The sequence below is a fragment of the Momordica charantia genome, assembly GCF_013281855.1.
Source record: "Momordica charantia cultivar OHB3-1 chromosome 5 unlocalized genomic scaffold, Mcharantia_2.0 BLBB01000005.1, whole genome shotgun sequence".
Lineage (NCBI taxonomy): Eukaryota > Viridiplantae > Streptophyta > Magnoliopsida > Cucurbitales > Cucurbitaceae > Momordica > Momordica charantia.
In genome coordinates this window covers 16,348,886-16,420,974 of record NW_028275163.1, presented here as the reverse complement: position 1 = coordinate 16,420,974, position 72,089 = coordinate 16,348,886, and the positions used below count along the sequence as shown (strand labels likewise).

Here is a 72,089-nt window from a genome sequence, read left to right as displayed (position 1 = left end):
AGAGAAAATTTTGGATAAGGTGAGAAATGATGTAGATTGATATTTGTCAGAATCTAATGAGGATCTTACTGATAATTTTGATATTTTGTATTGGTGGAAATTAAATGCTTCTAAATACAAAGTCTTATTAGAAGTTGCACGAGATACTTAGTCATTTCAGTGTCAACAGTTGCTTCTGAATCGACATTATATTTAGTACGGGAGGCAGGATACTTGACTCTTTTAGGAGTTCTTTAGACCCTAAGATGGTAGATGCTTTAATATGTACATAAAATTGGCTACGAGCAAAGCCAATCTTGTTAGATATTCCTCCACAATTTGATGAATTGGAAACTTTGTGATCAAATTTTATCAGGTAATGTCACTTCCTTATGTATTTATTTTATATTGTTTTTAAATTGTTGTAGTTTTGGATAATATCTTTTCATGATTTACTTTTTGAAATATCTTTTAGGATCTAAGGAGCAATGCAAGGTTGCAGACTTCACTTAAAGCAATTGAAGTGTTTTAAGATCATGAGCTACATTCAAACCTATTGAAATTTGTGGTAAGTAATTAATAATTAAATATTCCAAATATTTGATACTATCTCTAAATATTTTCATATCTACAATATAGGATCATATAAGGAGTATACAAGAAGATGTTGTTCATGTTAGCTTTATGAGCTTATTATTAGACTCGCGGCCTGTTGGTGACTATATGTTTTTTATTTTGAAGACTATATATATTTGTAATTTGGGAGATTAAGTTCTTGTTAGCTTTTGTTTATGTATTAGTGCTTCGATTTTGGAGATTATGTTCTTATCGAATTTTATTTGTGTATTAGTGTTTGGATTTTGGAGACTATGTTATTGTGAGATTTTGTTTACATTTTAGTATGCTTTTTGGAGACTATATTCTTGTGAGAACTTATTAAATAGGTGCTTATATGACTTAAAGTATGTATATATATATATTTTTTTTTCGCTTCATGGCAAGATAAAAAACCGATGGAACCGAACCAACCCAACACAATTATTTTGGGTTGGCTATGTTTGTTTAGGAGAGGGATCCGATTCAGATTACTTGTTTTTTTACCTGTTTACTACGATTTTTTTGTTTCTTGTTTGAACTTTTATGTGTTTCTGATTCTCTGAATCGAAATTGTGAATAGGGTAGGAATTTAATCGAAATTGTGATTAGGATAGAAATATGGATAGGGCATGCTTACTTTCTTCAAATTTTGGAGGATGTTCATGAAGATTAAGGTAGGAATACTATGTTTTTTGGTGCTGTGAAGAATGAATTCAACTACCTTATCTCTTATTCACTCTTATATATATAACAAATATATATAGTCACACATTAGTATTTTTTAAGGGTTTCAATATGTAGTTTGAAATTGTATTATGATTTTCGATTTTTGAACTTTGATTATTTTTTAATAATTTGAATTGAATTTTTTACCTTTTCAATTCTTTTTCATTTTTCTAAAAGTATATTAGATATTTTTAAGTGCGTTACTGTAATGGTAAGCAATCAGAGTTAGTTTTAGGTGTTAGTTTTTGGGCTAAGGATTAAAAGGTTTGGGCACAACTTTTATTTTCTTTCTCCACGATGCGCCAACATTTCCTTCGACTATTTTCTACCGCGTCGTGCCTGAATTTCCTTCATCTCTTTTCTATCAGGTCGCGCCCGCATTTCCATCACCATGTCGAAACAGATGGGGAAGCCAGTTGGCCCTATCGGCGATGTTGCGTGTGACTGGGTAGAGTTTGAGTCTGAGAAAATTCTAACGATGGTCACTGGAGAGGAGGCCGTATTAGGCATCTTGATTTTACTAAATTCATAAGCCAAAAGTACATGAGTTGTTGGGACTTTCTATACCTTTAAAAATATTAGAGACTCATGCCGATCACAAATAATACTTGGGAGTAATCTAAGGTCGAATCTTCAGGACTTGTTGCTTTCAAAACAATTTTTAAGAAGTGAATAGTTAAAATATGCAATTGTGGTTTATGGAGAAAATGGTGACAAAAGTTGTTGTTTGGGGTTTGAAATGTCAAGCAATGTTATAAAACTCAACCTATTTGCTTCCTACCTTGGTTTCGATGTAAAATATGGAAAATACAAACTGTTGGGAAAATGCACTAGGCGCAATTCTAGCTTTTCTTGGGAATTTGAGTTCTACTATTTCACTACCGCTTTTGGTTGCTGCAAAGGCTAGGTAACCTACAATCCTAGAGAATATTTATCAACTCATTTGCATTATGGGTCAGAGGGCCTATGTCTAGGACCATGTTTTATGCGCTTATGTCTAAGTCACATCCCATATTGGTGCCCTATTATTTTACCTGACTCACTCTTCTCAGAGTTGGGCTTTAGTGTATAAATCAAAATCCCACTGGCCAAATGGAAAAAAAAAAATATGTAAAGAGAAGTTTTTAGAAACCAACCCAAAAAAGTGTCAGCCACAATCTGGGCAAAATCTCGAGTTTGTTGGAAATCAAATCATTTTAACTAAGATATTCCACAAAGAGGTTGATAACTAATCTAGTGCATGATTAAAGGGAAGAAAATGCACAAAAACATAAAGGAAATAATTTTCATTGAGTTAAAACGAATAAATAAGCTGTGCAAGGAGTTCTAGCTGGACCCTCTTCTCTCTCGAGCGTGAAGGGAGTGTAAACTCGCTAAAGAAATTAATAAGAATAGAATAAATGAAGAACAAAAGGTAGAACTTGAATTAAAAGCAATATAGTACGCAAAAGTATGAAATACAAGGAAATAACAACTAAAACATAAATCTAAAGCATATGAACGAGTTCTACAACTGATAAGGAATGAAATGAAGCTGAAAACAAGCTTGGAAGGGATAATTTGAAGCTGAGGGAGAGGCTCCATTTTATAGGCCCTTGAGTTGATTGAACTCCCAATCTTTTTAGGTGGAAATGGATTGAGATTCACCTAACAATCCGTTTTTGACTTGGACTCACGGTTGTAGCTTGATTTGAACATGTTGGAAATATCCCCCTTGCCCTTCATTAATCAAAACGCACCTTTTGACAAAGTGGCAAAATTGTTCCCAAATTGCGTTAGGCACAATTTTCCTGCAAAATCCGGAAAACTGTGATTTTCTTTGAACTTTGACCATGTTTTTCTCATTTTTTTCCCTAAAGTATCATATATTGCAATTTATTTATAAATGTTCTATGCATGCTCTACTTTAAGAATATATAATTCTTTTTGGCAAATAATGATGGGAAATGATTCAAAATCATGGTCAAACAGGCCTACCGACATACATTTCTACAGTAAAAAGTCAACCCTAATACACCCCCAAACTTAGTCATTTGCTTGTCCTCAAGCAAAAACAACAACAACCAATCTATAACAATCAACATGATAGGAAGTTGAATGAGTAACAATCTCAAGATTCTAAGTAAATGAATCATATTCGTCTCAGGAAAGGCTTCATAAGCTAAACGTCCTAACTTTACTTTCAAGCCAATATATCATAAACCAATCTTGTTTGAAAATAAAAATGATTCTAAACTGCTTCTTTTCTAAAACACAACACTTTTTACAAAACCAAGGAATATGCACACTTCAATTTTGATTCAAAAAGTTTTTACATAAAAAAGACACGTGGACCGACTACTAGCCCCTGAGGTTTTCCACACACTAACATCAGTTTCGAATCACAGCCACTCATAGAAACTCATTAGGTAGCAACCTGACAAAAAATAATGTCGACAATGGTTTTCACGAAGTCACCTTAATATGTAGGCTACTACCCTCCAAGATGCTAACGCCACCCATTTAAAGATAAATGAATATCTATGGTGGGACTCACGAAAAAGTAGGTGCGCTTTCTTGCCGCTCATGTTTTTTACCACTCTTGTCTTTCTCTCACTTTTATTTTTCTTTTCTTTCCCCCACTCTTATTTTCTCTCAAGACTCTTTTTTTGACTTCTCTTTTCTTCTTTTGGACTTTTTTTTAATACAATTTTTTTGAAAAAAATTCTTGCATATGAATATTTTTGCATAAGACTATTTTTTATTGCCTGCATCTTCTTTCTGACTCTTTTTCAAAATGTAAAAAGCATTTTCTTTCTTAAAACAAAAAGATACGAACTGTCCCTCCCAAACTTAAGGGAAACAGTGTCCTCACTGGGGAAAGAAATTTTGAGAGATGCAAAATTTTGGCACATGTTTATAATCAAAACAAAAGGTGGAAAATGACTTATAACTTGATCATAAAACTAGGAAATCTAACATATTCATGCCCTTAAGTATCGTCATTGACATGATACAAAAACAAAGAACAAAAGAAAGATGTTCATTAAAAAGATGAGCATGCTCAGAGTTTCAAAAAAGATGCTATCGAAGATGCTAAGGACAAAGTTGTAGCTAGAACAAGGAAACATGCAAAGTTTGAACTTAAATCATATGCAGAAACACAACTCATATACCCATTCCTAACAGCACAACATCCCAACAACTAACCTAGGAACTAAAACTAAGCTAAACAACCTAACAAGCAAACTAAAAACACGAAAGCAACCTAATCAAACTAAAGTACAAGATCAATATCCAAAACATCTAATATTAAAGCAAAAAGAGAGAGATACTCCTCTAATCATCGTCATCCAAGCAATCATCATCGGTAGGTCGTGAAGAATAAGGCAAGTCAGCCATAAGCTCATTGGGGAAAGTAGGTGCTCGATCACCGTATAACGTCTTTAGAAACTCATATGTTGCATGTTGAGTAGCCAATAGAAGCTCGTACTTCTGCCTTAGCTCATCATATTGCTCCCTAGTCATTACTCCTCGGGTCTCGGGATTCGTAGTGATAATGGGAGAGTCTTCCTCTCGAACGATAGAATATCCCCGAACTCTCTTTATAGATGTGGTTGGCTTCTTGGGCGTTACTACATCCGCATCATCAGCCTCTACTCCTGCTTGCAAGCATAACTCAATTATTAATCCAGGAAAAGCAAGTGGACCTACCATTTTCTCTGAGCAACTCCGAATTTCGTTCCTTATGAGTTCTCTAAAATTGAACTCAATGCCCTTCGTCAGGATGTACACCATCATCACCCTATTGCGATTAATGCAGGAATCGTGAGAAGTGGGGATCAACTTATTCTTCACCACATACGTCCAAACCGTTACTTGTTCATTGATGTCAAGGGGCTTTAGGGAAAGCTTCCCTGTTGTTGAGACGGTCCATGTCTTGTGTGGTCTACAAATAAGTCGACGTGCCTCGTCCAATTGTTCGTCTGATGGATGGACCAAAAATGCATTACCTACGGCATTAAATACATCCAAAAAATCATAGTAAGTGTTAATAATGGGAGGCGAAAAGTTTACCACTTTACCCCCTTACTTTCACTACGTCTCTTCGGTTTGGATTGATGGAGCATTAAATTCTTTCACCAAAACCTCTGATACACGCGTAGGTGGGGCAAACAACGTCTCCCAACCATTCTCCACAAGCAATCTCTTGTATATTTTGGCACGGACTCTTGTACCTCATCAAAGCCCTTCTCAACTAAGATATCACATGTTGTGAAGTCAGACTTTTTCACTTCCAACCCTATCCTTTTTGCATTGGATGGTATTTGCTCAATAGAAGCGGGCTCCTCTTCGTTGGCCTCCTCAAGTGGCTCTTCTGCCTCTCTTAGCACCCTATCCCTCTTGGATTTTTTAGATGGACCAGCCTCGGCTTCTTTTTGGCAGCCTAACTTGCTACAACGGCTCGAGTGTGTGGCGTAGAAATTGCGCCAGGTACAATTTGGGCTGGAATTTTTTTCTTTCTTGTTTCTTCACCACTTTGGTCAAGCACACCTCTTCCTCTGAGGTCTCTGCAGTAGCAACAAAGTTCGGGTCATGGACATTCAAGCTCGATAAAGAATAAGTCTTACCTTTCGAGGAAGAAAAGGAAGATGATTCCTCCATAGCTTCATTTGGAACATCGTCAGGACTTGATGCTCTTTCATGCTTTTGTACAGGGGACTCCTCATCATCTTGTTGTGACTCATGCACCGGAGTACGTATTCGCACTTCATATTGGGAGATATTGTCGTTTTCTTCTTCTTTCTCACACTCATCTCCATGGACTTCTTTGGGCAAATCTCCATGATTCTCATTCTCTCCCTCAAAGTTCAGTCTTTCTTGAGCATCCCTACTGTTTCCATCATCCAACAATGGATCTTCTCCTGTTGCTTCATTCAGAGCCACCAAAATTTTGGCAACTTTTGCCCCAATCCAAGGAAGGGCTTTTGGTGAGGAGCACTGTTTTGAGGGAGGGAAAGCGTGGTTGACAAGCCACTTCGAGGAGGCAACTTTGACGTTGTCCTTTCCTGTTCTAAATCATAAAAAACTAAAGGATTTTAGTCAAAATAAGGTCTAGAAAAGTGGGAGACGAAATACTTTGTGGAGTATTCTCCAAAATTGCACCAGGCGCAATTTGGCAGTGTATTTTGACTGTGGTCGAATCTGAGTGCTCCAATGGCTCTGTGTCGTGTTCAGAATCTCCACTAACATGTTTTTGACCTTCAACATCTATAGCAACAGTAGCGGAAAGAGGGGGAGGGATATATAACTCTAACGATTAGGAAATGAGGTTATTTTGAGGGGAATTCAACCTATGGCATCATACTGTTTAATTCAAGTTGAATTTCTTCACTCATCCTCCTTGAGTTTTCCATAAATCTTTGCCATTTTTCATTTAACTCCGCTATATTGGCACTAATTACCTCATTTTCTTTATCTCTAATTTATTTTTTCTTAATCTCAATTTCAGCTCTCTCATCAAGCCTAGCAATTCTTTCATCTAAATCAACACCTTTATAACTCACGGATTGACTTTTCTAAGGTAGACCTTGCTAAATTCTCCTAATCTATTCTCACCATGGCCTCCTTCTTTAATTCTAGCAACATGAGGTTCTAAAATAATTTTTTCATAATTTGCATTACCTATGGATAGGTTCTTTCTAGGGTTCATTCTTGAAACTGCCTCTAATTTATTTCTTTCTTCCCTAGGATAAAAAATTAGCCCTTCATGAGAAATCTTAGGGGGTTCAAGAGGAATCATACCCGATGGAGTAGGTGGTGGAAGCATCACCTTCTTCTTCCCCTTCTCTTTATTGCATGGCTTGGAGGAGGATGATTCTTCCATGGTTCTTGATTCTTGCTTCACGATCAATATAAAAACTCCACCTTTTAACCCTAAATGTGCCCAAAAAGAGACGGATGTGAAAGATTTAGGGGTTCTTGAAGATTTGATGAAAGAAAATTTGAAAATCAAATGATAGGTTTTGGGGAGAAAATTGCAAATGCGGGTGTAGATAACTTATGGCTTTTGTTTTATGTTTTAAAACATATTAGGGTTTAGTAATGAGGCCTCTTAAGTTTTAAAATGGACCAAAGTCCATTCAAACGTAACCCAAATGAAGCCCACGAAAATATTAAGCCAATTTTGAAATTAGTTTTTTTTCCTTAAATTGCGTCTGGCGCAATTTTGAGGAGGGTTCAATCTTGATCCTGCAAAATTCAAATGCAAAAACAAAAATTAGATTTGAAATCTACGCAAAAAAGCCTTAAAGAAAATGTAAAAATTTCGCAAAAGGAAGACAATAAATATTTTACATAAAAATGTCCTCAACACCGATAGAGGGGCTGTTCTCACTGACTTTTCATGAATCTTTCAGTAGTAAAAAGGTTTTGCCTCTGTCAATATGCTCACCAAAGCATTTCTTTACTCGATGCCTATTTACCTTAAAAATATTATGTTTTGAATCCCTCAAATCCACAGCTCCATACGGATAAACACGTTCAACTAGAAATGGGCCTGACTATCTAGACTTAAGCTTACCTGGAAACAACCTTAATCTAGAATTGAACAACAAAACTAAGTCTCCAGGTTCCAAATTCTTATCTAGTATCTTCTTATCGTGCCATTTTTTGGTTTTTTCTTTATACATCTTAGCATTCTCATAAGAAAACTGACGAAACTCATCCAACTCGTGTAACTGTAGCAACCTTGCTTCACCTACAGCATAATAGTCAAAATTTAGTTTCCGCGTAGCCCAAAATGTTCTATGGTCTAATTCTACCGGAAGATGACATGCTTTACCAAAAACAATGCGACAAGGGGGCATTCCTAACGGAGTTTTATATGCAGTCCTATAGGCGCATAAAGCATCATCAAGTTTAATAGTCTAGTCCTTCCTATTAATATTCATAGACTTCTCTAGAATTGATTTTATTGTTCTATTTGATATCTCTGCTAATCCATTAGTTTGAGGGTGATTGGCAGTAACAATCTTATGATGGATGTTATACTTTTTTAACAAATTACTCACTACTCTATTTAAAAAGTGTGTGCCCTCATCACTAATCAAGCATCTAGGTGTACCATATCTAGTGAAAATAAACTTTTGCAAGAAGAGAGAAACTACCTTGGCATCATTAGTAGGGGTGGCCACAACCTCAACCAATTTCGAAACATAGTCAACAGCCAAGAGAATGTAATTCTTACCAAATGAAGGCGGGAACAGACCCATGAAGTCGATAACCCAAATATCGAAAAGTTCAACTTCCAATATTGGGTTTAAGGGCATCTCATGTTTCCCAGTTAAGTTACTTGATCTTTGACACCGCTCCCAACTTTGAGCGAATATATGAGCATCTCGAAATAGGGATGGCCAAAAGAAACCACTTTTGAGGATATTCGCCGCAGTTTTACATCCAGTAAAATGTCCACCATATGGTGATTTGTGGCATGCTTCCAGAATCTCTTTCTGTTCATGCTTAGCAACACACCTGCGAAGAATATTGTCAAGTCCCAATTTGAACAAAAAAGGTTCATCCCGTCTATAAAACGTAACATCATGAAAGAACTTTTTAATCTGGTGTTTACTTAAATCGTTGGGAATTATATTGCTAACTAGATGGTTCGCATAATCAGCATACCAAGGGAGTTTAGAAATGGCTAACAGATGCTCATCCACAAAATGTTATCTAATTTCCGAGTTGTCATGTTGCAAAGAAGACTCTAGCTTAGACAAATGATCTGCTACTTAGTTTTGTGTTCCTTTTCTATCTCTTATCTCTAAATCAAACTCTTATAGCAATAATATCCATCTAATTAACCTAGGCTTAGCTTTTTTTTTACCAAACAAGTATTTTAACGCAGAATGATCCGTAAAAACTATCACCTTAGTCCCAATCAAATATGAACGAAATTTGTCAAATGCGAAAACAACAGCTAAAAGCTCTTTCACAGTCATAGTGTAATTTAACTGGCTACTGTTCAAAGTCTTCCTCGCTTAATAAATAGGATGAAGAACTTTACCTTTTCGCTGCCCCAACACCACACCTACTACAAAATCACTTGCATCACACATTAGGTCAAATGGTAAGTTCCAATATGGTTCAATTATGATGGGTGCTGAACTAAGTGCACCTTTAGGTGTTTCAAAACCTTTCAAACAGTTTTCATCAAAATCAAAGGATCGATCTACTTCTAACAATTGACATAAAGGTTTAGAAATTTGTGCAGAGTCCTTTATAAAACGGCGGTAGAAACCTGCGTGTCCTAAGAAACTTCTAACACCTTTTACAACAGTAGGAGGGGATAATTTGGCAATCAAATCTATCTCAGTCCTATCGACCTCAATTTCTTTTCCTGAAATTTTGTGACCTAAGACTATACCTTCACGTACCATAAAATGACACTTCTCCCAATTAAGCACAAGGTTAGTCTCTTCACACCTTTTTAAAACATTCTCTAAATTTTCTAAACAAACTTCAAACGACTCACCAAACACAGAAAAATCATCCATAAATATTTCTATCGTGCTTTCTACCATGTAAGAAAAAAATAGCAGTCATGCATCTTTGGAAGGGGGCGAGAGCGTTACAAAGACCGAATGACATCCTCCAGAATGCAAATGTCCCATAGGGAAATGTGAAAGTGGTCTTTTCTTGGTCCTCCGAAGCTATTTCAGCTGGTTGTAACTAGAATACCCATCTAAAAGCAATAACACGCCTTCCCTATAAGACGATCAAGCATTTGGTTAATAAAGGGAAGTTGAAAATGGTCTTTTCTAGTTACCTTGTTTAGGCGGCGGTAGTACATGCACACTCTCCAACCAGTCACCATTCTCGTCGTGATCAACTTGTTGACATCGTTAGTTGTCACCGTCATACCACCCTTCTTGGGAATGCATTGAACCGGGCCAACCCAGCTGCCATCTGAAATGGGGTAGCACCCCAACGTCTAACCATTTTATTATTCCCTTTTTGACCACCTCTTTCATTTTGGGGTTGAGCCTCCTTTGGCTCTCGATAGAATTGGTGGCTCTTTCTTCCAAGATGATTTTGTGCATGCAAAAAGTTGGGCTAATTCCTCTTATGTTGTCTATGGTCCGTCTAATAGCCCTCGTATACTTATATAAAACATGGAAAAATAAAGATTCATCTTCGTTAGTCAAATAGATATGATAACCGGCAAAGTATCATTTGAACCTGAATATGCATATTTTAAATGAGAGGGTTGGGGTTTCTTCTCCAATTCTGAAGGTTCAATGATGGAAAACTGCAAGGCTTTCAAATCAGCTACTGTTGGCTGCAGAAACTCAAAATGCTCTAAATGTGTCAAAATTGCGCAGGTGCAATTTTCGCTTTTTCTTCTTTGACTTCCAAATCTACTTCTAAGTCTTCCACAATCATCTCCTGAAGTTCCTCCACGGTTGCCCTATTGTAGAGCACTCCTCGACTTCATCCGGGAGACGCATCGCATCAAGGACGTTGAAGGTGACTTCCTCATCATTGACCTTCATAGTGATTTCTCCTTCCCTAACGTTGAATACAGTGTCTCCCGTTGCTAAAAATGGCCTCCCAATAATGATCGGCACCTCAAGATCTGCTTCACAATCCAAAATTATGAAATCGGAAGGAAAAATAAATTTATCTACTTTAACAAGAACATCCTCTATTTTCCCTTCTGGTTTCTTTATGGACCTATCCGCTAGTTGCAGTAGTGGGACGAGCTTCTCCTATATTTAACTCTTTAAAGACTGAAAGAGGCATAGATTAATGCTTGCCCCTAAGTCATACAATGCTCTCCCTATATTCTTACTACCTATTAAGCAAGAGATAGTAAAACTATTTGGGTCCTTACACTTAACAGGTAATGGATTCTCTAGAGCATCACTACTACACTTTGTTAGGGCTACCGTCTCATGCTCACCTAGTTTTTTATGCCTAGAAATGATATCTTTCAAAAACTTGGTGTAATTAGGCATTTACTCTAAAGCATCTATGACAGGTATATTAATATGCAATTGTTTCACTATTTAAAAGAACATCTTAAAATTACTATCATGATTCTTCTTAACTAATCTTTGAGGGCAATGTGGAGGAATCTTAACATTACCTACTTGTGGAGTAGTGCAAGGCACTACTTGCTTACCTTTGTCGGCCTTTTTACCTTTCTCTTCTAAACTTACGGGTTTGCTTTCTCTTCTGGTTTTGGAGTAGAGACGGATGCGGGAACAGGTGTAGCCACATCATTTCCTCCATCTGGAAGTGAGAACCATCATAACTCAGTCCCCTTCTTGTGATGATTGCCTTACATTGCTCTTTCCCTTCACGATCTCGCTTCGAATTCTCTGTGTGTCCAGGCAATACCTTGTGTTCTAGATTTTAGGTCATTTGCTAACTGCCCCATTTGCATTTCCAGGTTCCTCATCTCAGCGTCATTCCTTGTAATGTATTCTTTCATCATTACCTCAAAACTTGCATTGTTACCACTTTGCTGAGTATTGTTTTGAGCTCTTTGTTAATTGTGCTGTTGCGACAGCAACATAGATTGAGTGGGAAAACCAGGAGGAATGTAGTTTTGTTTGTTGAGCAGGTTCTTGCGCACTGCTACTAGCTCCTCCTTGGTTACTCCAAGAGAAGTTTGGATGGTGCCTCCATCCAGGGTTGTAGGTGTTTAAATATGGATTGAAATTCCGCTGGACACCTTAACCTACATAGAAAACAGACGCTGGATTAGCTGGACAATTCTCATACAAGTGGTTATCACCACAATAAACATACGATATGTCAGAAATTTGTAAAACAGGAGATGGTTCAAGAATCGCTGCTGAAGTGGCGATTTTGGTTTCCTTCTCCATTGTTAGCTGTTTCAACATCTGGTTCATAGCCGCCATTTGGGCTTGCATTGAGGCTACTGTGTCTAACTTAAATATTCCAGCTGATGCTTGCTTCTTTGGCAATGACCTTCCTACTTTTCCTTGGTCATTAATGTCTGTCATCTTATTTAAAATATCAACGATCTCATTAACCGACTTTTCCAATAATGAGCCATTGGCTGCGGTGTTTAACATCATTCTCGATGAATAATCCAATCGTCGATAAAATTGCTCGATCTGCACACATGCGAGCAATCCGTGGCTCGGGCATCTTCTGAGTAGCTCTTTGAAACACTCCTAAGCTTCTTGAACTGTTTCATTCTCATTTTGTCGAAAAGACACAATGTCTTCTCGAAGGTATGCGTTCTTGGTCAAAGTGTGGTACTTTGCCAAGAACTTCTCCGTCAGTTCCGCCCACGTGGTGATAGAATTTGGTTCTAGCGCGTTTAGCCAAGTCATTGCACTGTCCTTGAGCGAAAAAGGAAACAGTTTTTGTAACACCCTCGAATTTCAACAACACTCTCGGGGTAACGTTAACAAACTCCCAGTTCAACCCCCTCCTAAAAGGAATGCATAAGACAATAGGTAAAAGATAAACCACAGGGAGACCCATACTTCAATTCAACCTTATACGTAAAAATTCTGCCCTCAGTGGGCTAATCAATTCAAAAAGATAAGAAACTTCAATTTGACCAACAAATCCAAGATCAACGGGAAATCCAAACAAGTGACGACATAGGTTCAACTGAAAAGGAAACAAAATTCTATAACGCGTCAAAACCCACAATAAAAAATCCACTACTAACAATAAGTCCCTACGCCCAGAACAATCAACCTACAAATCAACAATCCTAGGTAAGATTAATGCAGCCTAAATGGTCCTTCCTCGGTCAAGCCTTCTTCTCGTCATCACCATGGCCAAGGACTCGGTCTGCACCTGAAAACTATAATTGCAGAGGGGGCGTGAGTATATGAAATACTTCGTAAGTAGCCCTCACTAACTAAACACAGACAACATGCTCGACATCATAATAAACATCAGGATACTACAAATAGTAATCATCATCAATAAGTAAAAACGAAAGTCAATACACATACACTTATTTCAAGCATTAAATCTTACAGCACTTCGACCGCAAAGCCCATTGACCTCTAGCTTACCCAAGCTCATTCTAGCCCATCATGTTATGTTAGTCCTCCAAGTCTAACTCTTCGATTCGTATCGGCCCTTGACCTTTTGTACCCAAGACCCCGAAACTCCTCTACAAAAGCTTGGCGTTCGACTTTGACCCTTATTCCCAAGTCTCGAACTTTGCATCGACCATCGACCTTTTGTACCCAAGGCCTCGACGACTACTCAGCGTATTGGTCCTTGACCGCCACCACGTCAAGACCCAATACTCATCATCAAAAGACTCATCATGCCGATCCCCGACCTTTTCTACCCAGAGCCTCGACACCCAGTAGTGACGTAACATCCTCAACCAGTTGCCCAAAGCTAGTTCACTCGTATATCTACCTCTCATCTGTTAAAATCCTATCATACTATTCCAATCCCCACACAGCATGTTTCCGCATCACAGTCATCCAACAGGACAGTAAATGCATTACAAAACACAATGGCACACACTTTAACCTTGTTCAGCTTATTTTCACAAAGGTACTCCAATACAATTGCCCAAGCCAAGAGATAACACGAGTTACATGGTCACAAGTCGCAACAACAAGATCCTAGCATTTCCTACACCATATGCAAAACAATGGTAATAATTCTCGTGATGCAAAATGCTCTTACACTTCGGAACTATGAGAAGAACGCCCAACTAATACATACAACTGTTCCCACACTTTCTAATATATACGATCACAACGAGAGTGTCAAACATAACTGAAAAATAAGTTTCAACACTTTATATCATGGAGAACTACGTCATAAGGGTTCAAACATATCACAACAAATTTTCCAGCACATAACAACATCAAAAGCCACTTCAAGAATATCCCAACATCACATAACAATTCTTTTCCAACACCTAATATAAAAAAAATACACATCATCTATTCTCAAAACAAACTTTCATAAAAACGTAACCCGTAAATAGCATCTACAAGCCCTCAACCATGACCAACAATTTTTACATACATGAGATGCACAAAAATAAGATAGTTCGATAAGAAACCATGTCAAAAGCACCTACTAACGCACACACTCGCCCCTTGGTACTACTTATCCACTGCTATGCTCCTAACCTCGCGTTGATTCAACATCTAGGCAAACAAAATACAATAAGGCAACAGTCAAAACGAAATTTCAGCCATTGGAATTGGTTAAAATTGAAGGGATCGGATCCCGCAGCGGAAGCGCGCGAACGTGTGTGCTTCGATCTTGTCTTACAATTACAACAAAGAAAAGACATATAAGCATGAATAAAAAGAAGTTAGTGATACATACCTTTGAAGACACCTCTTCAATGTAGATATCAACGCCACCACAAAGTCTTCCTCGCTATCCTCTGGAGGTTAAGAACTCAATTTATGGGAACAGTCTAATAATTAGAAGGGAAATCAAGAGAGCGAGAGAGATTTTCTCCGGAACCGGGGGAACAAAATGGAAGGGGAGAGCCTCCGTTTTATAAGGGAGGAAGAGTGGTGGGGAAGTCACAGCTTCCCCACTTCCCACCATTAATGGTCGAAAGTAGGATGTTTTTCCTCCCATTTCCATTTTTTTTCTTTTTCTTTTTATTTTAATTTAATTAAAACTACTTAATTAAATCAATAATTAATTAAATCATATTTAATTAATTTCCAAAAAAAAGAATTATTAATTTAATTAAATTAATTCAAATTTAACTTAACCAAATTAACATAAGTCATTAATTTAATTAAACCATATTTAATAAAATTAATCAACATATCCCATTAATTTAATTAAATCATATTTATTCAAATTAAACTTAAATTAATTAACCATATTAGAATCAAATCCAATATACATCTCTCTCATAATTTTGAATCCAATTCAAATTTAACTTTATATTATAATGTATCATTATACATTATATTAATTGCATCTCATACAATTAACTTTCATTCCCTTTAACTAATTTGAACAATTCAAGTTCTTTTCAAGACTAACTATTCTTAACTATCCTTTATGAGCTAGTAAGGGGACCTAATAGACCTACAGATCGGAAGCTCCAACGATACGAGATAAATTGATTAAACTCATTAACCATATTAATAAACATTCGTTAATTGTCGGTCACTTCACTAAAGACCTACAGTTGCTCTCTTCTCACTGTAGAATATTTTGCGTCCATGGATTTTTGCGTCCATGCATTTTTGAATATTTTGCGTCTGCAAATGGGGCTTTGCTAGCAAAATCCTATGCTGAAGCATTCGATATTATAGAAAGAATATCATCAAACAATCATCATGGTTTGATCCTATAGCTGTTCAAGGAAAATCAAGTAAGGGGCTAGTTGAGTCTGAATCATATACTGCATTGAATTCAAAGATTGAGAATCTGACAGACTTGGTAACAAGGAGTATGACGCAGCAAAATTCAGTTGGAGCATCAGCTGGTAAGGCTAATGTCAATCAAATTCAAGGGATTTCTTGTTATTTCTGCGAGGGAGACCACCATTATAACAACTGCCCTAGAAGTCTTGAGTTCATTTATTATTTGGGAAACCCGCAGAATAGTAGAAACAATTCGTATTCGAACACGTAGAATCCTGGCTTAAGGAATCACCCCAATTTTAGTTTGAGTGGCAATCAAGGAAAACACAATACTGTAACATCCAATGCTTCAGCATTTCAGCAGAAGGTAAGTTATTGTCCTGGTTTTGCGAATCAAGGACAAATGGTAGCACAGAAGCAATCAAAAGAATCATTTGCATCATTGGAAAAGCTGATGAAGCAATACATGGCCAATAATGGCGCCACTGTGCAAAGTCATGTTGTATCATTAAGGAACTTAGAGTTGCAAGTAGGTCAGTTAGCTATGGATTTGAAGAGCAGACCAGTTGGAGCATTGCCTAGCGATACAGAAGTGCCTAAAAGAGACGGTAAGGAAGAATGCAAGGCCCTCACTTTGCGTAGTGGGAAAGCATTACCTCTGGCACACCCAAATGCTCCAACAGCGATCAAGGAACCTACTCAAGTTGACCAAGGAGAAACACAGTCAAAACAGGACAGTGAGCTAGCAGAAGTAGTTGTACCTACCCCACCAGAGCAAATAGCTTAACAACCAAAGGAGGTTCAGAACACACCCAATCAATCAGTTAATCCAGTAATTACTAAAGCACCTGAGATAAGGTCTACATATAACAGAGTGTCCGAGAAAGAAAAAAAGCAAGCAGAGCATGAAAATGCCCCAACAGAATATAGGCCAGCACCACCATATCCTAAACGGTTGCAGAAGAAAGAACAGAATGTTCAATTCAAGAAGTTTTTAGATGTCTTGAAGCAACTGCACGTGAACATACCGTTGGTGGAAGCTCTAGAGCAGATGCCAAATCATGTGAGGTTTCTGAAAGAGATACTCACAAAGAAGATAACATTGGGAGAGTATGAAACTGTAGCAATTACTAAGGCTTGCAGTACCATACTCACGAGCAAAATTCATACAAAGATGAAAGATCCTGGGAGTTTTACCCTACCAGTTTCAATTGGAGGACAATAGATAGGACTTGCCTTATGTAATCTGGGCACCAGCATCAATCTCATGTCGTTATCAATTTACAACAAGTTGGGCATTGGAGAAGCAAGGCCCACAACATTGACATTGTAGCTGGCGGATCGATCCATTATGCATCCAGAGGGAAAAATTGAAGACGTTTTGGAACAGTGCTGGAGCTTAAAGCATTGTCGTAGCATTTGAAATATGCTTACCTGGGTTCATCAGAGACATTGCCAATCATCATAGCAGCGAACTTACCCTTGGAAAAGGAGCAGATGCTGTTGAGTATACTCAAGGCACATCAGAGAGCAATTGAATGGACTATTGCTTATATCAAGGGATAAACCCCAGCTTTTATATGCATAAGATTGTGCTAGAAGAGAACTGCAAGAACTCTATAGAGCCCCAGCATAGACTTAATCCAACTATGAAGAAGGTTGTAAAGAAAGAAATTATCAGTGGTTAGATGTAGGAATCATATATCCAATTTCAGATAGCGAGTGGGTAAGTCCAGTGCAATGTGTGCCTAAGAAAGGAGGCATGACTATAGTGGAGAATGAAAAGAATGAGTTGATACCCATGAGGAAAGTATCTAGATGGCGTATATGTATGGATTACCAGAAGCTGCACAAAGCCACAAAGAAGGACCACTTTTCTCTCCCCTTCACTGATCAAATACTGGACAAGCTGGTAGGTCAAAAGTATTACTGCTTTTTAGACGGCTATAGTGGTTATAATCATATTACAATTGCTCCTCAAGATCAACAGAAGACGACTTCTACATGTCCCTATGAAACATTCATTTTCAGAATGATTCCCTTCGGGCTTTGTAACGCTCCAGCAACGTTCTAGAGGTGCATGATGGCTATCTTTTCTGACTTGGTAGAATCAGTGAGCGGTGTTTATGGACGATTTTTCGGTGTTTGGAAAGTCATTTGCAGAATGTTTGGACAACCTGAAGAAGGTGTTGCAAAGATGTGAAGAAACAAACTTAGTCCTGAATTGGGAGAAGTGTCACTTCATGGTGCAGGAAGGAATTGTGCTAGGGCACAGAGTCTCCAGCAAAGGCATAGAAGTGGACAAACCAAAGATCGAGGCAATCGAGAAATTGCCCCCACCCGTGAATGTCAAGGGCATTCGCAGTTTCCTGGGGCATGCTGGTTTTTATTGTAGATTTATTAAAGATTTTCAAAAATCTCCAAACCTCTCTGTTCTTTGCTTGAGATTGATAAAGAATTTAACTTCACATCTGAATGTTTGCAGGCTTTCAATACACTGAAGTATGCTCTCACCCATGCTCCAATAATAACAGCTCTAGATTGGAATCAGCCTTTCGAATTAATGTGTGATGTCAGTGACTATGCTGTGGGAGCAGTTCTTGTTCAACACAGAGGGAAGCTACTGCATCCAATTTATTATGCCAGCAAAACTTTGATTGAGGCACAGATTAATTACACCACAACAGAGAAAGAGCTTTTAACTGTAGTGTTCACATTTGAAAAGTTTAGAGCATATCTGGTAGGGTCAAAGGTGATTGTTTACACAAACTATGTTGCTCTGAAGTATTTACTGACAAAGAAGGATGCTAAACCAAGGCTTATCCGCTGAATCTTACTACTGCAAGAATTTGATATAGAGATCAAGGACAAGAAAGGAACAAAAAATTTTGGTGGATGACCACTTGTCCAGGTTGCCTACTCCAGAATGCTCCAAGCATGAGACAAAAATTAGAGAGACCTTCCCAGATGAGTAAGTGTTGGCTATTGGAGTTCTGAATGAAGATGAGGAACCATGGTTTGCAGATCTAGCCAACTATATTGCTAGTGGAATTCTGTCAGCGGACATGAACAAGCAACAACTGAAAAGGTTTTTGTATGAGAGTAAGTTTTATTTGTGGGATGACCCATATTTCTATAGGATTGGCCAAGATAAAGTGATCAAAAGATGCATCGCCAATGCTGAAGCACGACAGGTGCTAGCTAAATGCCATTCGGCACCATACGGTAGCCACTTTGGAGGGCAGCACACAGCAACAAAAGTTTTCTAGAGCGGATACTTTTGGCCCACCATTTTTAAGGATGTATATGAGCTAGTGCAGCATTGCAATGAATGTCAAAGAGTTGGAAATATTTCCAAGAGGTCAGAAATGCCTCTTACATACATCTTAGAGGTGGAGCTTTTTGATGTATGGGGCATGGACTTCATGAGATGATTCCCTCCATCCAATGGAAACCTCTTCATCTTATTAGCAGTCGATTATGCATCAAAATGGGTCGAGGTAGTGGCATGCGCCAATAGTGATCCCAAAGTGGTAGAAAAGTTTCTTCGCAAGAAAATATTCACGAGATTTGGTACACTCAGAGCTGTGATCAATGACGAAGGCTCCCACTTCATCAACAAAGCTATAGCATCTCTCCTTGCTAAGTATAACATCAGGCACAAAGTATCCACAGCTTATCACCCCTAGTCAAATGGGCAAGCTAAGATATCTAATAGAGATATCAAGAGCATATTGGAAAAAGTGGTTAACACAAATCGAAGAGATTAGGCGATGAAGTTGGACGACGCGTTGTGGGCTTATCGCACAGCATTCAAGACGCCTTTAGGCAGATCTCCATACAAATTAGTTTTTGGGAAACTTTGCCATCTCCCATTGGAGCTGGAGCATAAGGCCTTTTGGGCTGTGAAAATGTTAAATTTGGATGATGTTGCAGAAGGAGATGTTCGCTGCTTACAATTGCTAAGCAAAGAAGCTTACGAAAATGCCAAGTTATATAAGGAAAAGACAAAGCGATGGCACGATGCAAGAATCAATCCTAGGAAGTTTGAAAAGGACAGCAAGTGTTGCTTTTCAATTCAAGACTCAAACTTTTTCCAGGAAAGCTCAAATCGAGATGGTCAGGTCCATTTTTAGTTTCACATATATTCTCACATGGAGCAGTGAAGGTACAAGAAATGGATTCAGGAAGAGAATCTACCGTGAACAGGCAGAGGTTAAAGCATTTCTTTGGTGAGAGCGTAGTGAGAAATGCTGGAGCTCATCACTTGGCCACGGACTGAGAAACCAACAACGAAATAAAGGGAGCACGATTTAATGATTAATTATTTTATTGCTCCCTAGTTTTGAATTTAGAAATTTAGATGTTTAATTGTTTTATCTGCCATTTTGAATTTTAATCGGCTTTCATTTTGGTTTTTGGGGGGAAATAATTAAAAATCAGGTTGAGTGGACAACTTTCAAAAAGGGCATGCAGTGATGACGACATGATGTTGCTGACACGAAAGGACAAGGCAGGTGAGAGCGTCAGGGCGTGGCAGACATGTAGAAAGGTATTTATAGCAAATTTCGGCTTCCAAAGAGAGAGGTAAGTAAACTTTCAATTTTGGAAATAAATCATAATTGCTAGAGATTTAGGGGGATGTTATTTTTTGTTTTGGGAGGAAATTTTATTTCCATTAATTGGAAGAAAATCGTGGTAGATATTTTCTTTAATGGGCCATAACAACTTTCTGTTTTTCTTTAAGATCCACGTCTCCCTCATTCTTCTCTCCCCACTCTGCACCATAACCGTACCTCCTCATTCTCCTTTTAAGCTCTCAAAACCCTCTTCTTCTTCCTAAAACCCTAATCCATAATGCCAATAATCAAACAAAAGGCGAATAGGAAGAGAGCGCTGAAGCTAGAACTCTCAGCAAGTTCTAGGTCGAGCGGCGACTTCAAGGAGACCGCTAAAACCATTCCACCGGAGGCCTCTGATGAGCAGAACCCTGCCCAGCAAAGCCCCATCAGTTCGGAGCACACTCCGGCTAAAACTGAGCTTCCGCCGCCGCCTCCTCCTGTCACTAGCCCTCAGGTAAACGCCCCTGACCCTACTGCCTCCTCTTTCCAAACCCAGCCTGAGAAGCCCTTACCCATCGGCGAAAACTCGAAAAAGCTTGCTCCTCCTCCTCCTCTCACAAGGACAAGTTGGTGATAGATAGGAGTTCAGTGGAAAGACTAATGAACCAGGACCCTACTCGTCGTGGAGCTGTGAAGAATGTAGCCATCAATGAAATGATGGCCCAGCTCGCAAAAATGCAAAAGCAGCTCTCACGAATGGAGGAGGCGTAGTCTGCATCTGCTGAGAAGGCGAAGAAAAGATATGCGAGTATCCTGGCAGCGCTGGAGCATTTTAAAGCAGCAGCCCCATCCTCATCCGCTATGTCGGCCCGTCTGAAGGAATTGTTGGAGACTCCGGAAGTTTTGAAGAGGAAGATCAACCTATGGGCGACTCTTTAGAGAAAGAAGAAAGTTCTGCTTGACCGACAGCAGGAAGTCCCTGTCCTTTTATCTTGACCAAAAATTGACCTCCCCTTTCATGTTATTTTACACATTTTTATTAATTTCTGCATTTTAAATTTCTTTTGCTCACCCATGATTTAGCATCCCTCCAACAGTGCTGACCCCAAGTAGCGCTTACCCTAGAGAAGAATTTCAAAGGCCAGCTATCCAAAGCTACCTCTTATCTTTGTATAGTTAGCCTGGATTTCTCTTAGTCCCCCTTAGTTGCTAGCATTAGCCCTTCATATTTTAAAAAACATCTCTAAAGAGCGAATTTCATTATCCTTCACAATTCACTTTCACTTTAAGTTTAGGGGCGTGCTAGAGCATTATAATGTAGATGTCCTTAGTCGCATTGAGAACAATGCAACCTTTTAAGTTTGGGGGGAGTGAACCTTCAGCTTTTAAATCTTTAGTAACACTTTTAATCCTGTAATTCAGCCCAAAAAAAAACTCACAATAAAGGAAGGCTAGTAGCCTGTATCCAGAGCATAAAGACGCTGCAGATTAGGAAGGGCAAGTAGCCCATGGTTGAGGAAACCCAAGTTGGCAGCGCAAAGGTTAAAGGTTTAGACTAATGAAAGGGAGTCTGAGAAAGGACTCTCTAGGAGAAGCTAAGCTTGAGATTGGGAAGTAGAAGGAAGTTAAGGCTGAGTAGAAATAGCATCTTCCAAAGTATGAGCAAATCTAAGACACGGGATTCACTTATGTCCATACAATCTCCAGTCGGGTGCCCCAAAAACGGGACCCGATATTTAAAGGGTATCTTGCCCTAGTCGTCAGACACGCAGATCCCAAAAGAGACAAAAATTGGGAGCTGAAAAGACAAGAGAACGGAATGAACCCATTTTCGGGAGGAGAGTTGATGCTAGAAAGGGGAAGCTTGCCTGCTGGAACGAGCTGACTGCTTCTTCTTCTGTGTCATTTAGCTATTTTTCTGCTATGGGTTATATTTCTTCTTCTTTCATTTTGTTTTCTTCACCCATTATAAGTTAAATCCCATTTTGGGGGAGATTTACATGTTGTAACTTACTTGAGACCGAACCTCTAGCATGCTACATTTATTTTTAAGCAAATATAAATTTATTTCTCAATTCTTCGCATTACTGTTGGGCGCTGTTTCGTGTATGCTAGCTTCGATATTGACCCGGAAGGGCTTGTGGGTGCTGACTTGTTTTGCTTGTGATTAGCGCTTTTCTATAGCTATAAGGATACTCAGTAATGGGATCCCCTAATCATGTCTATAGCTTGGGTTTATTGCTTGGGTATTTAGTAATGGGAGTTGTACTTACGCATGTTTGGGGTGTCTCGGAAGGGAACCGAGTCAAGCTGGGCACTAATAGGTGTTAGTTACACTAGAGGGTAGGTTGATAACATGTGAAAGTATGCTGAATCTCCCCCGCCTTTTCCATATCTGTTATTCCCTGTTATCCCTTTCTGTGCTACTGCTTTCTTGTGTTGACAGCTTGGAACTATTGTCTCTTACAAGTTTCTGTCGTCTTGTTATTACTTTATTTTATTTTTTCTAGACAATATCCACACCCAATCTCTGTATATTTTTATTTGTTGGTATAAGCTTTTATCGTTAAAATACAACAAAAAATTCATGTGGATACGACCTCGTTACGTACTACAATCGACGAATCGTGTATACTTGCACGCATTGTCGACATAGTTGTGTGGACGCAACATAAGGGGAAAGCCATCACTTCCACTAGGAACATCTTGATGAGAAGAAAGCTTCCGTTTACGCCCCATCACCAGAGATGAGAGGGAGAAAGGGAAGCAGTTGGCTTTATAAGATGTCGACCACCTACCTAAGAAAGAAGGCAATAAGTCGCATTAAAGACATTAATTAAAAGAACATTAATAAGGCATAGACTTGCGAAGAGGAAACATCGTACGGGTGAATTAATGTTCCAATGACGAAGCGCCACATGAATTGGTTCATACCCTCACGCCATGTGCCCTTCTGGAGAATCGCCAACATGCCACGCGTGAAGGAATCCCAAGCGACACATCTGTTGTAGGCTCGTGGCCCCCACGAACGGACGCTCCAGGCATGCGTGAGTGCCCAAGCTATGCGTGGCGGGTCAAAGCAAGAAGAAACAGGATGGGGAAAGTCGCAAAAAATTACAAAGAAAAAGAACTTGGCAAAAGTTTCAGCTTTATTCATCTAATCGACATTACAAGTTACATGAGTACCCTTAGACGATATTCAAAGGTACATAGAAAGAAACAAGACGAAAACAAGGCACAGAAACTTTCGAAACCTCAGATCTACGGAAAGTCAGTCCTCCTTTCCAGGATGAAAACCCTAAGCTTCATTTGGTGCAGGGTGGACTTCATTTTCTTGAAGCGCTGCCGCACAGGGCGGGCTCGTTTGCTGGCCACCGCCAGTGCACACTCGGAATCCAGGAACTTACGATCGCAAAAGTGAGACTAGATCAAGAGGGGCAGCAGACGCGCTCTTTAAGGTCATGCTGACTTGGAAAGACCTCCATAGCAAAAAGAAGAAGAAAAAAAATAAGAGATAGGAAGTACAAGAGAGAAGGGGGAGAAGGTTGAAGACCCCCCCCCCCCCCCCCCCCCCCAGTCTCAAGTAAGAAAGTAGACTTCATTGATAAAAACAAGGCGGTGTGGGTCCTTTAAATCCTTTTAGTGCATTCTTTCTCGTGGTACCTCGAGTGTAAGTGCTTTTTGAATTTCTCGTCGTCATCTCATGTGAGATGACTCCGAGAACTTTAAAAATCACTTGACGCTCGAGGTACCACTAGATCTAATGCACTAAAACTGAATCTGTTAAAGTTCTCGGTGCATCTCGCCTGATAGGCACCCGAGAAATTTATCACATAAAAGCCACAACATGAGAATTTCTCGGGGTTGATGGGATGTGAATCCTGGAGCGAAAGCGGATCTTCGTTCATGGTTTTTTGAGAAAACAAAACAAAAGTGCAAAGAAGAAAAATACAGGGGAAACTTACGTTTGAATAACTTTTCTTCAAAGATTTCCACCCGAACACCACCACCGAATCTTCCTTACTATCCTCTTGGGTCTCGAGATCATGCTTGTGGGAGCACCGTTTGGAATCTTAGGGAGAATTTTTGAGAGAGATTGAGTGATTTTTCTTGAGAGAATTCCTGGGCGTTCTTGTTCTCTTTTTTTCTACAGCAGAACCATTCTGCAAAATAGAACACATATGACGTGGGGTTAACTCCCCACGTCATAACTAGCCCCCACTCCCCTGCAAATTAAGCAGGGGAGTGTTAATATTAATATTAATATTAATAATTAATATATATATATATCAAATAATTAACACTTAATTATTTATCACATAAATAGAATCATATTCTATAGCATTTCTCTCGTATACCCTATAGTTCTAATTTACATCTTATGCACTTTATTTTTAGCCTATAGTTTTAATATGAGTCTTATTCATATTAATTTTATTTGAATCTCATTCAAATAATTTCTCTCATAATATATAGTCTTAATTTAGAATTGACTATATATTATAATGTATCAATATACATATAATCCCTTAAGTAATTTGAACAGTTCAAATTCTTCCAAAAATTTGATCCTCGTTTTACCCGTTATGAGCTAGTAAGGGGACCTAATGGACCTACAGATCAGAAGCTCCAACGATACGAGATTAATCGGTCAAACTCATTGATCGAGTTAATCAACATTCGTTAACTACAGGTCACTCCACTAAAGACCCGCAGTTGCACTCTTCTCACTGCAGAATGTTTTCGTGTCCATGGACATACGACCATTAATGACAAGTCAATCCTTCATGAGTGCTCGTAACTCAAGTTGGGTCAAATTACCGTTTTACCCCTGAGTTACATCTTACTCCTTAAATACCACTGCTCCTCTAATGAACAATCTGGTTATGGTCCGATCAATAACCGGAAGTCCCTATCGGGCCAATGAGAGGGTGGGGCCCCTTGTTTAAGTCCCGAAGTCAGCATTTAAGAAAACACTCATCTACTCCCCTAACATCGGGGAGGAGTGAATTCCATCTTGTGAAGTTATGTTCCCAACTCCCCACTCGGTCTCGTCCCAAAAATGGTAGGAATATTGAGTCGACAACTCGGGCCACTTTCACCCATACAGATCAAAGGACGAGCCCTCACGGGCAGAAGTCTATAACTCACTCAGGATTGAGAATGAGTTGTTTGGTCATCTTATGAAATAGCAATCTGTTAGTCAGTGGCGTTATATTTAAAGATTACACAATCGATATCCGGTCCTCATTGTATAGGATACCCCTACTCGCATGTCTCCACACGAACGACCTAGATCGAGTCGTCTGTAACATTTACAAAGTGGGCCGTATCCATAGTGTTGCCAGGATAAGGTACCTAACCCTATCCATATACTATAGACCCTTCATGTTATTCACGAGACATTATCCACTCGTATATCAGGAGTATATCAAATATATACCTCGTATATCAGGGGTATATCAAATATATACCTAGTATATATACTGTCTCGTTTACATTAAAATAACCTTGGATGTTTAGTTTATTGGATTTTAGACAATGCAATGCTATGAATTCAACAACAAATTTATTGAATAAAACTTTGTTGAATATACATTTATTTTTAATAAATACAAACTACGAATTTAGGGCAACACACCCAACAAGGGTGCCTCGAGCAAAGTTCTTCCTTCGATATGCATTTCTCGCTTACATCTCGTACGAGATTCCCCGAGAAATTTTACAGAGACACACAAACCCATTAAATCCCTAACCTACTTCGCCCGAAAGTTAAACCCATGCCAAAAATTCAAATCCCTAACCAGTTTCGCCCAAAATCTCCTTGAAATTTTTTAGAGATCTTAAAAACCCGCGCAACCAAATTCAAATTCGTATCCAATTTCGCCCGAAATCGAAAACGACGTTCACCACCTGAAAACAAATTCACGCCTTACATCGTGCATTTCTTAAACCCTAAATCCTACTTCTCATTTTTACCCAAACAAGTTCATCAACCAAGGCAGAGTACAACCACATAAATCCCTAACTAAAAGTGTAAAATCAGGGAAAATTGTTACATCGATTTCGTGAGACAAGAAAAGCCAAGGTTGAAGGGAACAGAACTGGGTTGGAGCGAACGTAAGCGAAACGAAAGGAAACGAGATTTTGAAGTTGAAGCGTACGAAGGAAGGAGAAGAGAAAGAGTGGGAACGTTGGTTTTTTTATTTCAGGGGCATAAATGTAATTTTACTTATTATTAAATTCATTAAAATAATATGATAGGTTATTTAAAACAATTTTGAAGGTGGGTTATTTGAGCAAATTCAAAACTCAAGTAGGTTATTTGAGTCAATTTCCCAGGTGGGAGCTAAGGCAAGGGGAAGAAGAAGAGAAGATAAGAGAAAAAGACATTAGGGTTTGTTTTGTTTTATTTTTCTTTCCCTTTTTCTTTTCTTTTTACCAAAAGAATAATAAATCCAAAATAAACCAAAATCATAAAACAAAATAAGGTTTATGATTTTATAAATAAAGGGATTTTTCTAAATCCTTTTCTAAAAAGAAAATCCATTGTAAAAAGGTTTTGGAAAATATTTAAAAGATTCATTTATATTTAAAAATAATGTAAAAGGGAAAAATTAAATTTCCAAAACTTTGAATTAAGATTTAAATAAAATCTATTTCCAAAATTCGAAAACTTTATTTATCTTAAACTTATGAAATTAAATTTTAATTCTAATTTATCCAAAATTACAACTTTAAAATTAGAAAATCCAAAAACTTAATTTATCCAAATAAGGAGAAATATAAAGATTCAATTTAAAACTTGAAATAAAAATAACCCGAAAATCAGGACGTTACAAATTCCTATAACACCATCACCTTTAAATCCAAAAATTTAGCTGATAAGTTATTAGTAAAACATACCATGAAGACAATTTAAAAAAAAATATATATATCAATTTGAGTATAACTCAGGTACATGTCCTGACCAAAAGGTCATGGATTCAAACTCCACCTCATATAATTTTTTTTATAAGGGAAAAGAATTAAAATATTAGACACTAGAATATATATTTAACCTAAAATAAAAAAACCAACGCTGAGAATACAATAAAACTTGTTTTTTCTTGGATTTAGGGATTGCTAGGGCTAAGTTTGTAATTTAACTTGCGGCCTCCCCCTTCTCGAGCGACGGCTTGGTCCTCCTGCAAAAACCAGCTTTTATGCAAGTGTTTCTTTATTCAACAAGTTCTCGAAGGACGTTCAAATGCATGTGAATTGTTTCCCGTTCCGTACATAATTTATTAATGCAGCATCAACATGAATTCGATTAAAGGAAGATTCTTGAAGAGATGGTTTTATTGATGTAATGTCTCAGTATATGCAGCATGGCCAAGTTAAATAGAGCTCAAGTATCGGCCAGCTCATCAGAAGCTCAAATCAAACACTAAACCAATGAAACTAACTGGTTTTTTTTAAACCTAGTCCTTAGTGGTATTATCCTTTTTTTTTAATGTTTCATATCTTCAACGAAATATCCGCAAAAGTGAAAAATTGTTGAGACACCAGCACCAAGCTCTGTCATAGTGGTGGCAAGGTTGTTAAATCGTGAATCACTTGTTAGCGTGAAGTACATACCCTTGTAGACAGCCATTCTCATCAAAGTTTGGAGGCGTTGAGTTATGTACCCAAAAGCTTTACCCTTGTAGGCAACGCGATAGGCAAGACGTGGATGCGTGCGGCATGTTGGTTCGAATGGAGCTATAAGAATGAGTTAGGGCATGCGATTAGGGAAGAATGGAGCTAAAAGAAAATGAAATTAGAGACAAGGAGACATTTTGCGTCTCCCAAATGTACCTACCCCTTCCATAATTGTCACGGTATTAATTATCCTTTCTTCCAATGTAGGTACCTCATCCATAATTTTAAAAACAATATTTTTGGCTTTTCAATTTTTTTACTCAATTTCTACTTTTCTGCATTGATTTTACGTTTTGTTAGGACATTTTTCATATTTTTCTCCCTCTTAATATATATATATATTTTTATTTCAAAGTATTCATTTAACAGATTTCACGTTTTTAGAAATTTAGGAATCTCTAACTCTAGATTTTATTTTTGAATTTCTAAACTTTAAGATTTTGATTCACTATTTTATTTACTAATATTAAGGTGTAGCAAAGATTTATTTCAAGGGTATTTTTGTCACAAAATTTCAAGGGTAATGGTGGAATAATTTTAGCTATTTTTGATGGAATAATATATTTGTCCACATTAAATGTTAGTGTTTAACCCTAACAACAACGTGTTAGTCATGATATTGGATTCTTTTAGCTATTTTTCAAGTCCACCAAAGGCATCCTTCTTTTTATCTTTTACTACCTTCAATAACTACTTGAGGATCTTTTACTACCATCTTTGAAATGAAAATCGACACGCATGCAGGGGGAAAGTCATTCATTCTACCCTACATGGGAGCAAATTCACAATATTACTTTGTATTTCTAATATTATGAAAAATATATTATATAAAAATATGAAACCTTCTAGAGAATTGAACCTTTGGTATTTACTTTCCTCTCATCTTAATTCCTTTTTCTAGTATAACAATAGTGATGTTGGAACCCTTTATTTCTATAACTATTTTTGTAAAAAAATCAGCAATTCTTTTCCAAAATTCACATTGAAGCCCCGCCCCACCCCAACGCCCGAACGGTTCTCTGCTTCTCAAGCCCTATTGTCGCTCGCGCTACGCCGCCACAGCCGGTCGTTCCCATCGCCGCCGCCCGCGCTCTAATCACATATTCTCGCCCCCTCAGCCCTAATATCAAGTAAGTTTTTACTTTGTTCAGTTGCTTTTGTTTCTCTCGTCTTCGAATTTGCACCTAAATCCATACTTGTACGCGTGTTTGCGTTTAGCCAGTTATTCAGTACTGATTCTCAACGAGTGGCTTGAATCGTTTGAATTTCAGAAAAAGTATTTTGAAACTCCGGAAAATCAATCAGAGGCTAGAGAGTTCATTGTTCTTCCCCTGAGCGGTAATGTCAGCTTCTCTGTACTCTACCATTCAGTTTGATTGCTCTTGCATTGTTTCTCACTATTTCAATGACATACCCATTAGTAATTCCATAATCTTCACTGTTTCTCCCTGCCTGCTGTATATGTTTGGGTACTTCTCTGTAATTTACTGGGTGTTTAATTTTTCTCCCCATCGCATGAAGGAGTTAACTAATTCTCAATCATTTACCCCAGAGAAGACTTGTGAGTTTGTTAGAAGTAAAGTAAATTTAAAGCATACTTGCTGGGGTCGAGTGTACTTGAGTAAAGGCTATGCGATAGTACTCCAACTAATGTGAACTTGTCTAGCTTTTTAATGCTAAAAAATTCTTATTTTTTTGATTCGGGACCACGAGAGTCTAAAAAGTGAGGATGGTTAACTTAAGTTGCTAGGTATAATAGGAGATTGCCCTCAAGGGGCAGCCCAGTTGGCAAGGGCTTGGGGTCTATTGGTCATACTGGCTTAAAGGTCTTAGGTTCGAACCTTTTAGCGAGCTTAATACCAAAAACCGTTGATGTCTCTCGGGTTTGGGTCTTGGGGCGGGCGCGGGTGCCCCTGGGTATAGGGGAGTAAAGCTCCGACTCACGCTTTATTTTTTTTAAAAAAGATATAACAGGAGATCGAGACAAGTAGAAGAGAGAAAGTTGAATTTCGTTCTATATGCGAATGTTGCTGAGGTGAAGAATTCTTTGGTGTACATGTGTCTCTCGAGAATGAACAGCTACAATTAAGTAAACTAGATATAGTGTTCTTCTGCAACTGCAAGATCTCAAAAATGATTTCCATATTTTAATTATTGGCATTTTTCTTTTAAAATTTGCTTGCTTCTTACAGCTCTGGGTCGTTCCCCTTTGCACTTTTGGTTTATGTCTAAGCCCAGTGCATTTTGATGTTTGTTAATTCAACTTTCATATTTTATTTTAAAGTTATCACAGAAAAATTTGATGTAATTTTATCATTGTGGGCAGTACAAAAATTACTATAGCTGTTGTACTTTTACATAGGGGGTTGTTCCGGTTGTTCGGTTTTCTATCTTTCTGGTTTCATATTGCTTGTGTACTAGAATTGTATGGAGATAACTAACTTTCGTTGTTGGATGGAAATAATAAGATATGCCTTTTATGATACGTAAATGGAAGTTGTATGGGCTTCTATTGAGCTTCAATGAAGGACATTACTGTAGATAGAGTTATATTTTGAAGAAGAGGGCTACTTCCTTAATACATGTTCGAGTTAAGCTGAAAAGATTGTGATTATTTGACAAAACTTAGACTTAGAGACTTAGAGTTCATAATGTGATTTATGAAGTGGACTGAGAGCATGATGTTAACATACTTAGGTAGTGTCACTGAATGAAGGACTTAATGAAAAACCATTGGTTTGGGTTTCTCATCCCCTTTTGTATATCTCTCATTTCATTGCATTAATGAAATCGTATCTTCTCCAAAAAAAAAAAAATATATATTCGTTATATATATAAGAGTGAATAAGAGATAAGGTAGTTCGATTCATTCACATCATCAAAAAACATAGTGTCCCTACCCTAATCTTGATGAACATCCTCCAAAATTTCAAGAAAGTAGCATGCTCTATCCTATACCTATCCTAATCACAATTTTGATTCAGTCCCTACCCTATTCACAATTTCGATTCCGAGCATCAAAAACGTAGAAAAGTTGAAACTAAAAACAAATGCAGAAAAATGGCAGAAAACAAGTAATTTGAATCGAATCCTCTCCTGAACAGACACATCACGGATCATGGTTTAATTTCTAAAAGCTTCCAATGGAAAAAAAACATCTATGGTGGCATGTCCCACCTGAAAAGCTGTGACTGAGGAGAGGGATAATAGAAGAGAGTTGCTAAGGTAGAGTTTGGCTTCCAAATAAAAGATCTATCTTTCATTATTATTTATTGTATTCTTCTTCTGGCTGGTTACTAAAAATAGTATTAGAATTTAGAGGTTGGAGTAGCTTTACCTTACTCTTATTTAATTTGAGAATTTGTGATTTAGAGAATTTTTGCATTCATATGATACCAATTTATTAGATTATGATAAAAAGTTGTTTTTTTCTAAAGAAAAGTTTATGTGCAGGGTTGCAGAGATTGAATCTTGATGGCTGGTAGAAAGTTAGTTCGGGATCTGTTTCTCTCTAGACAAAGCATTTTTTATCAGCTTACCTCCCATGGGGTTGGGTTTCTCTCCTATGATTTAATCTTAAACCATCTTTCTTCACTGTAGTCTTTAGAGGATGAATTTTATGGTGTTAAGTTAGTCAATATCAAGTTTGTTTTGATATATGGGTTTGGATTTGTTGTGGTAGAGCTCCTGTACAAGATCCCAATTGCTCTTACCAAATGGTTACTCCATCAATCGTAGATTCAGTGTATTCAATGAGTTCTCAAAGAAAGTGAAAGGCGAAGCAAACAAGTATCTTCCGTCTCCTTTATAACTACATGCATGTATATGTGTTTTAGCTTTTATGCAAGTGTTTCTTTATTCAACAAGTTCTCGAAGGAAGTTCGAATGCATGTGAATTGTTTCCCATTCCGTACATAATTTATTAATGCTGCATCAGCATGAATTCGATTAAAGGAAGATTCTTGATGAGATGGTTTTATTGATGTAATGTCTCAGTATATGCAGTATGGCCAAGTTAAATAGAGCTCAAGTATTGGCCAGCTCATCAGAAGCTAAAATCAAGCACTAAACCAATGAAACTAACTGTTTTTTTTTAAACCCAGTCCTTAGTGGTATTATCCATTTTTTTTTTATATTTCATATCTTCAATGAAATATCCGTTTCTCAAAAGTAAAAAATTGTTGAGAGACTAATACCAAGCTCTGTCATAGTGGTGGATGTAATGTGGATTAGATGCATCATCAATGATGTAACAACTCAAAAGTATCACAGAAGAATGCAATTGAAATTGTTCATGAGATTTCATGCCATATGGACTTAGATCAAGAAAAGAAAATGTTAGGCAATGTATTACTGGAAAAATAGGGATGAAGGGCCAAAATCAAGCAATGGTATTGATGTTTTTATCAATATACAGTACACCCAGTTATTATAGATCTTAAGTATTCTGCCAGCTCATCTAGCTAAAACCAAGCAGCTAAAACTAAGCACCTAAACTAACCACTCATTTAGTTGAACAAAAGTATTTTGCTCTTCTGACAGCATGAAACTGTTTTCTAACATTTCTTTTTTAATAATGGTTGACTATTATAGTATTACAAACAAGATGTATGACTTCTTAGCTTCTAGTTGCTTCCTCTATTGCGTGTTTGTTCTTCATAGTTATTACGTGTGGTATTAGTCCTTTTATTAGTGTTCTGGTAAACATTGCAGAAACCCAGAATTTCAACAATCTGTCAAAGAGTGGAAGGAGAAGGCAGAAGAACTTAAAGGTGCGAAAGAAGACATAAAAGTTAGGTAATCTTTTGAGAACTTTGTTACTCGGTCTTGCATAGTTTTAGTGGTATTTATAACAGGCTGAGACATACCCTTGTATGTCAAGGCTGTGTGGGCACTTCAATGGATGGCCTGAGACGGTGAAATGGCGAATGCAGAACAAAGCAGACAACTGAGCAGCTTTACAAGCAGGTGGATGGCATGTGGTCCGATGCTGAGGCTACAGCTAGAAAGGTGTAAATTTTTTTCTTCTCTTCCAATTTATGTGCTAACTGCTACCCATGTTTATAATTGTTGTGACTACCATTTATCAGTGACTGGTGATTATTTTAAATAGTTTGTACAGCATGCTGGGGTAATGACATTTCCTCTCTCTCTCTCTCCCTAATTTTACAATGTTATCTAGTCACTTTATCTTTTTGGTTATGGGCGATTGTTGTTTGGGCCTTTCAGTTTTATTTCCTAATGTATGGTGGGAAAAAGTCTGTTCTTTTCTTGAGTATATTGAATATTATGATGTCTTTGGCAGTCGTTCCTGATATTTATTTATTTGAGACTATTATTCGATATTAAAGGAAGTTATCTTTCATGGAACCAAACACCATTTTGATTTTAATTTTTTCAGGTTTCTGCCGATGTCAAAGAGAAAATATCAGCTGCTACAGAAGAGGTTTGTGTGTTTTATGTGATAATTGATATATCAATTAAGCATATATAATCATACCCATGGAATTAATATTTCCTCACTATTGGACTCAGGTGAAAGACGCTTTTGGATTCGGTCAAAAAAAATCTTCAGGATCTACTTGTACCTCAACTGATCATGGTGCTGATGCAAAAAAGGATGGAAGTGAGGCCACTTCTGAAGAAGGCAGACATCAGCATCCTGGTTCTAGGGACACCTCGGAAACGGTATTTGGAAAATTTAAGTCCAGCATTCCTTCACCAGGTATCTCTGCATTCGAAAGGTTGAAAAAAGCAAAGTTAATTGACTTAACAAAGAAGGGCTATGAAATTGTAAAGGATGAGTTAAGTGGAAAGCCACATAAGAAAAAACATTTGGAGTATGAGCCTTCAGCCTCGCCAAAAGTTGAAAGAAGTACCAGAACCGATGTTGTTGTTTTGCCATCAAAACAGTCTCGATGGAGTAAGAAGTGGGAGGCATTCAAGGAGAAGGTAAATGACGCTAGTTGCCAATGTCTTGTGGAGTATCATTAGAGCTTCTATTAAAGTGCCATTTGCTTTTAGATCAAATCAGTAATTTTCCCTTTTTTCCTTCCTTTAGATGCAAGGTCATACCATATTCAAGCGGGTTACTGGTTATGGTGAACCCGTAGTGTCAAAGGGTCAGGAGGTATGTATTTCGACTAATACTATTTTCTTCAGTAAAACTCAGCATCTGATCCCAAGTTTCATTTAATGTGCTCTACTGCTGGAGAGAGGGTTATGCATCCCTGAACATGTCATAACATTACTGACTTGTGGGTTGAGACCAAGTCTATGGAATTGAATATAGATGTTTTTTTGAAAATCAATTAGTTGATAGTTGAATTTGTATAACGGTTTAAAATTAATTTTGAAACATTGGCTTGCTTGCTTCCATTTTTGTGTGTGCATGTGCTGTGTAGGAAAATTATGGAGGTCGTTTATGGACATTTAATATCAAAATCCATTATTTGTTAATATAATACATTGTTGTGGTATGGTTCTCACTTTGGGTGTGAGAGATATGAGTTCAATTCTCGGAATGCCCCTTTTTCTCCTAAATCATTTCCAACATTTATTTAATATATTGTTGTTAAGCTTAGATACCAATACAAATTTCACTAATATCTTGATATTTTTAATCAGGGAAAATTACACAAATTAACCACCCTGAACTGTATGATTGTAACAATTATACCCTCAAATTTTTATTTGACTAGTTGCCTATCAAATTTAAAAAATGGTGAAAATTGGACCTAACTGTTACGTATCGTTGGAGTTTTGTTAAACTCATCTCTATCTCTCATTCTAAAAGAATTGCTCTACCATATTGGGATGGAAAATTTCTTGTGGGATCTGTCCTGAGGTAGAACCCCCGAACATGGTTGGAATCCCTCTGAAATGATTTTTGAAGTCGGGGGAGGTGTTTTTAAAAAATATATTATATATAGTGAGGTTGGGAACAGGGACATAGTGATAGAATACACAATAATTAACAAAACCGAGAACTTTGGGCTAGAATTGCATCATGGTCGGGGATGGGGGAATTGAATCTAGGAAAAAAACAAATTTGGAAGAGAGATTTATCTGAAACTAAAATTACTTTATGGTTGGTTGGGTCAAATTTTAACATTTTTCTGAGTTTGACATTTTAATTCAGTGGCAGCTGAAAGCTTATGTTTTTACTCTTCTTTAATGTTTAATATGTAATAATATTTTCTTATATTGTAATTGGCAGATAGCTGAGGATATTCGTGAAAGATGGGAGACAAGTGATAACCCTATTGTTCAAAAAATTCAGGAGTAAGTATTCATCCTATCACATTTGTTTGATGAATGGAGAATCTCGAGTCCTCTGTCATCTGTGTTTATTCAATTTGGCCTTTCAACGTGAAAGGCCAAATTCTTTGGTTTGCTTGTCCTTATTCATTTTTGTGAGGCATTTGGTTGGGGATGTGTTAGAACCCGAAATATATTACAAGATAAAAAGATAAACGAACTACAATAGCTATCAAGTTCAAGTATCCTCTTGAGATATCACTCCAGTCAAAACCATACTCACTCATTGGATACCTTCATCCTTATACCCACCCTCTATTTATAACACTCTCCCTGACTACTTTCCTATCTAATTACTAAGTTACCCTCAATACCCTAATAATATCCCTTTATTACCCTAGTGACCAATCCCGCCCCTTAAAACATACCTTGTCCTCAAGGTGTGGCTAAACAAAAACTTTTTTATATTTTTTTTATTTTTAATAACCCGCACAAGAATTTGAAACCTAGCCTTGCAAACTCAAATTGAATCAGCTGCTGTGGTGGGGTAGTCATAGGACGTCAGTGGAAGGTAGCAGCATGCACAAAATGGTGTGGCTGTTACTTGGTGCAGGCGATGGTTGATGATCGGTGATGGGTAGCGGTCAGCAACGATAGCCGCCGAGGCGGGCGATGGAAAGCGATGGCCGAAGGTCGGTGACGGACAATGGTGGTCGTCGGTTGACGACGATCTGTTCTGGACCTTGGTTGACGACGGTAGTGTCGAAGATGCGAGCTGGGAAGGAGGAAACCACTTCGCAAGATGCTAGTGGCGGCCTGGTAATGACGGCGGCGTCGTGCAGGCGGCGTGTATACAGACAGGAGGAGCGTCGCGGCTAGGGTTTCTCTGCACGTGGGTAGGGGATGCCCACTTAGGTCAGTTTTTGGGTTAGACCTAGAGGACAACCTGGCCCAAGACCCATACATCAAAACATTCACTATTTTTGTTACTTTTCCAAAACCTTCTCCCTTAATGTGACCATTAGGGTTCCTTCTCCTTCCTTTCTTTTGTGACCCACCCTTAATGGCCTCCACCAAGTCTCCTTCTCCGACCACATCTGCCATGGTCGCCGGCGATGGCCTCTGTCGGCCATTTTTCTCGCTTTTCCTTTTTTTCATGATTATTCACCTTCTAATGAGCTTTGCGGTTGTTGATGCTCCATCTTCTACAACGTCTTCGACTCTTTTGAGCCTTCAACTTTCGCCATAAAATTGATAATGGCCCTTGGTTTTTCTGAACTCTAGCCTTCCCAATCTTCTCGCGCCTGATCTCCGAATTCCGGTAGCCTTCGACGAGTTCAATCATTGAGGGAACATATGAAGTTTCGAGCACAAATCGATGTGTTCTTTCCCTTCTAATTTGATTTTCCTTTGGTTGTTCCAACCTTGCTTCCCCGTGAACAGATTTTTGCTTGCTCTCAAACTTTTCTTCTCTAATCATCGTCTTCTCATCTCTATATGGTCGTGTCATCTTCCCTGATATAATCCCTTCCTCTGTTTTCTCTAGTATCTCCTTGTTTTCCTTACGAAGCAAGGATCGGATCACCATACTTTCTTGTTCCATCTTATCGGTCATGGATTGGATCCTCAAGTCCATCCATTCCATCATCTTCTCCATCAATTGAAGAACCTCTTCAGGTGTAGAGTTCATGGCCAGAAACGAACTGCTCTGATACCACTGTTAGAACCCGAAATATGTTGAAAGATAAAAGATAAACGAACTACAATAGCTACCAAGTATTAGAGGTACTTGGACCCTCCCCTCTTGAGATATCACTCAAGCCAAAACCAGTGATTTCGAGGCGCACCCGGGCGCTCGCCTTAGGCGAGAGGCGAGGCAATTTCGCCCAGGTGCGCCTTGCAACGTGCCCAGGCGAGCGCCTTCAACCAGGCGCTCGCCTTGGCGCACCTCGGCGCGCCTTTGCTCGCCTCTCGCCTGAGGCAAGGCGATCGCCTTGTTGAAGGCGGGCGCACAACAAGCTCACCTCAAATGAAAAACCCTAAAAATTATCCAAATTCTCCTTGACAGCTTCTTCTTTGTCTTTGGTTCACCTTCTTTGTCTTTGCCGGCAACTATTTGCCTCTGTCGATCGTCGAAATTAAAAGGAAAAACATTAGGATGGAAGGAGAATGAAAGGTCGAAGAAAGAAGAATGAAAAGTAGAAGAGTGGAAGGAAAAAGAAGTGTCGAAATTAGGAAGAAGAAGATTCAGATGCAGAGAGAAGAAAAATAAGAAAAGTGGGAGAAAAGCAAAAGCCAGAATTACATTTTCAAGAAGCATTAAATGAGGGTCATGCATGGTATTATTTTACTTGATATATTTACTGTTTAATCTTATTTAATCTATTATAACTTTGGAATTTTATATATATATATATATATAAATAAAGGTGCGCCTTGCTTCACTCAGGCGTCGCCTTTTTATCGCCTCTCGCCTTAAGGCGATCTAAGGGCTTGTCGCCTTGAGGTGCGCCTTGCGCCTCGAAAACACTGGCCAAAACCATACTCACTTATTGGATACTTTCATCCTACACCCACACTCTATTTATAACACTCTCCCCAACTACTTTTCTATCTAATTACCAAGGTACCCTCAATACCCTAATAATATCCCTTTATTACCCTATATGGACCAATCCTATCAGAATGAATGGGTTATCATTATGTGGGATAGTTGGAGTTGGGGGTGGTTTAGTGATTTTAGAGGAATTATTTTTACTGGATTTCTTATCCAATCTAATCCTTTTTTTTTTTTTTGATTGGAAACCAAAAAACTTTTCATTGGTACAATCTTACCTTTCAATTTTCTTCTCTCAAAGCGCTTTTCCAAGTATGTCTTTTTTGGCTTGGCACTCCCTTTCTTTTTTGTAACCAATGGCTTGAGCGCCACAGGTCATTAGTTATCTATCTTATATATATACCCCTAAAAGTGGCAAAGGGGAGAAACTTTCGCTCTCTGTTTTGCCCATTTATATTCTATAATTAAATAATTACTTTATTGTAATTGTTTTTAGTTTTTATTTATTTATTATTTTTCACAAATCCATTTTTTTTTATATTTTTATTTTGCCCTATCTCTTGTATTATTCCTATTTTATCCTTTATTTATTTTTAAAATCATAATCTTTTCTAAGACAAAATATTATTTTGGTAGATGCATCATGTAACTATACATTACAATTTTTTTTTAATTTACAATGACTTCATCTACAAAATCGGATAAACATTTTTGTTTTAAAAAAAGTCATTATTATTTGTGATGGTATGATGTGAATGAAATCGATAGATCGTATTTTCTAGGTTCATTAACCATTTGGTCATTGTACTTTTATTTATAAATTGATTTAATTTATGAACTTTATTATGTAATGACAATGATTTAGCCCCTAAATTTGAAAATTTGTCATGATTTTGTTCTTGAACTTGAATGCACAATAATTTGGTCATTGTAATTTTAAGTTTGTTATGATTTAGTCTCTATCATAGAAAATCTTGTCAATGTGAAATATCGATTTTTAATATGTAGAAACTTAGTCCCGGAATGATTTATGAATCTACATAAGCCCCTAATGACATGATTTTCTTATGAGAGACTAAACCATTTAAGAATTTTAAACTACATGAATTAAATTGTTATATACTAAAATTTATTTACTTTATTGGGTAAAAGTTTAAACTACACGGACTAAATCGTTACTTTAGTGAAGTATCGGGAACCAAATATATATATTTTAAACCTATTTTCTAATTATTTTTTTATTTGTTTTAAAAATATGATATTGTGTACATTTATTCTTTAAATGTAGGAAAGTCTTTTAGTTTTTCAATTTTTTAAAGTGACTTAAAAGAGGAAGAAATTTTTAAATTTCCCTTTCCCCCCTTATATTTAATTCTAATTTTAACTATCTAATAAATGTCATGACTATTTGAATCTTTTAATTTAGTTTATTCTATCTTGATAAACACAGATAACTTAATTGTTTATTTTTAAATTTATGTAATTAAATTTAATTGAAATTTTTTATAACATTAAATATTTGGAATTTAGAATATATTAAATACCTTCCATTTGACCTTTTTATTGTTTTATATATATTTTTTACTTAAAATGCTGTACTTTTTTTTATTAAAAAAAACTATTAAACAAACTATAACATAATTAATCTTTGACAAGATCCAGGTTTGAGCTCTCCAAGTTAAAAAAACATAATTTATTTCAAAATTTATTATAGTATATTTGAAAATGTATGTTTATTTTATTTTATTTTATTTATTTTACTGGATTATTTTTAAACCTTGCCAATTAAAAAATATTTTTAAACATTACAAGCCACGTGCAACACACGTAAATGCTAACTAGTTAAATCTAAAAGGAGCGGTTGCACATGAAGCAATCTGGTCCAAAATAATAGTAAATCTAGCACAAGCTAAAAATATTTGCAAATATAGCACAGTTTTCTAGTCTCACTAATAGACGTATATGTTGATAAATGTAAGTGATAGACTGATGGACATTATCAAAGTCTATCACTCTTGTAACAACTTAACTTTCTTGGACTTGGACTACCTAGGATGCTTGTACATGCATACTATGTTTTACACGTCTATCAATGATGGAAGCAGGATGCCTGTATATGACAACTATTTACCACCAATTACAGTTATCCAATCTAAAAGGTGATGCCTGTGAAACTACTCTTTCCAAGGCTACTAAAGCTACGAAAAACTATACTTCTATAACTTAAAAGGGCATGGGTCCGTGTAACAATAAGAGTGCCTTGAAAGTCAAATTACGGTCAAACTGGCTGCTTGAGTTCTTATTAAAAAAAAAAAAAAAGAATTGGATGCTCGAGTTCTTATAAAAAATTATAATTGGCTGCTTGAGTTGTGATCTTGATGATGGCGTATTTGTTTTTTTGTCCACGATTGTATCCTAAATTATTCTGATCTGCTCTTGTTTTTCTGACATAGTTCTATGTTCTTCTATCTAATTGTAGCTAAAATTTTCAAATATTTATCCTATTTCCTTCAGCATAAATGAGAATGTATTTCAAGAATCAGATGCTGCTACTTCATTCAAGGAAATTCGTCGCAAAGATCCGTAAGATTTTTAAGACTTTGATACTTAAACCTGTTTAAATTAGGGAATTTGATTTGATATTTTTCTCTTCAACTCTGTGGAATAGGTACTTTTCTTTACCAGATTTTGTAGCCGAAGTTCAAGAAGCAATCAAACCAGTGTTGACTTCTTACATAAAGGTTGGTGCTAAGCTTATTTAGTTTTTTTTTTGGGTATGAAACAAATATTTCATTGGTGCTAAGCTTATTTAGTATAGCTGAAATAAACTTTTCTCCCCCTCACCAAGGAACGTCATAACTATTTCTGTTCTATTTTCTTGTAATTAATTCTTGGCATTCTTGCATAGCATTTGGTTTGATGATTAAAATGAGTTGAGTTCCTGTTATTGAGGTTTTCGAGTCATAATAAATTCTTATGTTACAGGGAGATTCTGAAACTTTAAAGAAATATTGTAGTGCTGAGGTGATAGAACGTTGTAAAGCGGAGCATCGGGCTTATGAAAGCCAAGCTATCTTCTTCGATAACAAGGTAAGGATATATCGTCAGAACACTATTCTTTTGTTACGAAATCTATTTCTTACTGTTGTGGTTTGTACTTCTGTTAATTAAATACCTTGTTCTCTTATATTATTGAATAACCATCTTCCTTCTCCTCAGCATAGAGTCGACTTTCCATTGAAATTAAGTTTGTAGTGCTGCATCACCTTGATGTGGATACATTAGAAGCCTTTGCATCTTGAAATGATACAAATGTATTTATTTATATTTTATTTAGTCAGGATCCCGGTTTCAGTGAGTAAGATTATTGAGATGTTTATGAGAGAATTTTTGTGGTAAGGAGTTGATAACGGTGGGGGTTCTTATTTGGTTAATTGGTAGGTGGTGACAAGACTGTTGGACTTGGGGTTTTGGGCCTAGGTAATTTTGGACTATGAAATGAAGCTTAGTTGGCTAAACAGTTATGAGCTCAGGGTTATTGCGAGCGAATATGGCTCTCATTCCTTTGAGTGGGCTTTGGGTTGCTGTTGTGGATTGAAAGCACATTTAGGAACCCTTGGAAAGCTCTCTCTTCTAGCCTTCGTTTCTTCTCTTGATTTGTTAAATGCTATATTGGGGATGACTTGAATGCTTACATTTGGGAGGATTCCTTGGTAATAGTCCCTTGGGGTACCCTCTTCCCACGTTTGTACCATTTATCCTCAATGATTCTTTTCGATTGGAACTTTTATTGTATAGTTAGTCTTGGCTTGGTTCCTCTTGTTGGGCAGTGTTTCATATTTCTCCATGAAAGCTCTGTATCTCATAAAATTTGTTTTTGGAACCTTCAATACTCCAAACGAATACTGTATTAATATGGAAACATTCCCTCTCCACTTGGAGACTGATTTTTCTGCTAGTTGTGTTTGTGTGGTGGGTAAGAAATGCTATGCTGATGGTCAATTGAAATAGAATGTTGACCTAATAATATATGCCTAAATGAGAGGAGACTAGATCTCCATACTTGTAGGAGGCATTGTACTACATGGGATAAAATGAGATGAAAATTATTCTAAGGTGGTTTGATGAGAGGAGGCAGGTAGAGAGTGAGATAGAGAAGAGGGGCGAGAGGGACAGTTTACTTCCGGGGGTGGGGTGTAGGGGGGTGAGAGAGCCTTGTTCTCTAAATAATAGTTAAACAACTGATACCTTTCTACTCTAATATTTTTCCTTTTATCCCCTTCACTCCCCTCTCCCGCCTTTCTCCAAATTAACAGAATAATAACTTCCTAATAATATGGAACCTCACTTACATTTGCCAATGCTAATCCACTTTCACTGCCTTTCTTTTTGAAACGATTGTGAGTATATAAAAATACTTTTTCGAAAAAGTCAAAGGCACTCCAAGCACTCAAGATCACTTTTATGATTGTAGAACCAAACACCAAAGTGATTTGTGTGCACCCAAGAGCAGTTTGATCATTGTGGACCATGGTGATGTGTTAAGCACCTTTTACTCAAGTGTTTTTAGTTAGAGTAATTTGCTAAAAGCACTCTGAAAAGCACTGTTACTGTCTGGCTCGTGCTTAGTATCAACTTAGAGGTTTGTACATGTCTTGATAAGTGAACTGGATTATAATTGATTTAAGGTTTTCTTGTATGAGTACTAATTTCTTGTAAGAAAACAGATTTTGCACATTTCAGAGGTTGAAGTACGGGAGACCAAGATGATGGGCAGCACTCCGATCATCATTGTAGCTGTACGCTCTAACAGTCTTTGTTCTTCTATTGTTCTGGAATTTTTTTTTCTTGTAGGACAAAATGATTCTACAGCTCCTTTTTATTTAATTTTCACAGTTCCAAACGCAGCAGGTCTACTGTGTACGTGACGCACATGGGTCAATAAGGGAAGGTGGGAAGGTGAGTGATGCTTTCCCTGTTACAAATCTGCTTACATTAATGCACCTCACTTAATGAGAATTGGATGGGAGAGAACGAGAATGAAAATAAATCCGACTAAAAAATTGTTGAATGAAAACGAAATTTCTAATGGTGTTTACCAATCTTATTTTGGAATAAAAAATAAAATGTAGATGAAAAATTGATTTTTATGGATGCTTGAATTTGTAATCAAAATGGAATTGATGTGTGGGACCCATAAAGAGAAGTAGAGAGAAGAAAAAATAAACAAAAGAAAGGGTAATAGGAGCAATATGAACAGTGGAAATGATTTTATAATTTGGTGTGAGGCTCACAAATCAGGATTGAGGAATCATATCTTGTTTCATGAGAATGGGAATATGTGTCCTTTGCGAAAAAATGGGAATATGAGAATGATTTTCATTCCTCTTCCTATTTTCTAAAAGGAAACAGGACCAGAGTTTAGGCTTTTAGGACAGTAGAACATGCAATCTTCAAACTTGGGCTCTACATTTATGATCATGGATGGATCAAGATATTGGTATTTAATAAAGGGAGTTTCATATACTATCCAGAGAAGAAAAGGTGTTATATATATTTCTAAAAAAACACGATATACTTCTCGTAAAAAGTAGAACAAAATGGATACAAACAAGGGTTAGCATGAGGCCCCAAACAGAATGGATACTATCAGAGCTAGCTACCACCCACTATTTCCTTATCTCCCAGTTTGTATTAGTTACATCTCGGTAGTATTTCTAAGGTGGAGATAAAGGACTTCAAAATCAATAGATGAAGTTAGTTATTTCTTATTTTTCCTCCCAATCTCGGGTATTGTCATTGAAGACCTTTTCATTTATTTCTCACTCCACCCTGTTTCTAATCAAATGATGTTGGCCTTTTTATTCCTTTCGAAATTATATTCAGAATAAGATAAATTTTCCTTTGTAGAAGCCAAAGTTCCAGTGTAGGTTAAGACTAGAATCAATTCCAACATCTATTGTAATAGTGGTTTAAGAAGATCTGGTGTCCTGGCTTTTCTCTGCATTTCTACAAGGATTGAGGAAAAAAGACAGGATTTTTTCTACACTATCCCTCTATCCTGAAACATAATGTCTAGATAAAGTTCATATTTTTGGAATTCCAACCTTACGGATTGCATTAGGAAGAGCTCGTTCAATAGTAAAGACGATTACAGATGAGGGTTCAAGCCAAGGGCTTCACTTAAATCTGCCCTGGACTATGCAGCTTTCGAAGTCTTTGGTCATCTATCCCATTGACAAAAGTTCCAATAGATCTCTGAGATCCTCTGATTCTGTAATCCAAAGTTCTTTTATCTGCGACATTTAACGCAAGACTCACGCTCTCAAGAAGCAAAAATCAAATTTGAACTTGCATATAGCCCAAGGAAGATCGCTGTAATCTCGGGGAGTAAAAGAATAGATTTCCTGTGGAGGGGAATCAAGAGAGTTTTAACGATTGATTTTATATTGATTTTTGCATGAAATTTGAGCTGATAAATGGAGTGTGTTATTGTTGTGACAGGACACTATCCACACTGTATATTATGCATGGGCTATGCAAATGTTGGATCCTGAAGAAGTTGGAGAGGGAGCTCCTCATGCCATTTGGAGAGTTAGGGAAATGCAGCAGTTTGGTGTTCAAGCCCTCATTTAGTACCTCATCAAACTCTTCTACTTCATCATCCCTTTTTTCTTCTTTATTTTAGTCTCTGGATCCTTCCTCTGGTTTTTGTTGTTTAGTTTCCAGAGAAATAATTTATTTATCAATTTTGATCCATAAAATTGGGGAATTAACCATATTTTCTCCAGGAAACAAGCCACACCATTCCCGGTTCTATAACAAAATTCTCTGTTCTAAATGTGTTAAATCATTAGATGCTTTATGAATTCTTTCATTACTTTCACCAATGTTCTTTTTTTTTTTTTTTTTTTTTAGTTAGGAAAAAGGAATCATATAACTCAGTAATGTGGAAGTGGAATAGCTTTTTGTTTTCATAACTATTAAGATAATTAATATTATGTTTAATTGCAACTAGGATCTCAAATTAAATATAGTATTAAGTTTAACATTTTTGAACAAAAATACAACTTTTCATTGAATAAAATGAAATGAAAAGATAATACAAGTGTTCAGGATACAAATTCTCAAGATAGTGAAAAATAAAAAGAAATAAAATATGTCTAATATAAACACTCTCCAATTAGCATAAGTCATAGAGGGAGAATAATGCGTAAAAGAATCAACAATAGAACACCAGCCAAATTATTAAGTTTAACTTTCGAACTCCTTATCTCAAACATGCAATCTATGATCACATTGTGAAGATAGAAAAGCAACTTCAAGTTTGGTCTTTAATTTTGTGATGACCTCGACGAGAAGGTGAAGGTACAAAAGCAATTAAATTTATGGATGGCCATGCATGAAAGTAGAACCACTTTTGGAAACTAAAGATTTCTCAGAAAATAAAATTTGTTTTCGGAGAGCGTTCTAAAATTACCTCTCTAATATGAATAAATTACTAGATAGAGAGATGTATGTATTATCAGATTGCCTATTGTTTGGTTGCAAAAGATCGAAGGAGATTTGGACTTGTGTTCGACTTGCAATTGTATAGGACTATGATCTTAGTCTAAGTTTCTATGATCGATGGCTCTCTATAAGATAGAGGTTGCACACAAATATATTTCTGACTTGCTTGTTTTGTTTGGTGAAGCACCTGGAATGACAACATGCACTGTCGATCAGGGATGTCCATGGGGCGAAGCGGGACTGGGGTATCTCCATCCCCGCTTCGTTGGGGATTTTTACCCCATCCCCAAAAATTTGGAGGTGGGGAATCCCTGATCGGGGATGGGGTCTCTGCGGGGAACCGTTCCGACCTAACTTTATTATTATTATTATTTGTTTAATTTTAATTTTTCTAAAGACTTATGAATATTTTATTGGACTTGAGGCATTGGACATCATTTTAAACAAATTATAAAAGTAGTATAAAAATTAATATATATTATTATTATTAATTTATTATATATAAAAATATAAATACTAATAAAATATTAAATGGGATGGGGTCAGGGCAGGGGACTTCCTCCGTCCCCGTCGGGGAGTCCGATTGGGATCCCTGGTGTGATTCCGTCCCGTGGATATGTTTGCCATTCCTACTGTCGATGTCAACCTAAAGCATAACTCTAAACTGAGTTACTGGGTGGAGCTAGCAGCAATAACAGTGGCTGCAATATAGGGCTCATCAACCTTGGCACAAATTCAGTAAGAGAGCGAGAAATTCAATGGCGCCCTCCTCAAAGATACATTGAAATTAACATTGACGCTGTGTGTGAATCAAAGAAATAGACAAGCAAAGTCGGGGTGGTCCTTGGAGATGAAAAAGGAATAGGTCTTGTTGCCATGACTTGTTGGGATAATGAAGCTAAAACAAGAGACCCGTGTCCTACGAGGAAAAAGAATTTCAACACTACTATGAGTTCCTACAGAGAGTAGGATATTGCTTCCTTATAAGGATTAGGATATTTGGATATTTGGCGTTGGTATTTGAATAGAGAGAGGAACGACAACAACAGGTTGAGATAAACGGTAGCAACGAACAACGGCAGCAATGAGGCGTAGAAGAATTCGACGGTGGGGATGAGGCGCATATGCGTACGAAACCAGCACGGGGGAGGCACAAGCGCAAACGCAAAATGAAGAGCCTATTTCAATTTTGTTATTTAGGGCTTTTTAAAGCCCTATCCTGACGTAATGTAAAATTCGTCGACATAGGACGCTTAGCTCGACGACATTTAACTTTCGTTAGGAAACCTCTTTAGCCCAACGAAATTTAAATATTCGTTGGTAAGATTACACTGACGGAATTAGAAAACCTCTTATTTTCGACAAAATTTAATTTCGTCGGAACTTATCCCGACAGAATTTACAATTGTCGGGAATATTCCTGACGAAACTTTAGATTTTGCCCAGATAATTACCGACAAAACCAAAAACGTTGGCAAAGGGCTCTTAATTCGACGAATTTTAAAACGTCGGGAAAACTTGTGTCGGGAAAACACAAATTTATCTTGTAGTGATTGTAGGCAGTGTGTGAAAAAAAGTTGAGTTTAGTGAAGGTATGTTCAATTGTGTAATCATAGATAGCCATTATTAGGGTACTTAGGAGTAAGATAGTCATTGTATTGTGATATTTAAGTGAGATCCATTGTAATATTCCCAAATATAGTAGAACTCCCCTTCGTAGAAGATTAGACGTAGTTTTAAGATTGAGGCGAACCAATATAATTTCTATAGTGTTAAGCTTTTTCTATCCATATATCTTATTCCTTATATTGTTGTTACTTACTTATCTGCTTTTAACCTATGAAAAGAGAAAGTCAAATAGTTCATATTTAAAAAATTTACAGGAGGATCGATTGATCTATTACTTTTTCCTAACATGACTTCTGACAATCAAGTATTTTATTTTCCCTTAGTTGAAGAGAGTCTTGCAATCAAATATTGTTGGGTTTTTTCGTGGGATAGAATGCTAACGTTTTGTAGCGTTGCAGCGGAATCCACGAAAACGAAGTCGCGGTCGGAAATGAATCACGAACGGAAAAATCTCACGATTCACCGCCTAGGTGGTGAGGAATTTTGAGACAACATAACTCTAGGTTCTTACGGGTAGAAGAAAAAAATCTCTCTGCCAAATTCTTTCTCTGTGTTTTCCAGGAATTCTCTCTATGTTTTCAAGAGTAACCCACACACCTCGTATGACACACACATAGTGAGAGAGTGGAGAGATTTAGGGGGAGGAGCAACTGCTCCCCCATTTTCAAATTCAAATCGATTTGAACTTTGGATTTTATTAAATCCTACATCTTCGATTCGCACATAATGTACTTTGAAAATGGACGAACAACAAAAAAACTATGTCCCATCTTCTTATGAGGCTCTTTTAATGTCTAAAAAATAGGAGACACCAGCATAAAAAATCATACAAGAAAAACAAGCCGTGTGACTGTCATACTTTAATTTCGAGAGCGAGTCACTTTACAACTGTTAAATATGTAAGGTAACTTGAATGAGTGAGTAGAGTCAGTATGAAGTGCCCTAGAGTCATTTAGTCATATTTATCACAACTCATGATCTCTTTCGAAATATTAATTTTATATATGTGTGTATTGACAATTATATTACAAAAATATAATTGGTCGACCTGTGAATATACTATAATGTGACACTCGAAATGATCTTCCATATCCTAAAAGATTTCTATTTCCAAAGAACTGCTTTCTAGGTAGGTCCCATTAGATCGAATCATTCATGACCATTGACAACCTCCCTAAGAAAGCTAACATTGCAATAAAACTTTCAAACCAAAAGGTCATAGGGTACTTGTGGAGATTTGTTGATCTCACGAGACTCACACAACAAAGAAGTAGAGATAAATTAACTTCAGCTACCATTAGTGGTCAAATTGTGCACGCGTGGCATGAAACACGTGCTATAGTATTTTACTCTATCTCATTAGAGTGTATGTCTCAACTAAATACTGTATAGATGATAGTTCAGATATACTTAATATCTAACTTGAGTCGACAACTCTACCTTAATAATTTATCAACTAATGATAACAGGATTTTCATTTGGCATTCAAAGACAGTTTAAAGTAAATAATGAGATTTGTCACCTTCGATCATAATATGTTCTCATCATCTTGATCACATATCAATGCGATATCTCATTTTAAGCTAGCATTTGCTCTCATATTTCAATTGTACTACTACAACAATAAAATTGCTTAAAATTATCTCATTTCTAACTGACATGCAAGTCAGTCATAGAAGCGATTGCTCGTGTGAGAGAGCCAATCTACTATCCTACATACTTCTCATTAAATGTACTAAACATTTCTGTGTGTTTGCATAATAAAGTACAAAACTTTATTTCATAGTTTAAAATACACAATACAATTTGATCAGAAATACAAACTTAAAGCCTTCGAAATCCTAAAGATTCAATGTGGCTATTAAATACATCTCTAGGAATATGCTTAGTAAAGAGGTTCACAACCATGTTGCTTGTTGATATATATTGCACATTTACTTCATTTTGTGCAATCATATCTCTAACAAAATTGTATTTGATATCTATGTGCTTTGTCTTATAGTGATATTTGGGATCCTTCCTGAAAGCTATAGTAGCATGACTATCACAGTTTACCAATACTGAGTCAAGCGCACTTTCTTTAAATCCCATATGACTTAAGAATCTCTTAAGCCATACTGCTTCTTGTACCGTCGTTGAAAGTACCACAAATTCATGTTCCATTATAGACAAAGCTATACAAGTTTGTTTCTTGCTATTCCAAGATATTGCTCCATTATTGAGTAAGAGGACATATCCTGAGGTGGATTTTCTTTCATCCATATCTCCTCCTCAATCAGCGTCTTAGTAGCCTTCTAATTATGAATTGTTTCCTTGGTAGCACATCGAATAATTCATAGTGTCTTTGAGATACCGAAGTATTTTCTCTTAACAGCCTTCCAATGGGGTTGGCCAGGGTTTGACTGGTATCTGCTTACCATGCCAACGGTAAAGCAGATATTTGGTCTCGTACACATCAAAACATACATGAGGCTTCCAATAGCACTCTAGTAAAGAAATTTTCTCATGAGCTCTATTTTCTCAGGAGTCGTAGGACACATTCTTTGACTCAAATTTTTGCCTTCTGTGATAGAAGTATCAATAGGTTTGCAATCTTGCATACTAAACCTTTCAAGAAGTTTCTGGATGTATTAACCTTGTCACATGGCTAACATCCTTTTGGAGTGATCTCTTTCAATCTTAACTCCAAGTATATAAACTGTCTCACCCATATCTTTCATTTGAAAGTTTGAGGACAACCATTCCTTAATGGCTAACACATACTCTTTATCCTTTCCAACCAACAGTATGTCATCTACATATAGTGAAAGAATTACAAACTTATCTTTGTTTGTTTTGACATACACACAGTGGTCCTCATTAATCATATCAAAATCATATGAGATGATTACTTGGTGAAATCTCATGTACCACTGTCTCGAAGATTGTTTAAGGCCATAAATTGACCTCATTAATTTACATACTTTATCTTCTTGTCATTCGGTAACAAAATCGATGAGTTGCTGCATGTAAATTTCTTCTTCTAATTCACCATTTAGAAATGTTGTTTTTACATCTATTTAATGTAATTCCAAATCTAAACCGACAAATATTGCTAGAATGAGTCTTATAGAGGTAAACCTCACAACAGCCGAGAAGTCTTAACATAGTCTATTCCTTCCTATTGTGTGAATTCTTTTGTTACAAGTCTGGCTTTATATCTTTCAATAGAGCCGTCAGTCTTGTGCTTAATCTTAAGAATCCACTTGCTACCAATTGCTTTGCATCCTTTTGGGAGATCGACTAACTCCTAAACATTATTAATTTTCATTGACTCAATTTCTCTCTCCGCTCATCATCATCATCAAGTGTAATCATATAAATTTCATCGTCAAAACGATGTTTCGGTATTCTACCACGATTACTGCATCTTTATTTGTGGTTCTATTCATTGTTCACGTGTTGATTATATTGAATCACGTGACAACTGATCAATTAAGTCACGAGTGGTTTGTGGTTCGTCCAAATCACACGTAGTGATTAAATATCTCCCACTTGGATGAGATACTGTTGGTACGGTACTGAGACTATCCCACAATGGATTTGATGAAAGCAAATCATTCTGATAATAATTTTCAAATATGGATACTTCATCACTGATCTCACCTCTCCTTGGAAAATCATTCTCCAAGAAAGTAGCATTTCGTGATTCAAATTCAGTTACACTCCCACTTTCTTGTTCTCTAATGAACACATACCCTTTTTAGTGTTCGAGTATCTTATAAAGCCAAGTTGCGGCGAAGATCAATTACGAACGGAAAAATCTCATGCTTCACCGCCTGAATTCTTCAAGTGGTGAAAATTTTTGAGACAACAGAACTCTAGGTTCTTACGGGTAGAAGAAAAAAATCTCTCTGTCAAATTCTTTCTCTGTGTTTCCCAGGACTTCTCTCTCTGTTCCACACACTTCGTATGACACCCATACACAGTGAGGGAGAGTGGAGAGATTTAGGGGCAGGGGCAATTACATAACCGCTCCCCAATTTTCAAATTCAAATTGATTTGAATTTAGGATTTTATTAAATCCTACAAAGACTTTTACGCGTTGTTACACTTATAGATCTAAACAATATATTGGTGAAATATGATTCATTACAAGTTGTGTGTCAGATTAAAGGTGAACTCGAGCCAGCCAATGAATTGGATACATGGGTCTTAGAAATTGGGTTGCTGAAGGACGGTTTCAACTCTACAGTGTTCCGACATGTCTGTGACGGAGTAAATCATGTAGTACATACCCTCTCTTCTTACACTTGTTTCATACATGTTGCACAATTCAAAATGTATATTGTAGTATAATGTTATTTGACAATGGGTAGTTGTACCGATATCATTAGTCTCACTAAGCTTTGAGATGGATAAGATTTATGCGAGAAAGGTTTGTAATTAGTAAAAATTTTCATATTTATTAGAAAACATAATTATTCAAAAAATTTGAATATATACAATATTTGTATTAATTTTGTAAAAATCTAAATTATAAATGTAATATTGAATAGTTGACAACAAGATGATTCTGCTTGAGTTATAACCTAAAAAATCTATAGTGTATGGATAAGTTTGAGGGCTCTATCTTGGTAATACTATCGATATAATCCACTTTGTAAATGTTATAAATGATTTGATCATAATCATTCATATGAAGACATGAGAGAGTGGATATCATATGTTATAAATTTATAAAATTACAGAATCGATTTTCCTCTTTAAAAAACTTATTTAAATCATAAAACAAAATTTACCTACATTAAATTTGATGTGTTTATGCATATAAAATTCCCCAATGAAATTCTAATAATAAACACGAAAAAAAGTAAAAAATTGACACAAGGATTTATAGTGGTTCAGTCGAAAGGACCTACATCCACTTGCAGAGATTAAGCACTCTACGAGTCTATATTATTAATAGTGATCAATCATACAATAGGCATACAAAACATGAATGAAATCACAAAATTAGAGAGTCGAGATCTATGATTCAAGAATGTTTCAACTCAAATTCAGTTCTTGGACGAATTTGAGGAGCAAACTCAAACACAATGTAAAACTAACCAAGAACACTAAAGTTTCAAAGAGATAGAGAAATACAACCTTTCAACGCTTTGATCTATGTCAAACTCAAGCTCGGATTTGAACAAGATTGCCAACAACATCTTGGTTTGCCCATCTCACTCCTGTTTGGTCTATGGAGACAATAGAAATCTAATGGTGGCGGCAGGAACAGCGATGTGCGAAGTTATGGGAGCGTGCAACCACTTTCGATGAGCGCAAGCAGCGTCAAACGGCAAGCACAAGTGGCTAGCAGTAGAGAAAAACTTGGAAACTCTCTCTGTCTCAAGGTGACTCTCCAATCCTTCACTTGGTTTCTCTCGTTTCTCAACCGTAAGATTCTATTTACACTTAGGTTGGGATTAACTTATAAATGTAATACCAACATGATGCCCAACGTTAGAAAATATGGTAACAAACTAAAAAGAAAAAAATGCTTAATAAATCTAATAATAAAAACATAACTAAGAAATTATTAAACCAAATTCTAATAATCTCCCCCTTAATTTCATAATTTCATGAAACCCAAGGAAGTCCACTGCTATGATCAATCAACATTTTCACCCTATATCATGCTACAATATTCTCACATAGAGATTAAATTTATCACAAGGCAAATCCTTAGTAAACATATCAGCTGCATTTAAGTTAGTTGATATATTTTTAACAGAAATTAAATTATCATTGATTATGTCTCTAATAAAATGGTATCTAACATCAATATGTTTACTTATTTCATGGTGAGAATGATTTTTAGATAGGTGTATGACATTTTGACTATCATATAGTAACATTAACCATGCAGACACACAATTTAGATACTTTTACTTTAAGCCAAATAGACTCTTTAGTGACTTTAGTTAAAGCAAATGTATTCAGATTTATTAGTGGATAATGCAACTATAGGTTGTAAACATGCTTGCCAACTAATAGTGCAATCAAACAGTTTAAAAACAAAACCAGTCAAAGATCTGTGCTCATCACAGCTACATACCCTTCAATTTCTATACATATTTTATCATTAACAGTTGCATTTGCTCCGCCATAAACAAGACATAAATATGAATGAGATGCAAAACATCTTAACATTCATTGCGAAGTATTCTAGTGTTGTTTTTCTAGATTAGTAAGAAATCTATTAACAATATTGAATGGATGAGCAATGTCAGATCTAGTACACAACATAACATACGTAAGACTCCCAATAATATTAGCATAAGGAATATCAATCATATCAACAATATCATTAGCGGTCTTAGGGGAATGATTAGAAGACAATTTAAAATGCTTCCTCAACGAAGAACTAACCTTCCTACCATCTTGTAAACTTAATATTTTGACTAGTCTCTCTATGTACTTCTTTTGAGACAAACACAACTTATCACACTAACTCGATCTCTAATAAAATCAATCCCTAAAAATCCTTTTTGCTTTCCATAAATCTTTCATTTAAAACCCTTTACTTAAAGATATTTTAACTTCGTAATCTCATGCATGGATTTACAAGCAATCGACATATCATAACCATATAGGCGTACCATTGGTACCACTACAGCTTCAGGCTATTTGACAAATTCACCCCAACCATACAGTGTTATTAAAACTGCGAGGTTGATGAATCTCACATGGTGTTAGACCCCACTTCTAAACTACCGTACGCTCCACAACATATCGGTAATACAAATCAGTGGCCGCATTTGAAACAAAATGGTGGTGATCAAAATTACCCTCTGATGATGTGACACGTAGAGCTAGCATGCTTTGGACTCATGGTAAAACGAAAATATCCCACAACAATAGAAATTATATGTTAGTATAATGCCAAGTTATGTACAAAGTGAGCCACTCCTAATCTATCAAATGATCCATAGAAGAACCTCCAATAGCCCAAAAAATTTCCATGCTCTCACCTTTTATCCGTGCTATTGCTGCAAAAAATGGAGTGAGTATGTGAAAATAAAGAAGAAGAGTGAAGAAAAAGGTAAGTGAAATAAATTGAGATGAGAAGAGAGAAAACAAGAGTGGGAAGAAAGAAAAGAAAGAGGGGGGCTGGGGGACGACTAGGTTATGTAAAATTGCCCCCTCGTGTGCAGAAATATGGGATTTAAAATTCCAGATTTTGCGACAACGTTGAGACGCTCTGGGAGTATTTTATAATCATTACTGCCCCGGATATGGGCTATATTTTAATATCATTATAATATAATTAATTACTAGTTTCATTTCAATGCTAATGTAGCTACCCGTATTTTCGAATACGGTCATTCTAACAATAATGCGGAAGCGTACACAAATAAACACTATATTAAAGGAAAAACTTTATTTAATTTAATACTATGACAAAAGATAAGGACAAGTCCAACTTTGAAACATAAATCTATACTATAAGAACGACAAAGAATAACTAGTATAACTAACTAAGTTCTCATAAGCTAAAAAAAAAAAAAGAAAATACTAAAGATTCCAACTCCTCGTGCCAGAACGCTATTCTTCAATCACTATATGAGCAGCAACTCGAACCTTCATCTGAAAACATTTAGAAAATGGAAAAATGAGTACAAAAATACTCAATAAGCAATTTCCATATCAAACATGTGAAATTCATTTTTCCTTTCAAAACTTTTGTAACAAAAAATACAAACAAATCAAAACTTTTAAAATTTCTTCTAAAACATTTAGTACAACTTTCAAACTTTTTAATAAACTAAATCATTCAAACATTCAAAACAATGTTATATTCATTCAAACTTTCAAAATCAGAGTGGGAGGCTACATTATTTTGGTAGTCTACAGAACATATGTAGTTACCTGTCGTTCACACGAATCAATCAGAAGCTTTCATCAGAGTTGTCGAATTAATATTGATCAGAATAGAGTTGTTGAAATAATATTGAAAAAAAAAACAGAATAGTTACTTAAGTGTGAGACCACACTAGTGAATAACACACACATGAATCTTCATCCCCAATGAATGTCAAACCACAAAAGTGCCTTCCCACAAATAACCAATAACATAAATCCATCAATTCCAAATTACGTTACTATCCCAAATAAGCAAAACATTGCTCAAAACAAATAATGACATATCTGGATAGCCCTATCAAATCAATAAAAAATATCTTTCAAATAAATATGCAAAACAAATACATACTTTCAATATGAAATCAGTTCAAAACATTTAAATAATTTCAAACAAACTTTACCAAATCATACAAAACATAATTACTGTTGGATCGGTAACCCTAGAGGGGGGGGGGGTGAATAGGGTTTAATTAAACTTTATAAACTTTTTACTACGGTGGGCCCAAATTTAAACAAATAAGTAAACTTTTTAGGAACAATTAATTTTGTCACAAATTAAACAATAAATTAGAAATACAAACACCCTAATTAATTTCACCACCCAAATAATTCAAATATAAACATTGAGCATAAATATGAATAACAAATTCGAACAATTAATTTTATGCAATTTGTAATAAAGAAAATTAATTGCAAACATTAAATAGAGTAGGGTTAGAGAAAATGACACCGGAAATTTTATAGTGGTTCGGCAACAACCGGCCTACTCCACTCTCCAAGCACCTCTTGGGTATTCGATTAAGAAACTTTGACTCTTTCCACGGTAGGAGTCAAACCGGTATAAAACCTTCTTTTTCCAGGAGCAAGAAGAAACCCGATCCTTTCCACGGTTGAGGATCAAACTGTTACAAATGCTCTTTTTAGGGCTTAAGAGCAACCCTTACAAAGGATATGAAATTTGAGAACGAACTTACAAACTCTCTCAAAGAGTGGGTATACAAATATTTGCTCACAAATTTGTAAGAAAAAATTCTTACAAATAAAAGCCCTCAAATTGGCTAAAAGAAATAAAATTGGAAGCTCAAATATCTCTCAAATAAAAAATCTCCCTCAAGAATATATAACAAAAATTAAAGCTTTGAAGAGAGATTAACAATGTAGAAATTTGGAGAGAACATTGGGAGAGAATGAGTTGTATAAAATGTTGAAGGAAGTGGGGTTTAAATAGGTGAGGAAACGTTGAAAATAAATTTGAAATCGAAATTGAATTTGAGCCATTAGACCTTTAATGATTGAAAATTAAAGGTTGAGATTTAATTGAATAAAATAATAATTGATTTTGAAAATATAATACAATAAAATAATAATTTTTTTTCTCTCTAACGGCTCCAAATAATGCCATTTCTTTTTCTTTCTTTCCTTTTTTTTCTTTTCCTGTCAGCTCCTGCTGCTGGTTTTTTTTTTCTCAAACTGCTCTTTCTCTTTCTCTTTCTTTTTTTTTTTTATTTCATTTCATTTCTTTTTCCTCGTTTCTTTTTCTTTTCCATTTCTTTTATAAACTAGAACAAATTTCAGTAAATATATCTCGCCACGTGTCGCTATTTCATCGGTCCACTTAATTGATTTAGCCGCCACGTCACCCTCTCGATATTTTTCCTTTCAATTTGTTTTTGTCATAATTTCTTGGTTTGAGCTCTGATTTGAGCGATTCAAAATTCGTTGGAATCGTCGTATCAAACTCTACGCTGTTGACACTTTAAAACACTAAAATTATCAATAAACAAAATATGTATTATTAGTATATCATATAATATTATTGAAGCTCATAATAAATTTATGTTTTATAACAATAATTCTTACACACCAAAAACAATTAATACTAAGTGTGTTTGTTATCATCAAAACATTAATTAATTAAATTAATTAACCGAGATTAAGGGCCAAAAAGCCAACAATCTCCCTCTTTTTGATGATTACAAACCACTCAAGAAAAATGTAATCAAAGTGGTGTGTGAGATAAGATGAAGACAATCAAGGCAAACATAAATTTAATTTTAACAAAATTAATCACAAGTTCATTTTATTTTTCTTATTATCTCTCTCCCTTTTGGAATCAATCAAAAAGGACAAGTAAGACAAAATAAATAAGAAACATAAAAGCTCACATTTATTAAGCAATAAAACACTTCCCCATAATAAGGGACAAAAAGACAATTTAGCACAAGTTTTTATGAAAACTCCCCCTATCAAGATGCCTTATAAATAAATTATCAAGAAAATCAAGAAACATCAATTGTAAGAAATTATAAAGATAATTACTCCAAAGATAAATACTCTCCCTAAAAAGATAAACAATATGCATAAGAGAGGTAAAGATTTAATATACCTCAATAAGCTTTAACATCAACACATTTAGCGTTTAATCCTTATCAAACTTAGTAAAGGTGCTCATGAGAGCTTTTGCAATTTTAGCTTTAATAAACTAGAACATTTTCAGCAAATTCTCCCAACATACTCAATGTCGAAACACTATACATACTCTTGAAAAAAAAATCACATAAACAATAAAAAGCAATATGTAGAAATAATTTTATCACATTCACAAATGAACTATTATAACTCCCCCTAAAGATATGCATTTTCCTCTTAAAAAGACATATCAATAAATATCAAGGAGAAAAAGAGATACAAACAAAAATCATCTCAACAATCTGCACAAGATAGATATATATAAAAACAAATCATGATAAATCAATTTATCTTAAACAAATTATCAAACTATTCCACAAAATTTTCATTCAATAAAATATGACATAAGACAAGTATAATTTCAAGAGAGCAATTTTAATTCTTATGATTAAGCACAATAAATCACATACATGAAAGATACTCTCAATTGAACTCATCAATTTATCTAAAAAAGTTGAATATCGAGAATTAAAACACCATCGATATGCCAAAAATAAAATCAAGATACCAAAAATATCAAATGCTAAACAAAACAATTTATAAAGAACAATCAACATTGATATCAATTAACAACAAAACAATATCGTCATTTATACCACTTAAAAAGTATTTCAAATTAAATATAGGCAAACACTGATCCCAATTGTTTCTGATCATAGGTATACTCCGATTTATGTCACAAAAAAATTACAAATTAAATATAAGCAAATGACATCATAAAAATATTAAATTGACTTATGTCACTACAAAATAATTTAATCAAAGATAGACAATGCAAAAATCACAAAAAACAATTACTTTTGAACAACATGTTAACGGAATTCTAGAATATAAACTAATTCTTAGCTACTCCCCCTATGACAAAGAATTCAACCACTCAAACAAAATTTTAAAACAAACAATTTTCAATAATGAACAAAATTTTGAAACTTATTTTCATACAGAGCACATAGTTTATGGCCAAAAAGCATCTAAACAAATTTTTTAAAGAGAGTAAACAATAACCATCACCTATCAAAAACAATATTTCACAACACAAAATATCAATCATCCATAACAATATTTTTCAAGAAAACACAAGGATAACAAGCAACTAATGGACCAAAAATTAAAGACTTTAAGTTTATCAAAGAATCAAGCAATTTGGATAAATCTTAACATCAAAATTTCAATATTTTGATAAATCATAAATTAACTTTGATAAATATTAGAAACCAATATTCGAATATCATGTAAAAGATGCCAAAATAGATATTCAATAATTTCTCCAAGACATATAATCCAATATTTTAAATAATAAGCCATCAATATTATGGATATAAATCTCAAAATAGTTTATCACAATATTTCAAGAATATTAAACCATTAAGCAACAAGGATGATGGATAAATCTCAACAAAATCTACCACATACTTTTCAAAAGATTAATTCACTAATTCCTGAATAATCAAGTAGAAAGACTGATGCCAAAAAAATTTTGCAATTTACTCAAGAGCATTAATCCACTAATCGATAAATAATCGACCAATAGACATAAGTGTCAAACAAATTCTCAATTTACTCAAAGACATTTGATTCAAATAAAATTCAAGAAACTAATCTCAACTTCTCTAGCCCAAAAAAAAAATATAATTATACCAACAAATTATATCAATAGCAAAATAATCTAAAAAAATAAATGTTACCACATAGACAATTTTCCTTTGTTTGGTTCAAGCAAGCCATGACGTTGCTCATTTGAAATTTATTTTCAATTTGAAGTCCAAAGCAACCATTTGCTTCTTGAAACATACCTACAAAAATAAAACTCAACCAAAAGATTTTGGTACTCATTTATTGGGTCCTTCATTGTTAGGAAGCATAGATTTTGGAACCCATTTCAAATTAGTTCCAATATTATTTGTATTTAATTTTGTCAAATAACATGTATGAAATTTATGACCAATTTTGCCACAAGAATAATAAACAACATTAGGCAAGAATTTCTTTTTAACAGAATGATTTGGCACAATAGTTTTCTTATAGAAATTCTTCCTTGGAGTATTTTTCAATTTAAAGCAATTAGGCCTAGTATGACCTTTAACTCCACAAAAATGACATGTAGGCACAAATTTGTCATTATGCATATAATTTGATTTTCCATGAACATGCTTAGACACAAGTTTAGCACTATGTATATAATTAGTTCTAACATAAGCATGTTTAGGTACAAATTTTGACTCTACATGCATATTTGTCTTTCCATGCTTAGACATAAATTTAGAACTTGCATTTACATTTGAAGCTTTAGATTTAGGCAAGTGACAAGAATAAGTTTTATGTCCATACTTGCCACTTGATGAACAATTAACATTATACAATGATTTATTTCTTTCAACAAATTTGTGCACTCTACTTTTCTTTGGGAAATTTTCTTTTGGAGCATTGTGAGACTTTGCTATTTGAGAAAAATTTCTTCTAGAAGAAGTAGTTCGTGCATATTTCAATTTAAAACACTTGGGTCTAATATGTCCTTCAATACCACAATGATGACATATAGGCACAAAACTAGATTTAACATTTTTAGAAATAACATTAGGCATATTAAGCTTAGGCACAATAGGTGATGCTTCAACAAAGATAGTTTTAAAACTTGAAGGAGTAGAACATTCATCTATATAGCCTAAACCTCTCTTATCACCAAAAGGTTTGCCTACTTCAATTATGTTATCTAATCTTTGACTACCTATTGTCAACTTCTTAATAGACTCTTTTACAATTTCAAGCTCTTTAATTGCAAGCATTTCTTTTTCCTTAAGCACATGCAAAATATCACTTTTCTCATGACTATCACATTCAAGAATTTTAATTTTGTCAATAAAAGAAATTTTCTCTTTTTCTAAAGATATATTGCTAGTTTTTAAAATAACAATTTCACTTTCCAACTAGTAATTTTATCTTTTAACTCCAAAGAAAAAGATTCAATTTTTTCATTTTTGTTTCTCAAATCATTTAAATCCAATTTTAATTCACATTCTAAAGATGTGAGATCCTCATTTTCCTTTTCAAGAAATTTAATCCTATCATTCAAGATATTTTTCCCATCATAACAATCATCAATATTTTCATGCAACAACATATCATTAGTAGCTCTATTTTTCAAACAAGAATTTTCATCTATCAAAGATTTATTCTCTATGGATAATGTCTTATACTTCTTTGATAGTTTAACATATTTAGAGCTAATTTTTTGAAGGTCATTTTGCATATTCTCAAATGCATCAATTAATTCATCATAAGAAGGAGGTTTAGGATTTACCTCATCTTCATCACTTTCAACATCGCTCCCATAATTTGAATGAGCCATCAAGCACAATGAGGATCTATCACGTTTTTCTTTTTCCACTTCATGGAATTTTTCTTGATTTCGAGAATTATAATTCTCCTTCACATCAAATAAATCATTAGTAGTACAAGGAGAATTTTCAACACTATATATATTATCAAGAAAATTCCAAATATCATATGCATATGTAAAATGTAAAATTTTATCACATATTTTTCTATCTAAAGCACAACATATGATATTTATGGCTTTGGCATTAAAAGAAAGCATTTCATCACTTAATTTTAATTTAGATACATCATTTTCACATACATACAAAATATCAAAATCAATAGACAACAAGAATGTTTTCATACGATGTCTCCAAATATCATACTTTCTACCATCAAACAATGGAGGTTTATCAATACAATAACTTTCAAAAAAATCTAAAGTTGTCATAGCCCTAACAATTAAGCTTTTCAAATAATTTTTCAAAAATTAAGAAGATATTTAGTATCAAGATAAAATTTGAAAAATAATTTTTGTAGGAGAGCGAAACCGAGCTCTGATACCAATTGTTGGATCGGTATGACAACCCTAGAGGGGGGTGAATAGGGTTTAATTAAACTTTATAAACTTTTTACTACGGTGGGCCCAAATTTAAACAAATAAGTAAACTTTTTAGGAACAATTAATTTTATCACAAATTAAACAATAAATTAGAAATACAAACACCCTAATTAATTTCACCACCCAAATAATTCAAATATAAACATTGAGCATAAATATGAATAACAAATTTGAATAATTAATTTTATGCAATTTGTAATAAAGAAAATTAATTGCAAACATTAAATAGAGTAGGGTTAGAGAAAATGACACCGGAAATTTTATAGTGGTTCGGCAACAACCGGCCTACTCCACTCCCCAAGCGCCTCTTGGGTATTCGATTAAGAAACTTTGACTCTTTCCACGGTAGGAGTCAAACTGGTATAAAACCTTCTTTTTCCGGGAGCAAGAAGAAACTCGATCCTTTTCACGGTTGAGGATCAAACTGTTACAAATGCTCTTTTTAGGGCTTAAGAGCAACCCTTACAAAGGATATGAAATTTGAAAACGAACTTACAAACTCTCTCAAAGAGTGGGTATACAAATATTTGCTCACAAATTTGTAAGAAAAAATTCTTACAAATAAAAGCCCTCAAATTGGCTAAAAGAAATAAAATTGGAAGCTCAAATATCTCTCAAATAAAAAATCTCCCTCAAGAATATAGAACAAAAATTAAAGCTTTGAAGAGAGATTAACAATGTAGAAATTTGGAGAGAAAATTGGGAGAGAATGAGTTGTATAAAATGTTGAAGGAAGTGAGATTTAAATAGGTGAGGAAAAGTTGAAAATAAATTTGAAATCGAAATTGAATTTGAGACATTAGATCTTTAATGATTGAAAATTAAAGGTTGAGATTTAATTGAATAAAATAATAATTGATTTTGAAAATATAATATAATAAAATAATAATTTTTTTTCTTGTCTCTAACGGCTCCAACGCCATTTTTTTTTCTTTCTTTCTTTTTTTTTCTTTTCCTGTCAGCTCTTGCTGCTGGTTTTTTTTTTCTCAAACTGCTCTTTCTCTTTCTCTTTCTTTTTTTTTTTATTTCATTTCATTTCTTTTTCCTCGTTTCTTTTTCTTTTCCATTTCTTTTATAAACTAGAACAAATTTCAGTAAATATATCTCGCCACGTGTCGCTATTTCATCGGTCCACTTAATTGATTTAGCCGCCACGTCATCCTGTCGATATTTTTCCTTTCAATTTGTTTTTGTCATAATTTCTTCGTTTGAGCTCTGATTTGGGCGATTCAAAATTCGTTGGAATCGTCGTATCAAACTCTACGCTGTTGGCACTTTAAAACACTAAAATTATCAATAAACAAAATATGTATTATCAGTATATCATATAATATTATTGAAGCTCATAATAAATTTATGTTTTATAACAATAATTCTTACACACCAAAAACAATTAATACTAAGTGTGTTTTTTATCATCAAAACATTAATTAATTAAATTAATTAACATAGATTAAGGACCAAAAAACCAACAATTACAAATATTTCACAAATAAACCAAAGATCAATTTCAAGCATTTTAATAATTTCAACAAAACTTTATCAATTCATACAAAAGATGATGCTTCCAATTTTTGCAAATAAACATAATATCAATTTTCTAAAGGGATATAACAAATTACTTACAATAATTTTTGATATAGAATTGAGTAATCATGGAGGGCACGAGGAAAGTCTACAAGAGGAGCAAGTTCAAATCAACCCAAATGAAACTTGTGTTCAAAATCAATTGAGATTAACCCAAGGTCAACCCAATCATGAGCCAATCATTATGCCACAAGATCCAATCACAAGAGTTAGAGCTAAGAGACTACAAGAAGGGTTGAATGGTCACTTCCAAGCTAAGGTGTTCACACTTGGTGAAGAGTTGCATCCCTTCAAGCTTGAAAAGACATATTGTCATCCAAGAAACTTCATGAATCTAAAAATCCAGATTCATCCACATATTTAAAATATTATGTATTTTTTCAAATCCATATACTTGCATTTAAAAGGGTTCACGAATGGATTTGAAGGGGTGGTGGCTGTATTTGGACTATTTAGGCCAAGGGCTGTGTCTTTTCAATTACTATAAATAGGGATGTACATTTGCTTTTCAAACACAACATTTGATGAATAAAATTTCAGATTGAGTTTAATCTCTCTTAAGCTTTAAGCTTTTTTTTTTTTTTTTGTAATTTTGTGGTAGAATGTATGTTTTAGAACTTTCAATATACTTTGATCAATTTGTGGAGAGTTCGAAATCTGGAATATAGGAACAAGTTCTGCTTTATTCTTAATCTTTGATAATCTTACCAATCATAAATCTATTTAACTTTCTTGGGGTTGGTTTATCGTATTGTTATTGGAGTTATTCTTATTATTGTTGTGGGGATTCACCTTGAATAAGGGAGTTCTCAAACATAATTGAGATAGTTCTTTTATCACTTTTCGAAGGGATATGGAAAATTACTTACAATACTTTTCGAAGGGATATGGTAAATCACTTACAATACTTCTCGAAGGGATATAGTAAATCACTTACCTCTCTCGAAAATCCTACAAATCTAACTTAACTTCTTCCTTGGGTAGAGATCAACTTAGAGGCCTAGAAACAATCAATATCCAAAATCAATGCTTAAATCCTACCTAAGGGTTTAAAATTCAACCAATTACTAAGCAAATCTTATCTACTCAATTGTCTCATTCAAAAATACTTTTTCATGCAAAGCAATTAGGAAAAAATGGATTTAGGGCTACAAAACCAGATCTGAAAATTGGGTTAAAAAATCTCTAAATTCACAAATAACAAACTTTAAAATTACAAGAATCGATATAAATCAATATGGACAAAATCTACAAAAAGTTTCTCAACAAAACAAGCTTAAAAGCCTTCTAAACAATTGAAAATTTGAGGATTTTAAATCTCGAAAATTTTATGTTTTATAAAATAAAACTCCCAAGAATTTTCCACAAAACAGTTACCAATTTACTGATTTTTATAGAAAAATCATATTTGAAAACTGTACAGAAAAACCTTTAAACTTGGTAAAAACATATAATTTTTCATGTAAAAATCAAAACAATAAACTATAGTTTATGGGATACAAATATGTAATTTTTTTAATGCAAAAAGAGTCTCAAAATAGCCGAAAAACAGTCTCATAAAGAACAAGATTCAAACCAAAAATTCTTGAAAGTTTTTACGGCAAAAAGTCCTTAAAATCTTTTATTCTAAAAACAAGGACTTCAAAAATTTTCCTAATAAACTGAATTAAAGAACTACAGATCATGAAAAATAAAACTAAAATAATAGGGAAGAAAACTTACCGATCTTTGAGAGAAAATACCAAAATTATTCTTCTTTTCTTTTCTTTTTTCTATTGGAGAGAAAACTAGGTCTAACAGTTTAAGAAAATTAAATCTAGGGTTTAAGAGCTCTAAAAACAAACTCTAACGAATTCTTTTTTTTTTTTTAAGGCTAACATAAAAATATAAAGATTTAATAAAACTCTTTCTTTTTATTTTTTAAATTCTAAGAACAAATTATCTTTTAAAACAAAAAGGTTTATCTTTGAGAAAATAAAAGAAAACAACTAAAAAAAATAATTGAAATATATATATATATATATTTTCCCGGTTGTCACAAACACCCCACCTAAAAAGAAATTTCGTCCTCGAAATTTACATACCTTGCTAAACAAATAATTCAGGATATCTATCTATCACACTCTTTTCAGATTCTCAAATAGCTTATTCAGATGAATGATTCCTCCACCAACCATAAGTTTGATTACGTCACGTTCAATTTGAGTTGGGCGATGAAAAGTTTGATAAACAATAGCACGAACTCTCGTTCTTTTACCTTCTTTCATGCGAAAGTTGACCAACTTCTTGATCAATTGTTTTTGCTCACCATCCAAGCCCCCCATATAGCTTAGAATTTGAGAGCAATTGGAAGCCGCTTTCGATAACGAAGCCGATAAATTGATATTACGTAATCGTGACTGTCCATACTTATCATTTACAAGAGGAATAGTTTTATTGCGTAAAACTCGATCCTTCTTGTCCAAAATTTGAAATAAAACCTCTTCATAAGTTAGGTTTTCTTTTACTTGGAATGATTCGTAGCTTAGTACATGGGATGCGTCTGCAATATACTTTTGAAGCATTGAAACATGGAAAATATTGTGGATTCGATCTAAGTAGGTGGTAAGGCCAAGCAATATGCTACAACACCCACGTTTTCTAAAATTTCAAAAGGTCCAATAAATCTTGGATTAAGCTTTCCTTTCCTTCCAAATCTTAAAATTCCTTTTAATGGCGATACTTTCAAAAATACCAAGTCTCCAACCTCAAAGTTCAATTCTTTTCTTCAAACATTGGCATAACTTTTTTAACGACTCTGAGCTTGCTCCATTCTCTGTTTGATTAAGCTAATGGACTCGTTCGTTTTCTGCACTAATTCTAGTCCCAAAATTAAATTTTCTCCAACTTCACTCCAATTGACGGGTGACCTGCATTTTCGTCCATAAAGAGCCTCGAAGGGTGCCATTCAAATGGTTGCTTGATAGCTATTATTATAAGAAAATTCAATTAAATGCAGATGCTTCTCCAAACTCCCTTGAAAATCCAACGTACAAGCTCGAAGCATATCTTCCAATGTTTGAATTGTCCTCTCTGTTTGGCCATCAGACTGCAGGTGAAAAACAGTGCTGAAGTCAAGTCTTGTGCCTAGAGCCTTATGCAAACTTCTCTAAAACTTGGAGGTAAACTTGGGATCTCTATCTGATACTATAGAGATCGGTATATCATGCAGTCGAACTATTTCCTTGACATAAACTTGGAGGGGTCCCGATGGTCTTTGATGTTCAATCTTTACCTGCTGGCATGTTAGACAATGGCTAACAAAGTTGGCAACGTCTCCCTTCATTCTTGTCCACCAATAAGTTCTTTGGAGGTCTTTGTACATTTTTGAACTCCTAGGGTGAACCGGGTATGGAGTATATTATGAGCTTCAACCATGATCTCCTTCTTAATAATCTGGTCATTTGGTACGCAAAGATGATCACCAAACCATAAAACTCCATCACATGACACTGAAAAGTCAACTCGTTTAGACTTACTAACATCATCTACAATTTTCTTCAAAGCTGGATCTGAATGTTAAGCTTGCTTGATCCTGCTGATTAAAGATGGTTCAACCACCAAGCTACCCAACAACAACGATACACTTTCTGTAAGCACATCAATCGCTAAGTTCTCGAAATCTTTAATTAAATGCTCCTGAGTTGTGAGTAAGACTACTGAGTAACCTGAAGACTTTCTACTTAAGACATCTGCCACCATATTGGCTTTACCAGGGTGGTAGCTAATAGTGCAATCATAATCCTTCACTAACTCCAACCAACATCATTCACGCATATTTACTTCCTTCTGAGTGAAGAAATATTTTAAGCTCTTATGATTGTTTAAAATCTCACAACGAGCACCATACAAGTAATGCCTTCAATTTTTTTAAAGCAAACACAACTGTTGCTAACTCTAAGTCGTGAGTGGGGTAATTATGTTTATGGTTCTTGAGTTGTCGCGAAACATAGGCAATAATTTTACCATTTTGCATAAGTACGCAACCTAGACCATTTCTTGATGCATCACTATAAAACACAAAACCTGAGTCCCACCAGGAACCGCTAAAACTGATGGGATGTAAATCCCACGACGGAAGCGATGATCGTCGTTCATCAATTTTGAGAAACAAAATCCATACCATGACATGGAAATACAGAGGAAAAAGTTGTTTACCTTTGAAGAACTTTTCTTCAATGAAAACACCAACGAACACCACCTAATGGTCTTCCGTGCTATCCTCTGGGTACCGAGATCGTGCTTGTGGGAACATCGATTTGGAACGTAAGGGAGAATTGAGAAAGAGTACTCGAGAGAGTTATGTTGGGTGTCTCTGTTCTGTGCTTAGTAGAACCTTTCTGCAAAACAAAACCAAAATACTGTTACCCCACGTCACTTAACTCCCAACTCCCCTGCATTTTTGCAGGGGAGTTATATATTAATTATAATTATATATATTAATATTATTAATATATATAATAATTAATATATATATATATATAATTAATCATATTAATTAATTATTAATTATTAATTATTAATCTAATTAACAATTAATATATGTATACATATAAATCCAATAAATAATTAACACTTAATTATTTATTACAAAAATAGAATCATTTCTATAGCATTTCTCTCATATAACCTATAGTTGTAATGTACATCTTATGCAAATTATTTTTAACCTATCATTTTAATATGAATCATATTCATATTAATTTTATTTGAATCTCATTCAAATAATTTCTCTCATAATATATAGTTTCAATTAGAATTAACTATATATTATAATGTATCACAATACATATAATCTCTTGAGCAATTTGAATATTTCAAAATTTTCCAAAAACTTGATCCTCGTTTTACCCGTTATGAGCTAGCAAGGGGACCTAATGGACCTACAAATTAGAAGCTCCAACGATGCAAGATTAATCGGTCAAACTAATTGACCGAGCTAATCAACATTCGTTAACTACGGGTCACTCCATTAAAGACCTACAGTTGCACTCTTCTCACTGTAGAATGTTTTTCGTGTCCATTGATATACGACCATTAATGACAAGTCAATCCTTCACGAGTGCTCGTAACTTAAGCTGGGTCAAATTACCGTTTTACCCCTAAGTTACATCTTTCTCCTTAAATATCACTACTCCTCTAATGAACAACCTGGTTATGATTCGACCAATAACCGGAAGTCCTTCTCGGGCCAGTGAGAGGTTGGGGCCCCTTGTTCAAGTCTCGGAGTCAGCATTTAAGAGAACACTCATCTACTCTCTAAAGTCGGGGAGCAGTGAATTTCATCTTGTGAAGTTATGTTCCCAACTCCCCACTCGGTCTCGTCCTAAAAATGGTAGGAATATTGAGTCGGCGACTCGGTCCACTCTCACCCATACAGGTCAAAGGACAAGCCCTCACGGGCAGAAGTCCATAACTCACTCAGGATTGAGAATGAGTTGTCTGGTCATCCTATGAAATAGTAATTTGTTAATCAATGGCGTTACATCTAAAGATTGACTATTTCGCAGTCTGGTCTTATACAAACTCATTGTATAAGATACTCCCACTCGCATGTTTCCACACGAACGACCTGATCGAGTCGTCTGTAACATTTACAAAGTGGGCCGTATCCATAGTGTTGCCAGGATAAGGTACCCAGTCTTATCCATATACTATAGACCCTTTAGGTTATTCACTAGACATTATCCACTTGTATATCAGGGATATATCAAATATATACCTAGTATATCAAGGGTATATCAAATATATACCTAGTATATCAAATATATACCCAATAGATATACTATCCCGGTTACATGATAATAACCTTGGATGTTTAGTTTATTGGATTTTGAACAATGCAATGATATGAATTCAACAACAAATTGATTGAATGAAACTTTATTGAATATACATTTGTTTTTACATAAATACAAACCACGAGTTTAGGGCAACACACCCAACAAAAACTGGAGCAGTAACAAGTCTCTTCTTCAATTCTTGAAAACTTTGCTCACAATCTTCTGACCATTGAAAACAGGCATTCTTTCTTGTTAGTTGAGTCAAAGGAGATGAAATCTTGGAAAAACCTTCCACGAACCTTCTATAATAGCCAGCTAAGCCAAGAAAACTTCGAATTTCCCATAAATTGGTGGGTCGTGGTCAATTCATAATCGCTTCAACTTTGCTTCGATCCATTGAGATCCCCTTTTTGAACATCACATGCCCTAGAAAGGCAATACTCTTAAGCCAAAACTCGCACTTCTTAAATTTAGCATAGAGTTTCTTCTCCTGTAATACTTCTAATACTTGCCTTAAGTGCAACTCATGCTCGAGCTTTGTCTCGAAATAAACTAAGATGTCATCCATGAAGACAATGACAAATTTATCCAAGAAATTATTGAATACACTATTCATCAAATCCATAAAGTCAGCTAGAGCATTAGTCAATCCAAAAGGCATGACCAAGAACTCATAATGGCCATAACATGTTCTAAATACAGTCTTTTGGACGTCACAAATTTTAATCTTCAATTGGTGATAGCATGACCTCAAATTAATCTTTGAGAAAACACTAGTGCCTTGAAGCTGGTCAAATAAATCTTCAATCCGAGGGAATGGGTATTTATTCTTTATAGTCACACGGTTGAGCTCCCTATAATCAATGCACAGACGAAGAGATCCATCCTTCTTTTTAACAAAAAGGACTGGAGCACCCGAAGGAGAAACACTTGGACGAATAAAACCTTTGTCTAACAACTATTGGATTTGTTCATCGACTGCTCGAAGTTCGGTAGGGGCCATTCTATAGAGTGCTTTGGACAATGGTGCAGTTCCGGGTATCAAATCAATAAAGAATTCAATCTCTCTGTTAGGGGCAGACCTGGAAAATCTTCTGGAAAAAATCAGTGAACTCGCACACTACAAGTAACTCTTCAATTGGCTTACATGTCTTCTCTGTGTTAACTACACTGGCTAGATAACCCCAACAACCATTCTCAATCAGCTCAGATACTTTAAAGTGCAGATATAATCTTTGGAAGAAGATGTACTTTTACTCCCATAAAACGAAACGTTGGTTGATCTGGAGGGGAGAACAAGACCTCTTTTTCATGGCAAAGAATGTTAGCATCATTTGTAGACAACCAATTCATACCCAGAATCGCATAAAAAATCAGTCATACGAAGGATTGTCAAATCAGCAATCAAGTTTCGATCTACAATACTTAATTGAGATGATTTAACTACCTTATCAGTATTTAGGACATTACCATATGAAGTTGATACTTTAAGTATATAGCTCAAGTCTACAGGTACCAACTTAAACATTCTGCCGATATGAAAGAATTTGTAAAACAAGAATCAATCAATACAAAAGCAATAATTCCAGTTATGAGGATGGTACCTGAAACCACATTAAGCTCATCATTAGCCTCTTGCTTAGTCATCAACTTTTTGGCTCAATGGACAATTGTTGATGAAGTATCTTGGTTTTCCACATCGAAAGCAGGCTCCTGTTGCTTTGTAGCATGTCCCAGTATGGTTCTTGCCACATGTCTTACACTCGGACCGCTGTCCACTACTGCTAGAGCCTACTCTCTTATGAGGGTGACCGAACTTTGTCCTCTATGGAACTTTCTTTTTGAACCACCATCCTTGGAAAGTGACTTCATGTTGTCCAAATCCTGTGACAAGATCTGAGCTTTTTGCAACACCTCGGCACACGTAATCAATATGAAGGCAGCAACATGCTTCCTTAATTCTGGTCTCAAACCTCTTTCAAATTTTCTTGCTTTCCTCCAATCAGTGTCCACCAAATGAGGGGCGTAGTGAGAAAGCTCCTCAAACTTCTTTTCATACTCTATCAGGGACAGTTTTCCTTGCTCTAACTTGATAAAATCTGCCTCCTTGTTCTGTCTGGCAGTCAGGGGAAAGAACTTCCCATAGAAAAGCTCCTTGAACCTATCCGAGCCCATAGGATTTTCAGCGATATTCCATGTCTTGCGAGTCATATTCCACCATTTGTTTACTCCTATTTTCAACATGTACGTAGCACAAGCCACTTTTTGACGATCATCATAAAGTCAAAAGCCTTATCGATTTCCTCGATCCATTATTCAGGAATGCTTGGATCTGGGCTTGTACCATCAAAAGAGGGTGGATGGAGCATTCTAAACTGTTCCACCACACGATTGACTCGATCATTGGCTGGAGCATTCCTGTTAGTTTTTTGGTTTTGTGGAACAACTGGGATATTATCTTGCGGTTCATCAACAACTGCAGTCCTACAATTATTATTCCTTTGTGGCGGCATTGTTTTACAAAGCATGTGTCAACCAATCTTTAGTGGTAAAAAAAAAATATAAAATAAAATAACTATATTGTAACGATATAGTGAGTAACTAGCACATAGAAAACAAACTCTCTCAAAACTCAAAATTCAAAACTATAAAACCTAATGTTGTGGCATGAACTTTAGCATTAACAAAACACTTCAGAATCATAGAGTCTACAGAACCTCAAACCATCGCTCTGATACCAACTGTAACAACCCGTATTTTCTAATATTGTCATTCTAACAATAATGTAGAAGCGTAAACAAATAAATACTATATTAAAAGAAAGATTTTATTTAATTTGATACTATGACAAAAGATAAGGACAAGTCCAACTTTAAAACAGAAACCTATACAATAAAAACAAGGAATAACTAGCAGAACTAACTAAGTTGTCATCAGCTAAAAAAAAAAAGAAAATACTAAAGATTCCAACTCCTCATGTCAGAATGCTATTCCTCAATCACTATCTGAGCAGTCACTCGAACTTTCATCTGAAAACATTTAGAAAACAGAAAAATAAGTACAAAACTACTAAATAAGCAACTTCCATATCAAACATTAAAATTCATTTTTGCATTTGAAAACATTTGTAACAAAAAGTACAAACATATCAAAATTTTTAAATTTTCTTCTAAAACATTTAGTACAACTTTCAAACTTTCGAATAAAACAAATCATTCAAACATTCAAAACAATGTTACATTTATTCACACTTTCAAAATTAGAGTGGGAGGTTGCATTATTTGGGTAGCTTAGAGAACATATATAGTTATCTGTCGGTAATACCAATCAATTAGAAGCTTCCATCAGAGTTGTCGAATTAATATCGACCAAAACAGAGTTGTCGAAATAACATCGACCAAAACAAACAGAATGATTACTTAAGTGTGAGGCCATGCGAGTGAATATCACACACATGAATCTTCAATCACAAGAAATTTCAAACCACAAAAGTGTCTTTCCACAAATAAGCCATAACAGAAATCC

At 35.4% G+C, this 72,089-nt stretch overlaps 1 protein-coding gene across 3 annotated transcripts; it reads left to right on the top strand.

Moving 5' to 3' along the window:
• Positions 1-28,846: 28,846 nt before the first annotated feature.
• Positions 28,847-44,571, top strand: TIM44-2 (translocase inner membrane subunit 44-2). Of its 3 annotated transcripts, none has more exons than XR_015790882.1 (16): positions 28,847-29,031; positions 29,173-29,239; positions 31,355-31,450; positions 31,584-31,690; positions 32,615-32,698; positions 32,836-32,911; positions 33,303-33,347; positions 33,437-33,853; positions 33,963-34,031; positions 35,121-35,185; positions 40,233-40,301; positions 40,387-40,459; positions 40,704-40,808; positions 42,193-42,360; positions 42,446-42,517; positions 42,615-42,678. XR_015790882.1 is itself a non-coding variant. In XM_022300237.2 (16 exons), exons 3-16 carry the CDS (start codon positions 31,376-31,378, stop codon positions 44,352-44,354), a joined length of 1,452 nt encoding a protein of 483 aa, XP_022155929.1. In that variant the 5' UTR covers positions 28,849-29,031; positions 29,173-29,239; positions 31,355-31,375; the 3' UTR covers positions 44,355-44,571. The 3 variants fall into 3 exon arrangements, 2 of the variants coding, with proteins under 2 accessions (XP_022155929.1, XP_087980213.1); XM_022300237.2 differs by lacking the exon at positions 42,193-42,360 and adding an exon at positions 44,223-44,571 and having other exon boundaries at positions 28,849-29,031; positions 42,615-42,677; XM_088124087.1 differs by lacking the exon at positions 42,193-42,360 and adding an exon at positions 44,223-44,571 and having other exon boundaries at positions 28,849-29,031; positions 29,120-29,239; positions 42,615-42,677.
• The last annotated feature ends 27,518 nt before the right edge of the window (positions 44,572-72,089 follow it).

Bases quoted from the DNA above. Each gene is read 5' to 3' on its own strand.
- TIM44-2 (XM_022300237.2), top strand. From the start codon at position 31,376: ATGGCTGGTAGAAAGTTAGTTCGGGATCTGTTTCTCTCTAGACAAAGC. The intron at 32,912-33,302 runs GTGTAAATTTTT...TAATTTTTTCAG, and splicing joins CTGAGGCTACAGCTAGAAAG to GTTTCTGCCGATGTCAAAGA. The intron at 34,032-35,120 runs GTATGTATTTCG...TGTAATTGGCAG, and splicing joins TAGTGTCAAAGGGTCAGGAG to ATAGCTGAGGATATTCGTGA.